Source organism: Wolffia australiana, chromosome 9, assembly GCF_029677425.1.
Source record: "Wolffia australiana isolate 7733 chromosome 9, ASM2967742v1".
Classification (NCBI taxonomy): Eukaryota; Viridiplantae; Streptophyta; class Magnoliopsida; order Alismatales; family Araceae; genus Wolffia; species Wolffia australiana.
The window spans coordinates 1,054,531-1,125,351 of NC_135843.1; the positions used below are offsets into that span (position 1 = coordinate 1,054,531).

General features: G+C 37.6%; 6 protein-coding genes and 1 long non-coding RNA gene across 9 annotated transcripts; 6 read left to right on the forward strand and 1 right to left on the reverse strand.

The window, feature by feature from the left end:
- Window positions 1-365: 365 nt before the first annotated feature.
- Window positions 366-4,379, forward strand: LOC144707569 (thioredoxin H-type-like). The gene is made up of 3 exons (XM_078580750.1): window positions 366-523; window positions 2,658-2,780; window positions 4,082-4,379. Exons 1-3 carry the CDS (start codon window positions 437-439, stop codon window positions 4,208-4,210), a joined length of 339 nt encoding a protein of 112 aa, XP_078436876.1. The 5' UTR covers window positions 366-436; the 3' UTR covers window positions 4,211-4,379.
- Window positions 4,380-19,352: 14,973 nt separating this feature from the next.
- LOC144707711 (putative GTP-binding protein OBGC2) lies at window positions 19,353-27,681 on the forward strand. The gene is made up of 10 exons (XM_078580932.1): window positions 19,353-19,535; window positions 20,861-21,348; window positions 21,444-21,535; window positions 23,066-23,149; window positions 23,479-23,556; window positions 24,194-24,394; window positions 24,473-24,580; window positions 24,826-24,900; window positions 25,665-25,828; window positions 27,213-27,681. The coding sequence occupies exons 1-10, from the start codon at window positions 19,405-19,407 to the stop codon at window positions 27,283-27,285; spliced, it is 1,494 nt and encodes a 497-aa protein (XP_078437058.1). The 5' UTR covers window positions 19,353-19,404; the 3' UTR covers window positions 27,286-27,681.
- A 10,139-nt stretch (window positions 27,682-37,820) lies between these two features.
- On the forward strand, window positions 37,821-39,439 carry LOC144707857 (26S proteasome regulatory subunit 7A-like; the record flags this gene model as incomplete). The annotated part of the gene is made up of 4 exons (XM_078581105.1): window positions 37,821-37,964; window positions 38,499-38,580; window positions 39,194-39,285; window positions 39,362-39,439. Coding segments are annotated over exons 1-4 (342 nt in total), but the record flags the coding sequence as incomplete, so codon positions are not given.
- A 37-nt stretch (window positions 39,440-39,476) lies between these two features.
- Window positions 39,477-42,550, forward strand: LOC144707825 (26S proteasome regulatory subunit 7-like). Of its 3 annotated transcripts, none has more exons than XM_078581074.1 (7): window positions 39,477-39,592; window positions 40,429-40,573; window positions 40,693-40,911; window positions 40,986-41,167; window positions 41,459-41,634; window positions 42,060-42,198; window positions 42,428-42,550. In XM_078581074.1, exons 1-7 carry the CDS (start codon window positions 39,492-39,494, stop codon window positions 42,435-42,437), a joined length of 972 nt encoding a protein of 323 aa, XP_078437200.1. In that variant the 5' UTR covers window positions 39,477-39,491; the 3' UTR covers window positions 42,438-42,550. The 3 variants fall into 3 exon arrangements, with proteins under 3 accessions (XP_078437200.1, XP_078437199.1, XP_078437198.1); XM_078581073.1 differs by having other exon boundaries at window positions 42,060-42,242; window positions 42,428-42,549; XM_078581072.1 differs by lacking the exon at window positions 42,428-42,550 and having other exon boundaries at window positions 42,060-42,334.
- On the reverse strand, window positions 40,321-40,779 carry LOC144707827 (uncharacterized). The gene is made up of 2 exons (XR_013582557.1): window positions 40,646-40,779; window positions 40,321-40,542 (listed from the first exon to the last, which is right to left on the reverse strand). It is a non-coding gene; the product is annotated as an uncharacterized LOC144707827 (long non-coding RNA).
- Window positions 42,434-46,604, forward strand: LOC144707824 (26S proteasome regulatory subunit 7A-like). Its single transcript, XM_078581070.1, has 10 exons — window positions 42,434-42,550; window positions 42,915-42,996; window positions 43,696-43,787; window positions 43,846-43,923; window positions 44,019-44,080; window positions 44,309-44,453; window positions 44,535-44,753; window positions 44,835-45,016; window positions 46,112-46,287; window positions 46,372-46,604. Exons 1-10 carry the CDS (start codon window positions 42,458-42,460, stop codon window positions 46,527-46,529), a joined length of 1,287 nt encoding a protein of 428 aa, XP_078437196.1. The 5' UTR covers window positions 42,434-42,457; the 3' UTR covers window positions 46,530-46,604.
- A 99-nt stretch (window positions 46,605-46,703) lies between these two features.
- LOC144707826 (heat stress transcription factor A-2b-like) lies at window positions 46,704-49,071 on the forward strand. The gene is made up of 3 exons (XM_078581075.1): window positions 46,704-47,138; window positions 48,087-48,720; window positions 48,799-49,071. Exons 1-3 carry the CDS (start codon window positions 46,866-46,868, stop codon window positions 48,816-48,818), a joined length of 927 nt encoding a protein of 308 aa, XP_078437201.1. The 5' UTR covers window positions 46,704-46,865; the 3' UTR covers window positions 48,819-49,071.
- Window positions 49,072-70,821: the final 21,750 nt, after the last annotated feature.

Genomic DNA, 70,821 nt, shown 5'->3' on the forward strand with positions numbered 1-70,821 from the left:
TTTTTTACGGAAAATGGAGGATAGAGAAGCCGGAGGGAAATATGTACAATTACTTTTGGGACTTTGGCGCAAAAAGCAGGGACTTTGACGCAAAATGTCAAGGAATTGATATAGAGATGCCACGTGGCAATATCTCAACTGTCGGAAGTGAATCAGGCAGATTTTCGTCCATCCCTTACCGTCCATTGTCCTGTCCGTTCGTCTCGGGACGAACTTCCATCCCTGTTGTCGTCCTGGGGCGAAAAACCGTCCCATCCGCGTCCCTGCGCTATACTCAAGTTATTAGATTTGATGGCATCAGACGTAAATCAATTGATTAAGGAGGGCTTTTCTAAGGAATCTTTGAGATGCTATAATTAGAGTTGGAACAAGGTAAAGGAAGATTTTACCGTTATACTATTATCTTTCTTGGAGGAGAAGCGAGAGAGGCGAGACGATGGCGGAGGAGGGCACGGTGATCGGCTGCCATACGCTGGAGCAATGGACTGACCAGCTTGACAAAGCCAAGGCGAACGGGAAACTGGTAAGATCGATTGATTCTTTGGATTCTCTTATGATCAGTTGTTTGGGCGTTGTTTTGTTTCTGATTTCGTTGATTTTCGTATTTTATGTGGTCCCTGTTTGTTTCGAGCTGGTCCCAGGCGTTGGTTTTTGGGGAATACCCTTTCTATGCAATATTACCTGATTAAATTGTATTTCCGATTTTACTGGGTTTGTGTTACTGATTTGCATGTTTTGGATTTGCCCGTTTTTCAATTTATTATTGGTCATTGTTATTTCTTTCTGGCTGTGTTAGGTTTGTGAGATAGAATAATTCGTTGGTTTCTCTAACGATCAATTGTTTGGGTGAATTAAGTTTCTGATTTCGTTGATCTTCGTCTTTTATCGGTCCCTGTTTGTTTCGAGATGGTCCCAGGCGTTGGTTTTTTGAGATTCCAGTTTCTGTGCAATATTACTTGATTAAATTGTTTCCGATTTTGTTGGGTTTGTGGTACTGATTTGCATCTTTCGGGTTTGCCCGTTGTCCAATTTATTATTTGTCCTCGTTGTTTCTTTCTGGGTGTGCTAGGTTTGTGAGATCGAATAATTCGTTGTCTTCTCTTACGATCGATTGTTTGGGTGTATTAAGTTTCTGATTTCGTTGATCTTCGTCTTTCATGTGGTCCATGTTTGTTTCGAGCTTGTCCCAGGCGTTGGTTTATAGAGATTTTCGTTTCCATGCAATATTATCGGATTAAATTTTGTGGCCTATTTTATTTGGGTTGTTGTACTGATTTGCATTTTTGGGGTTGCTCGTTTTTCAATATATTATTGTCCCTCGTTGTTTCTTTCTGGGTGTGTTAGCTTTGTGAGATCGAATAATTCGTTGGCTTCTCTTACGATCAATTGTTTCTGATTTTGTTATCTTTCAAAAAAAAATCTGATTTCATTGATCTTCGTCTTTTATGTGTTCACCATTTGTTTCGAGCCTGCCCCAGGCATTGGTTTTTAGGGATCTCCGTTTCCATTCAATAACAGTTAATTAAATTGTGTCCCCGATTTTATTGGGTCGGTGGTACTTATTTGTGTGCTTTGGATTTGTCCATTTTTCAGTTTATTATTTTTCATATTTGTTTCGTTCTGGATGTTTTAGGTTTCCAAAGTTTGTTGTTATTAATTAAATCACTAACTTACGTGTTTCTTTTATTGGCTTTTGAACCTATTGGGTCGATTTCAGTTGGTAGGTATTTCTGATTTGGGTTAATGGTTTTACTTTTTTCAATTTATTACAATTCCTTGTATTTTTCGGGGGTGTCGCAGATTACTGATTTTGTTGATCCTTGTCTTGTACTTACTAGTGTGTTCTGAACGGGTATCATGCGTTTGTTTGATTAATTGACGTTTCCGCCTTGTGATCTAGGGATGTATTGCTTTTTTTTTTGCGCCTGAACCTGTGGATTCAATTTTATTTTTTATCCATAGCAGAGTTGCATGTTTGGGTTTCTCTGTTTTTCAATTTGTTATCGTTCCCCTTTTGTTCTGTTTCATTAACTTCTGTCCTTGCGTAGAGCCGGGTTCAGGTTTTGGTTGTTATCAAGTTCCATTTCTTGCTCCCTTCTCATATTTATGTTCTCATTTTATGTTCCTAATTTGGTCTACTAGTTCATTCTCTGAAATTTGCAATCATCAGCTCCTTGGTCTGTGGTATGCATTTGATTGAAGGAGAATCTAAAAATGTGTATCATATGCATTTGACTGTTAGCTTGGATCTATGTATGGGATGACTCTGACTTTTTTCTTTCCTGTGAAGTAAACTCAAATTTGACTCCAACTGTAAACGGCTGCAGCGATACTTTATTTCGATTTTATTTTCTCTTCTGCCATTGTATTAAATTCTATTTGTCGTGAAATGTAGAGATTTTTGGGATCGGTGAAGGTCATGTGTAATCCAGAGTATTGACAATTGTATTCCTTTTTTTGTGCCTCTGTTTTTGTTCAAGGCCATTATGTTGGCCCATAACTCTCTTTCTTTTCCCATATTCTTCCTGAGGGAAGGCGATTATTCATTCGTGCTCCAAAGTATTGCCAATTATATTCATTTTATTCTTCCTCCACTTTGTTTAAATGCTATATCATAGATGTTTGATTATTTATTACCCATTTTTTCGTGGGTGAAGGTGGTGATTGACTTCACGGCCTCTTGGTGCGGACCATGCCGTGCTATCACCCCCATTCTCATCGACCTTGCAAAGAAAATTCCGCACGTCACATTCCTCAAGGTCGACGTCGATGAACTCAAGGTGTGTTATTCTCTCTCTATAAAATCTCTCTCTCTCTCTCTCTCTGTTTATCTGTTTTATGTTTCGACATCCTTCCTCCATAATTCTTTAAATACCGAATTTTGAAATGATTCACTATTTTTTAACTAAAATCTTACTTTTTCCTTTCATCAAATTGCAGTCCTTGCATGAAGAATTAAAGTTCTTTCTCATTCTTGATCTCTCTATGTATCCACATCTCTCTCAATGTCTTGTTCCTGATTACTGAACCCTTCTTTTGTCTAACGTTTATGCAGATGTCTGAATCTTTCTGGTTTGTGATGATCCGTTTTCTCATTAATGTATCTTTCATTTTTCTCTATCGTCATGACTTTTGTTCTTCCGCTTTCTCATTCTATCTGCTGGGCTTTCTCAAAAAGTGTTGCTGTCCAATTATCCTTTCTGGTCATATTTTAGCTGGTTCTTTTTTTTTCTCCGCACGTTAAATGTTAAGCAAAGGAATTGACATGTCGACGACGTAAAGCAAAGGCTGTCTGTGTGTCTAAAATAAAGGAAAAGATTTTTATGTGTCGCGATGTTTACTTATTCTTCCTTCTTACTCATCTTTCTCTGTATATATGACTTAAGTTCTATCCATTCGTCTGTTTTTTGGGAAAGGAGACAAACTGAATTTGTATCCCTTTTTCAATAAACAACTTTTTTATATTGATTTTTCGTCATTCCTTTCTCTCTGTATGTGTTTACACTATGGAGAACGAGAAAGGATGTGCATATATTTATAATCTAAAATAAAGGATATTTAAATATATTCTTTTTGAAAACAAAAAGGCGGTCACCCGAAAAGATCGGTAACCACCCGACGTATACATGTATCAAGCCCTAAGGATATTTAAATATTAAGAAGATAAGTTCTTCCTTTCACCTTTTTCAATATGTATGTCTATGTATGCTAATATATCATCTTCGTGTCTGTCTGTTTGATTATCACCTTTTCTAAAGCTTTAATAAGGTTCTTCCTCTCTCTGTGTGCTTTGGATAATCTACAGGAAAAGATATGCGTCTGTGTATAATCTTTAATGAAGGATATTTATATTTAATTTATTTTTGTGCTTATCCCTTTCGCTTTTTTCTTTATATATCTCACTCATTGCTGTAATGGGATATAGTAATTGACAAACCAGTTCATTCATTTCTTATTGTGTGTCTGATGATCATCTTTTATAATTTGTTCTTCATCTCTCATTCTCTCTCTCAGTCTCATTACATTTCTTTTAAATATATTTATATATATCTTCATATCTACTTTCATCTATCTGTGACAGGATGTGGCAGAGGAGTGGAAGGTGGAGGCGATGCCAACATTCATCTTCCTGAAAAATGGAAATGTCGTGGACAAGATTGTCGGTGCGAGGAAGGACGAGCTCCATCTGAAGGTCGCCCAACACCAGTAAATGGAAGAAGGATGCAGGTGTTGAATTATCACCACTTTGTTGCTCAATAACCTGCTCCGATGATTATCTTACCTTACCCGCTTTATAAAACGTGCTGTGATTTATGACATGCTTGTGCTGTGAACTTTTATCTTTATGTTTTATGATATACAAATACCCCTTTAAGCCATATATCTCTCTCTTTTTTCATGTGAACTCTCGTTCTCCATGTTTCTCTTTGATTTGATTTTTAATTTTTAAGGACCTCTCATTCATTTTTTCACTTAGTTTTTACTTTAGCTGGCTCATTCAAGTTATTTTTCTTCCCGTTCCTCTTTATTATATTTCTATGAAATCGTAGAACCAACACTCTCTGCTTGTCTTACGCATATTTTTACAGTAACCTGGAATAATCCTTTCTTTGCTTCACTTAATCATCTTCTTGAGCCTGTCTTCCTCTAATTCTTTTTTTCTTTGAGTCCCATGTAATTTTATTTATTCTTCCAATCTCTCTCTTCATCATCTTATATTAGCCCTTGCAGTTTTCCTTTACTTTTTTCATCCTATCAGCCATCTCTCCCGCTTTCCCCTTCTTTTTCTGTCAAAATAATCTTGGAGAAAGGTTTTCTTTGGTGGGAAGAACCCAAAAGAAAATATCTTCAGTTAATACTTATATTGAAGAGTTTTATAAATTAATGGGCCGTGATATGTAGGTTTACATTTCATAATTGGAAATTAAATGAATTCATAATAGGTGGTTCTAAACTGAAGAGCAATCAGTTGTCTATAATGACGTATAAAATGCACTCGGCAAGTGTTAAGGAAGTATTTAAAAAGTTCAATTCTTCTATGTTTTTTGCAGTATTATATGCTTTTTGCTCTTTCTAACACAAGTAAAATTCGAAAATGAATGTAAACAAAGACACCTGTGATAATATGTTTCTTTTATCCAACCCATTTGATCACTGTGTAAAGAATTTATACAAGATGGTGTTGGCCTAGAAACATAGTGTGAGACGGTTTGAAGTGGATTCGACTGACTAATTTCTATTTTTAACTCATTACGATTTGAAATATGTCTCATTAAGATATCTTACAAACTGCATCACTTAAGTTTTTTCCAGACTTGTCTACATAAGTGGTATTTAACTTAATGTTTCTGTTCTATGACCTCTCTACTTAGTTAACAGTGCAGCTGTGTATGTTGCCAGATGTGTATGTTTTTGTCCATTCATTTGCAAATGGTGTCCCATGGCTCACACTTGATGTATGCTGAACAATTCAATGTGATATAGCACAAAGTGGACAGGGAATAGAACAAAAATACATGTTATTTATCAAAGTTATTTATCTTTCTCGGGCAAGTTTATGCATAAGCTTGTGCCCTTTAATCTGAAATGCTGGCCTCTCTGTCTATCAAAACATCTTCTTGGCTTGCCTGTAATTTTGATAAGCCATAAATTCATGAAATAAATATAATACTGTGTAACTAATATATATGACACTTCAACTAAAGATACTACCAGACAATCGAGATTACTCATATTCTAGATCATTGAGGATTCACTTGTGAGATAAAGGCAGCCCGTCCAACCCCTTTAACTTGTCTGATTTTTTTTTTTGGTGAGTTGATTTTTTTGTGACTGGATTAACTTGTCTGATTCTACAACAGGAAGCCTGTGCATGTCAACCTAGTTATTTATCCCCTACCCTCTCATGTGACTTGCATGTTCCCATGATCTACCAACTGCCAACCTGACTGGGCATAAGGGTCTGTTAATCCAAAAGCCTAGAAAATTCTCAGATATATTTTAATAACCCTTTCAAATATGAATTATGGTTTAAATAAAATATTTGTTTCATGCCAATACATAATAAAAAGCAGAAATTGTTAGAAAACCATTGAAGGGTAGAAAAATATAATTATTTCTTTGGGATTCATTTTATATATATTTTGTATAGTTCCTATTTTAAAACATTAGGAAACAAATCTGTATTTCTATAAATACCAACAAGAATTATTTCAAACAGTAAATGTATAGTTTGTTGATAAATGGCATGTAAATGAATAATAGGAGTGTATGTTATCTGTATACAAGCATTTTATGGCAAATGGCAATGAAGCCAAAACTGTCTAGTTACCAAGTAAGTTAATAGTTTGATAAGTTAGAGATGTCTTACTGATTGATGCTCCCAAATTTCCTTCTGATAAACAATTTTTGGGACTGAATGGATTTCTGGCCATGGAGATCTTACTTATTCAAACCAGATTCTTGTTATTCCCAAACAAATTGCCTTATAATCATCTTGAGATGATCCCCCTCCATGAAATTAGCATATGCAAAAACCATGTTGTTCAAATCTAGACATCTTTTGGGGTGGACGATGTTACTAATCAGAATAAATATAAACAAATATTTTGGGAGATATTTATTTTGAACAACCAAATATTAAAAACAAAGCATATGTAGCACCAAAATATTTTTAGCCCATACGAAATAATAAATGTAAATTTGAATTGGAATAGATCTGGAGACCAATATAACTTTGGTAAAATACCAGGGAGTTGGATTAACATATATTGATTTGATATTTTTATCTCTAAAAAATCAAAAGTATCAACTAGATAAAAATATAATTAAAGATTTGAATTTCAGAATCCATTTCATGGGTCCTACTGATCTCTCTTCTTGGAATGATAAACATACGTTCATTTTATGTTTTAAAATATAAGAAATAATCTTGTTGTTTTCTGAAGAAATTCATGACCTCCAACTGAAGTTAGGCTTCAATGTTTTATATATTTTTTCCAAGATTAGGTCATGAGGTTTTTTGAAATGTATGTAACCGTTCAGATAGGCTAAGAGTTGTGCTCAATGTGAACCCATATCCATTGTGTTGTTGATAACATTCAGTATGGTATAACAATAATATAAAATCCACATACAAAAATTTCAAAATTGACAAAATATCATTGCTGCCCCTTCATCATTTGTTATTCAAGTGCCATTTTGACTTTGACTGTAGTTCACTAGTTATTTAAATAACCACATACATAAAATAGATCTAGATGTGTAGTAGTACGTTAAATGTAAAAATACCTTCAAATCAAAATTCCCAAATACTTCAGTTATGATTCAAACTATATATTTAAATTATTGCATAGCTATAATCCTTACACTATCAAGGATGTTTGTTAATATGCAGATAAATCAGAATTTTGAGCTAAAAATATCATTGTAAGGTTATGATGGAAGGAACAGTATTTACAAAAAAACCTTACTCGCATAAAGTAAAGGTCTAACCATTACAAAAAAGGTGGCTGCACGCTGGGAGGCAACATACATGTATTGCGATGTGCAGCACACTAAATAGCCTGTAAATTTTGGTAGATGTGGAACTTTGTACTGATTTTTTTTTCTGGAAAGCTCTGGATCTTAGCTATAATTGAGGACTGAAATCTGGAAAAGACAGTGAATCTTAGGTAATGAAGAAGTAAAAGGTTCCCCCTTATTTTCAATCCCCATTAAGGCTCATTCACTTATTCTGAAACTCCTTGATTAAAATTCCTGAGAACTTTACTATATGCTCCTCAGTAAAACATATAGCATCCTCAATAAAAACATATAGCTTAAGTAAAATGCTATTTTACTCAACCAGACTTTATTGGATCAAAATTCTAAATGTTCAAAGCCATTGTATCTAACTCCAGGGAATTATAAGGCCAATATGCCTTAAAATGTATCATTGATTCATGTTTCATCCATCCTCCAGTACAACAGTAGCTTCCTAATCCAATCATGGAGTTAGTTCTACCCATCATGCCTTCTTTTTACATGGTCTCTAATAAGTTCAAAAATTACGTATCTATATGTCGTTATTTTGGGGGGTTTTCGAACTTAATCACTAAAATTTGTTTGTCCCTTAATGCTCGAGTAAGGGGTCGAACCCTAGGGAGGCGATAGGGAATTCAATTTTTATCGGATTAGGGAGTAGCAATTTTTACTCAGATTTAACAGATTTTATGATTAGTTAGGAATTCTTGATGAGAATTACTAACTAATCCCCTAATTAGGTTATTTAAGTGATCAATTGATCCTCGATTTTTAGAATTTAAGCATTACTTTTTATTTATTTTTTTAAATCATTAAACTCCAAATCAACACCTATCACTAGTGTTCCTTATTTATTTTACCCAAGAACTTAATTCAGTTTGAATTATGTCTTTGGGTTTTTTTAGTGAATCAGAAATGATTTGGAGAAGAAATTTGATCTCAATTATTATTACCAGTCTTTTTATAAGGATTTATCCAAATTCTTATGGACTAGAAACCCTAAGGTAATATTTTCTAGTGTTTTGTACTTTTATTTGATTTATTTTGAGGGTAGGTTTGTCTGAAGTTGAAAGATCTTGGTTCAATTTTCAAAGTTGTAAGTTTGTTCTTCATTATTTGAAATTCTTCTTGAATGAATCTAAAATGCCAAGGCATGGGCAACATGTACATGCCCGTGAAGTTGATTTAAATGGTTATTCGCATTGCATTTTGATTTTGATTCAAGATCGGACTCTTAATCCTTAGTTATACATTGATTTTCATCCAATTTGGCATCTTAGATCTCTAGATTTGGGTCAAATTTCACCTTTAATTCATTTTCCCCCAAATTCTTCTACTTTCTCTCTCTAGGAAAATTCATCTGCTTTCTCTCTCTAGATTTAGAAATTTATTGTTTGAAATTTCAATTCAACATATAAAAAACTAAATACAAAATTTCATCCAAAAATTTGTCCATCTTCAAGTCCAATTTCAAAAATCCCTTTCTTGATTATTAATTCCCAATTTTAATACATAAAAATTGTCTTCAAACATCATCCTGATTGGGATATTGGTAATCCGAATTAATCTGATATAAGAATCAAAATTATCCTATCTAGATTGTCTTGACCGAAAATATTAATATCAAAATTAAGCTTTTGCTTAATGTTGATTAATTACAAACAAAAATTAAACACAATTAAGGCCAATTAAATGTAAAATAAATTCATTCTTGAATTAATTTATTTGAAATAGGATAAAAATTCTTTCTTAGTGCCTTCTTGTGGTTCGACCCCTTGCTTGCCCTATACATTGTATTTAGTGATTAAGGGTTATTATAAATTTTGTTGCATGTCTCAAAGCAAAAATAACGACATATTTTATACACCAAATTTTAGGCTTATCAATCTCACAAAGACATCACATAGTGAATAGAGGCATACTTGGTAATTAGTCATTAATGCATAATGATGGGTGAGGCTTAGAAAGATTCCAATGTGGAACAATGCATGGGGTGAACATGTGAGGGAAGTAACAATAAAAAGGGTGAAGATGTGGCATAAATGTTTTAAAAGATATGCCTAAGAGTTTCAAGTAAGGAAGATTATGTGCTTGGATCTTGGAGAAATTCATACACTTACCCCATATAAAATTTAGATAATGAGAATCCAAGACATGTGTCTAGGTTTGGATAATCTAATGTAAAATAGTAGGGTGTTCAATATTTATTCCTTGTTACATCTTATTACCTCAACCCCTTCACTTTCAAGTCAGTTTGTTATTCTACCATGAATCCTCTTCATTAGAAACTGATAATCATTAACAACATTGTAATGTAAATATTAATTTTACATATTTAATTATGTATTGTTAAATTATTATAAATCAATGTTATATAGGCTTAAAATACTTTATTATATTTCTCAAATTTTTGTATTTTTATAGACCTTAAAGAAATCCGTAAAGAAATTGATTATATTAGTCAAAATCTATTTTTCGTCTATTTATTATCTTTATGCACTATATTATCTTTGAATTTCTTTTCCAAATTTTGCATCCTGATTCATTCAGATTATTCCCAATCATTTTTTGAGACACATGCTTGGTGGCGGCCAATGATAGGAAACATTTAATGTTTAGTCGTGCCATTCAAAGTGTCATTTATTATGTGATGCAGGACACCTAATGCAGGACAAAAGGAGATGATGAATGTAGGACGACTGTGGTGACGGAAAAGAGACAATGGGAAAGGTCAAATATTGGGCTGGTTTAGAGAGGGGATGGATAAAACAGACCACGATTCACATGATTGATTTTGAAAGATTGAAATCCGATGAAGTGGTAGCGGTGCAGCCCCTTTCCTTGTCGAGGGCTGGAGTACTGTCTTCAACCACCATGATGATGCCAAGCACCAAAATCAATACTATCGAATTCACGTTCGCGGGAAAACTCAAGAAAAACCTAATCCACTAGTCGTTGAAGATTCCAGAAAATCCAAAACAAATCCGATGGCGGTGGAAGAACTTCTCGCGGAACACTAGACGAAGAATACGGACACCAAAGAGTTTGAGGGGTACCTCTGCACCAGAGGTGCGTGACAAGGATGCGGGGAATTCTGATCGTGTCGCTGACGAGCGTGGGTGTAATCTGGATGTGGACGGCGGCCAAGGGGCGGGCAACCGAATCGACTCGGGAGCTTGGGAGAGCCAGGTCCTGGTGGGATTGGCCTGGCGCTGGGGGGCAGCCAAGCGCAGGGCGGCTGGCGCTAGGCACTCATCGGCCTGGGCGCTAGGCGGCCCTGACGTGGGCGGCCTGGTGCTTGGGCGGTCAGGTGTTGGGCGGTCCTGGCGGGGCAACCTAGCGCTTGGGTGGCCAAGCGTTGGGCGGCCCTGGCGGGACGGCCATGTGCTAGGGCGGCCAGGCGCAGGGCAGCCCCGAGCGAGGTGGCATGGCGCTAGGGCAGCCCTGGTGAGGAGGCCTAGCGCTAGGTCGGCCAGGCGCTGGGCTGCTCTGGCGTGGGCGGCCTGGCGCTTGGGCTGCCGGCGTGGGGTGGCTCCAACGGGGTGGCCTGGTGCTAGGGGTGGCCAGGCGCTGGGCGGCCTGGTGCTTGGGCATCCCTAGCGGGGCGGCTTGGCGCTTGGGCGGCCCTGGCGTGGGCGGCCTGGCGCTGCCAGGCGCTGGACGGCAGAGCACGAACGTGCACAGAGAAGGAGCAGTGGTCGACAGCTTAGGGCAACGGCGACGGCGGCAGCGGCGACGGTCCGACGGGAAGAGGGCTAGAGCAAGTCCTCCAAGAAGAAAACTCAATTTTTGAAATAAAAACTTGCCAAATGTTCCTTGCAACATTGGCCTATATATATAGGCCTTGGAGGAAAGAGGAAATGCAAGAGATAAAAATAAGAATAAAGATAAAGGTGGGCGACATGATATCATGTCACGTCAAAGGGAAGTTCTTGATATGGGCGTTGACGCCGTGTCATGATGGGTGATGGGGCGTGCGTAGGTGGAGACGTGATTGATGCCAGTGCGTTGCCTTGGTCGGGCAACGACGGTGGTGTGTCTGCAGAAGTTTTGTTGACGTTGTCCCCATCATTATGTGCCAATGATTGGCCTTTTTGTTGACTTCAAAGACAACTATCAATAACAGATTAAAAGCACATACTTTAATTCACTTATGGCACTACTTCTGGAAACTCTGAGTATACACGTTAACCACAGAGTTCAAGTCGTATTTAAATGTGGATCTAAGGATTCTATGCCACACTAGCAATCCTTGATGAGGATTTCATAGGAGAGAGAACCTCTAATCGGCGAGCAGAGGAGGACGAAGTTTGTGAGACCAATGATGGTAAGCTTTCAACCAAATGAGAATATATTTTTAAGCATATATCAGAATGATAAGTGGTCACCATACATGGCTTCGATAGTGAACAAGTGGGGGGCAATGGTTACGTTTGGACTTGGAGATGGAAGTCAGCAAAAAAGCATTGTCCCATTTTTTCTTGTTTCTCCATCATTTTTTGTAGTTAATTGGATGGTCGATCACAATCTAATAAATGAATTAAAAGACAAAACAATGCTAGTTGATGGAGCGCGTCCAGACAATGACAACGAATCATCAGCGGAGCCATCATCGTTGACAACAGCATCACCGCCCGTCCATGTCCAGCCCGACCGGCACGTCAAAGCATCCCTGAAGACACCCAGGTTTAAGTACCCCAGATAGAGCACATGTTTGCATTTTTTGTTATCTGTTTTTGGTTTAATCTCTATTTTGTGTTCATCATGACGATTGCACCCTACACGTCGTGACACATCCGTATCCTCGTATTTCGTATCCATCCGCGTTGTTTTATTTCACTTAGTTTAATCTCTTAATTTCCTTATTTATGTTGTAAATGGGGGGGGTTTCTTATTGGACTCCCCTTGTTGGACTCATTGTAAGGGGTCCATCATGGCCCTACATAAGACCATGATGGGACCACATACAGGTCAGATCTGGTTTTGTTTTTTCGCAGTTACACATTCTAGTTCTCACCAGGAGGAAGAGAAGGAGAGCCAAGAAGAAGGGGAGGAAGGAGGAGAAGGGAAAGAGAGGATAGGGAAGAGGGGATAGAGAAGACAAGCGCCACTCAGAGTTTTCTCACCGTGCTGTCACCTGCCCTCATCCACGCCCGTGAGCGTTGATCTATCAATCGACTCCCTACGTTGCATGTTGTCTCCATCGAAGCCATCTGTGATCAAGCAACGAAAGTCGTCCCTGTCAGTTGCAAGCATGTCTGAACGAAGTCTCCCCGGTGATTACATCCATCGAACAAGCTGCGCGCGCGTTGGACACCCGACGAGCCTTGCACGATACCCCGATGTTGTGCAAGTGCTCCGCAGACGCGGTCACGCACCACGGCGTTGCCAACGCACGATCGTGCCTCCCTCCCGCATCCAGATACGCAATGTCGCCGAGTACTCGGCCTCCATAGCATCCTCGCGCTGCGGTCAATGGAGTAACCAGCACGACCAGAATGTCGTGCCGCTCGCGCGCAGAATCACCGATCCTACTGGACTCTGTCCCCAGGACTCCTAACAGTATGTCAATCTGTCAACGATCTACGCCAATCTGCACATTGCACTAGTCATCCATGCCAACGCCGGATCTCCACACGGCTCAGCCAATCCATCGGCGTTCTGGCCTCTATACAATGCCGCCTCTAGGTCATCACGCCACAGCAGAATTCACTCTAGCTTGAGCACCGTCCCACATCCATTCATGTGATGAGTGTGACTTCTGCGCATCTGCAACGTCGGGTTGTCAAACCCCACCGTCCGCGCCATAGTCGGTGCTGATTGCGCTGGTCATTGGTCCACGATCTTTCTGCCACAAGCTGTGGTTCGCATCCGGCGCCTGACCTTGCTCGTGTCAATCACTCTTGAGATTGCACCCGATAGGCTGGGCGATTGCTTGAGCCGCCTTCAGCTCCTCACGACACTCACGTTCTTTGTCATTGTCTGCGCTCCGGCTACTGCTCCTGCATCGCGACGTGCTGCTTGTCGAGCCAAATCCGTGTTTGCCATCGGCACGCCTCTGCCTACCTACTTGCCCCAGCTTGTGCACCATCGAAGACAACAACAACGGACGTCGCCACCGACGAGATACGTCATTCCCCTGCACGTCTGTTATATTACTTCTTACAGTATACTTTTGACTGTGCTCCACCGCGCTCGGGTTAGATTAGGCGAGAGAAAATTATCAAGAAAACTACAATTTGAGCGTCTTCCAAGGTACGGGTGGAGCCCACCCTTTACGTGCGAGCCCCTATGGAATTATTCTGTTCGGCACTGCAGTCGCTGTCGTTGCTCTGATGCGGGTCAGAAGGTCACCATCATCGTCATTGGTTGCCCACCCCGGAGTTCGGAACTCGGCAAATTTCCACTCGTCGGCCCTGCACGTACACTCCACCTAGGTCATTCGTATCACGTAGTTACATTCACTTAGTGAATTACCCGTCGAACGACGCCTTCGACGGCGTCCGACATCACCAGTCATGTTTCAAACCTTTGATGTTGGTGACATTGTTTCAATTGATCATATCATCAGTTAATAGGCGGCTTTGGTCAGGTCGTCAATGGTTGTGGACATTGGTCAAATCATCGGTTGGGTCATTGACATTAGTGATGCAGTCTAACTTAGTTAGGTCAGTCCCATCAGTCTCGTCAATGATGTTGATCATGCCACCTTGGTAGGTTATATCATCGACTGGTGATGTCATCTATAATCAGTCATGTCTCAGTCAATCAGCGATTTAGATAACATCAAGGGTCTGTTGGGAACTTTGGTCTAGTGATTGTCCAACCGATATCCGTCCTATATCCAATATCGGACAAACAATATCCTATATCCAGAAAAAAAACCAGGACAGAGTCTGATATTGGATATCAGGTATCGGTCGATATCCATCCTTTAGGTCTAGATAGATATCGATGAAGTATATTGGGGGGGTAAGGACGAAACGAGTATCGGATACCTGATACCAGATTTCGATATCCGGATATCAAAACCGGTATTTGGATATCGATATCCGGTATCGACAAATAAAATAAATTTTATCATCACATTTGATGACTAATGTACATCAATGTCGTATGATTTTGATGTGTAGTCCGACTCATTTAATATATATAGTGTAAGATTTTTATTTTCTTCCATATAGGATAACAGGATTTGAAGCTTAATGTAAACTCCGAATCCTGTCATCCCACATGAAAGACATTAGGAATATTGCTCTGTATATATTAAATGAGTCGGATTATACATTAAATGATAAAATAATATTTTAATATATAGTCGCTATATATAGAGCCCCCTATATTTGTCGGATATTTAATGTAACAATACATCATCCAATAAATAGAGATGCAAATTTCTATTTTCTTCCATATGGGATAAAAGGATTCAGAGTTTGATGTTAAACTCTGAATCCTGTTATCCCACATGGAAGAAATTGAAAAGATTCAGCTGTATATATTAAAAGATCCACTTAATCGATCAAAAAGCTCTCCAATTACCCTCTTGCCCATGTTGATCCATTCCAACTTGTGAATAATTATAGGTTAATTATATTTTTAAAATTCTTTACTTGGAAATTGAAATCCGATATCCACGTCCGAGATCCGATATCGTCATCCTCCCCAAAAGACGGAGGCGGATGACGACATCGAGATGGATATCGATATCGGATATCGGTACTATAGCAACCGATATCCAATATCAATATTCGATATCTGGATATAAAAAAAAAATGAATGCCAAAAATTTGATTTTCAGTATCCGGTACAACATCTGTCCCGATATCGTAATCTGATACCTGTATCGGGACGGGAAAAGCCTACATTGGTCACATCGCAAATGGACTGTTGAAGTCAATCATAGAATCTTAGTCAATTATGTTCCTATGCTTGATTTCATTAATGACATTGGTCCCATCATCTCAATTGGCCATGTCATTAGTCGGTGACGCTATTGATGTCGTCTTAGTTGGTTGATAACTTGCAAATTAACATGATTAATTGATGAATTTTACATTATATTTATGTGTTTTAATGACCATATTTGCATGTTATCATATAAAAATGGAGATAAATGACTTACACTTTGATTTTTCTATTATTTCTAATTTTTATCATTTTTTACATGGTATTTAACCTCATTTCATTGAAGTAATATTTATTACAGGACCTTAAATACATGGCTAAAGGTTGGTAAGGGCTTTCCTAATTTTTGTGGAATTTTCCCATATTTTTATATAATTTTCTGACCATTCTATAGCCAAGAAATGAATTTTTCTTATTTAAATAATACATATGCTATTTATTTGGCATTTTTTATAATAATTATATATATATATTAATAAGAAGAGCATTATTAGCTCATTACGGCATCGCAAATCGCGATGCCATAATGAGAAAATTATTAGGTGGAAAAGACAAAAAAATCGGCGTGGTCGGCGAGAAAGGTATGATTTCATATTTTTTAATACCTCGTCAGTTAGTTGCGTGCATTAAATGCATGCGGCAACTGACACGCGTGATTCTTTGCATGTGAATCGGTTAGCCGCGTGCATTTCATGCACGCGCTAATCGACACACGTGCATTTATACATTTATCTTTTTTTTAGTTCCTTAATGCACGCGCTAACCGACACAAGTGATTAAGGAGCATGCGACATCGATTCGCCGCGTGCATTAAATGCACTCAGAAATCGACAACGCGTGCGTCAAATATTGCGGCTCATTTTGTCTTTTCTGCCTATTTTACAGAAAAAAATAAAACAAAGGGCGACGTGGCATTTTTTGGGCCATTCAAATAGAACATTATTCTCTAATGATTGCGCCCTGCGGATGCGGACAAATACGTTTCAGAACGCGATCTGAGAAAGGGGAAAACGAGGAAAATTTCGGCAACCAATCAGAAAGCACCATTTCCAAGCTTCTTGGAGGAGAGATAAATCAATCCAACGGTGGAGATTAAGCACCAGTAAAATGAGATATCTTGAGATCTAACCGTCTGATTGAGCTAAAATTTTGAGGGCATGTTTGTCTTTTCACCCTCTACATTTCCTACTGCTGGATCTTTAAATAGAGGTCTGGAAAAGGGCAAAATTCACTTTTTGAAGCTCTCTCCACGGATTTGGCCAGGAAGGACACAATAGTTGCTTTGGAAGTCAACAGTTCTTGATTCTGCACTCAAACGTGTAAGTTTCTTATTTGTATTTCAAACTTCTTACTGAACGATTCTGAAAACATCAAGGCTTGGGCGAAATGTACATGCCCTTGAAGTGGTTTTAAATAAAATTAACACTGAATTTTGATTCTGATTTAAGATCTGTTTTTAATCTTTAGTTCTACATCAATTTTGAATATTTTTGCATTATTAGATTTTTAATTTAGGGTCAGATTTCATCTTTTCCCCAAATTCTTCACTTTCTCTCTCTAGGTTAATTTGTCTAGTTTCTCTCTCTAGATTTCAATTTTTATTGTTTGGAAATTTAATTTAATATATAAAAAACCAAAAAATAAAATTTGATTCAAAAATTCATCCGTATTGAAATCCAATTTTAAAATCCCTTTCTTGATTATTAAATTACCAATTTTGATTCATAAATACTGTCTTAAAATTTTATAATAATTGGGAAATCAATAATCCGAATTAATCTGATCTTATAATTGAAATAATTCTATCTTGAGCCTTTGGACCAAAATATTTAAAATCAAAATTTAGTTTTAACTTGATTTTGATTAATTAAAAACATTATTAAGTATAATTATGGTTTATTAATTGCAAAATTAATTCATCTTTGAATTAATTCATTAAAATTTGGATAAAAATTCTTACTTGCTGCCTCCCTGTGGTTCGGCCCCTTGCTTGCTTTATATTCTATATTTAGTGATTAAGGGTATTTATAAATTTTATTGTATAAGTATAAACGTCAAATCAACGACATATTTAAACACATTTTTAGGCTTATCATTGGTAACATCATCTGTCAGTGATATTGGTTAAGTCATGGGTCAATAGAGGACTTAGTCACCTTTTCAGTCAGATCAATGACTTTGGTCCGTCATCAGTCAGATTGTTGAAATTTATCACATCATCTTGTCAATGATGTCCTTCATGTTGTGGATCGGTCACATTGGTGGCATAATCTCTGTCGATCACGTCATCAGTAAGTGATGTCAATCAAGTCAATGGTCAGTTGGGGACATTAGTGGAGTCATTAGTTGGGTCGTTGATGTTGGTCATGTCATCAATTGGGTGGAAGAAGTTAGTGGCACATTCTTAATCGATTGCATCTTTGGTCATGCTGCTAGTGATGTCATCTCAGTTCATCACATCATCACTTGGTGACTTTGGTCTTGTTGTTGGTTGAGTTGGTGATGTTGGTCACATTATCAGTCTTTTTGGTGATGTTGATCATGTCATCGGTTGGGTCAGTGACATCAGTGACACATTCAAAGCCAGTTAGCTCTATACGATCGTTTTGATCGATGACATCTTTCACATCTTCTCTGTCAGTCACATTGTTGGTGACGTCGGGGACATGACAGAGGTGGGTTACATCACTGATGTCTCCTTAGTTTTGATCAATCCAGTCTGTGACATCACTCAAATTGTCAAGACGAAATAGACTTATGGTCAGTGTCATCAGTAAAGTGATGGCCCTCATGTTCGTCACATCAAACTGTTGTGACACACATGACCATCACATCGGTCTCACACAGGGGCCAGTGACATTGGTTGTATTTTTGGTTGCGTCAATGAAGTCAATCATGATGTTTCAATTGGTAAGGTCTCAATTGCAATCGGATCGATGATGTCGATGCCTTCATTTAGGTAGGTTTGATCGGTCTAGTTGGAGACACCAGACACGTTAGCCCCATCATACGTCTCAGACAAGTCGATCACATCCCTTCGGTGCCCTCGGATGGATCAGGGAGGTCAATTTAAAAATATCCATTATAAAAATGATTTATATTTGTTTTAATCTTCTCCATTCTGAATTACATTGTATGCTAAAGAGTAGACATACGTGTCGGACAAGTCGATCACATCCCTTCGGTGCCCTCGGATGGATCAGGGAGGTCAATTTAAAAATATCCATTATAAAAATGATTTATATTTGTTTTAATCTTCTCCATTCTGAATTACATTGTATGCTAAAGAGTAGACATACGTGTCGGACAAGTCGATCACATCCCTTCGGTGCCCTCGGATGGATCAGGGAGGTCAATTTAAAAATATCCATTATAAAAATGATTTATATTTATTTTAATCTTCTCCATTCTGAATTGCACTGTATGCTAAAGAGTAGACATACGTGTAGGACAAGTCGATCACATCCCTTCAGTGCCCTCAGATGAGTCAGTGAGGTCAGCTTCAATTTAAAAATATCCCTTATAAAAATCATTTATATTTATTTTAATCTTCTCCATTCTGAATTGTACTGTATGGTAAAGAGTAGACATTATTACATTTTATTCTTATTAATTGGTGATTAATATCTTCAGAGATTTTTTATTAAACTTTTGGATCAGTTTCAATTACTGAAATTGAGTCGATCGAATCTGTAGGTTAAACTAGAGCCAATTCCTTGTTCGATCAAAGCATTCGATCTGATCGGATCGAATAGCTATTTATTTGATCGAACATTCGATCTACTTTCGATCGATCTGATTCGACTCGACCCCCAATCGAATCTCACCGAAGGATGACGGAACGAAAGACCGTCCCGTTCAGGCCTTTCTGATCCGTCATCCGCCGCCCGTTTCCGAGGGTGTATATAAGGATGTGAACTGGTGAAATATCCGTTTAGCAGAGTCGTGGAGTTTGTTGCTGCGAGGTAGCCAGCGATGGCAGCAGCTACAGCTACTATGCCGGTTTGGAAGCCGTCGTCCGCTCTGAGATTGGATGCAGTTTCTAGTGAGTTCGTTGGCGTTCGTTTCTCCAGGGACGATTTCATGTGGCGCCGTCGCTGTAACTGGTTTGTAGTGCCTTTGAGATTCGTTCTTTGTTTTTTTGGATTCAGTTTCGCTGTATTGAAGCTTTTTGAATTGAAAAAAAGATGAAATCACGAGAAAAATGTATGTCAATCGGTCGATTAAGCTATATGCGGCTTTTTTGTGTTCATCGTTCTGTCGAACACGTAAAAAATGGATGTGAATCGGTCGATTTAACTGTATGCGGCTTTTTTGTGTTCATCTTTCTGTCGAACTCGCGAAAAATGTATGTTAATCGGTCGATTAAGCTGTATGCGGCTTTTTCGTGTTCTTTGTTCTGTCGAACACGTGAAAAATGGATGTTAATCGGTCGGATTTAGCTGTATGCGGCTTCTTTTGTGTTCATCGTTCTGTCGAATTCGTGAAAAATGTATGCTAATCGGTCGATTAAGCTGTATGCGGCTTTTTCGTGTTCTTCGTTCTGTCGAACACGTGAAAAATGGATGTTAATCGGTCGGATTTAGCTGTATGCGGCTTCTTTTGTGTTCATCGTTCTGTCGAATTCGTGAAAAATGTATGTTAATCGGTCGATTAAGCTGTATGCGGCTATTTCGTGTTCTTCGTTCTGTCGAACACGTGAAAAATGGATGTTAATCGGTCGGATTTAGCTGTATGCGGCTTCTTTTGTGTTCATCGTTCTGTCGAATTCGTGAAAGATGTATGTTAATCGGTCGATTAAGCTGTATGCGGCTATTTCGTGTTCTTCGTTCTGTCGAACACGTGAAAAATGGATGTTAATCGGTCGGATTTAGCTGTATGCGGCTTCTTTTGTGTTCATCGTTCTGTCGAATTCGTGAAAAATGTATGTTAGTCGGTCGATTAAGCTGTATGCAGCTTTTTTTTGTTCTCCGTTCTGTCGAAGCTGTTTGGATTAGTGTTTTGTTTTTTATTTAACCGGTTTATACGTTTTTTTAAGCGCGTTGACAATTTCGTGATGCAAGGCCTGAAGTTGAGGCGATCGATGTCAATTGTTTGGACAAGGTTTCCGATTGCTGGAATTTATCGATTGTCTGAATTAAATACTAGAGAGCGGAGTAAGAACTTACTATCATTGTACAATAGAAAGAAACTTGATTTTTTGAAAGGAATATTTCGATGATTCTCTATTTTTGAAAGAAATTTCGATGTTTCTCTTATGCAATTGAAAGAACATTTGATTTCAGTAACTGAATATTTCGATGATTATCTTATCTTGGTCTTCTCCTCTGATCAGTGTCGTGTTCATATTTCATGCTTAAATAAGATTCTGCAGTGTATTCCTCTTCTAATTCATCTCTTGATTTGTATTGCCTCTTGCAAATCTATCCAGCTTCAGTGACACCAAACTGAGAAGGAACTTCAGATTTCTCCCATGTCTCGCTGTTAAGAGCAAAGTGGCACCAGTGAAAGACTCAGAACCAACATCTAGTATTCCTGCCTCACTGATAAGAGAACCACACAAGTACTTTGATCAGGTTGTTATAACAGTTCGTGCTGGGGACGGAGGGCACGGGGCTGTTCTCTCAATGCCAAACCAAAGAGCTCCTTCAAAGTCTCAGGGGCAAGCAGATCAAAAAGAGCCACGGAAGAAGAGTTCATATAAGAGGGATTCTGATGGGTCGCTTATTCTCCCTATGGGTGGCCATGGCGGAGACGTGGTTATATTTGCAGATGAGAGTAAAGATTCTCTTCTGGAGTTGCACAGAAAAAGTCGGTATAACGCGAAGCGTGGAGGAAATGTTGATGCAATGGGAACCCTTACTTCTCAGATTCGCGATGGGGCTGCTGCGCCAACACTACGGATTGCGGTACCTGTAGGTTTGTGAATAGCTGCTATTATGCTGTAAAAAACTATTATTTCTAAACCCTAAACCATAAACCTTTAACCCTGAGCTTATATCCTTAAATTGCAGGAACTGTTGTAAAACGCAAGAAGGGGAAGTTTATAGCTGATCTTGCAAAGCCTGGAGATGAAGTTTTGGTAGCGCGAGGTGGACAGGGTGGGGTGAGTCATGCTATTCTCTTGTTTATCTCTTGTCTATCTGTAAATGCCAAGGGAAACTACATCTAGGATTTGCCGCATCCATCCCAACCAACATCCCAAGTCCCTAGACTTGGTTTGTGTCCTTGAACATAAATACACAGACAAGGATGGGACGGTTTGTTCGCCCTGGGACAAAAAAATTGTCCCGAGCAAAAATCAATGAACGATGAAAGTGATGATATCTCTTTGTAAAAAAATCTGTACAAATTAAAGAAAAGTCTTTTATGGTCAGCAAAGCATGCCATTCAGAGATGCACAGACGAATTCTACACAAGTAATAGTTTGATTTGATCAAAGTGGGCTATATATAGGTCATCCAGTCATACTTATGGCTCGCCTGGGAGTGCTTTATTTTTTCAAGATTCTATGATACATATCAAAATTCTGTGATACAAACTGGAGTGTTTATATGTGTAAAAGGAGGGATAGAATGGGTGGAGACTCAGAGATCTGGAATGTTTATATGTGTAAAAGTAGTATCCTTCTATTTCTCTTAGCTAGCTATGTACTGGTTATTACAAGTCAGGCCTGGGCCTATCTAACTTAGGTGGATCTGGGCCCATTCCAGACACAAAATTAAAGGTTTTAAATGTTATGGGCCACTTGTACATTGTGGACATCTAACAAGAAACATCACAACAACAGCTCAAACTAACAGATAGAATGGTGGAGACTCAGAGACCTGGACATAAAGGAGGGGATTTTGGCGGGCAGAGAAGATGACCTAGACAAGTGGAGGGAGATAGGGGGGACTTCAATTTCCATTCAATACATATGAGGTACCCTCCTATGGGAGAGCTTCCCTATTTAAAAGGAAGTAATATTGCATTATGACCAAATTACATTATGATGGGCCGAAATGAGGGAACTAACCCTAGTTATGTCATGGATCTTTCATTATCCTCTTTCATATCATAAGTTTTTCTATTATTTACTTCCCATCGGCTATAGTCTTGTGGATGAGTTGACTACACGCTGAATGTAATGTTGTTTTTTCAAATTTTATGACAAGAAGAAAGATAGCTTTTCATTTCATTTCCTTTTGGACAAAGAATGTGCATATTTTGACCATAATTTGATCAAAGATTTGCACAATTAGTACAGTATTTTGCTTTCTCTCTTTGTAGCTGTCGGCCAATTTGTGTCACACTCCTCCCTTTGCTAAGAACAGTCTTATCCCTGTATGGCAAGTCTCACTGATAGGTTTAAACATCGGGAGAATGTAATAGATAGGAGCAAAATAATTCTTTATCACTTGTTGGAAGAAGACTCAGTAACCTGGTAAATTTTAGAAAACTGAGATCCTTTATCTTGCAAAGCTAAATTATACTATTGTTTTTGCAATCTATTGGTTTTACATGTTTTTCCAAAAAATAAATGGTCCTATTTGTTACTAATCATCAATTGTTTTTTATATTCATCTGTATCCATCTATTATTTGGTAAAAATGTACTTACACATTCCTACCCTGTTCTGACTTTTCTGTTCCAGATTAGCTTGATTGAAATGCCTGCGTACAGGAGAAAACGAGTTATTAATCTGACAACTAACGTGATGAGAGATGACAGTGACAAGGTAAGCATAGTCATTTTATGTATTTTCATTTTACGTCAATTTATGAAAGTGCATCAAAAGTTAAGGAATTTAAATAATTTAGTATCCCTCTTTTGTTTCTCTATTGTCTCTGAATGTGCACTGTTCTTGTAGCAAGATCTTATGCTCTCTTCCTCTCCCTCCCTTTTTTTTGCTTCCTTTCTCTTTCACTATTAATCAAGGTTGTAGAATGAGAATTAATTTGTTGATAGCCATAAATGAGGTGAATCTAAAGCATTGTTTAAACGATAATAATGATACTATACTGTCTACTGATGGCTTCTCAAGATGAGTGCGTCCTACTACTGCAGGTGCTTGTTCTCGGTCAGCCTGGAGAAGAATTTAGCTTGGAGTTGATACTCAGAGTTGTTGCTGATGTTGGCCTCGTGGTTTGTGATTCGCTGCATTGTAACTTTTCGTTCTGTAATGCTTTCTCTGTTCCTTAGTGTCTCTTTTTTTTCCGTCTAATATTAATTAAAAAGAAGAAAATGATTTAGAAAAAAGTAGAAAACGGCAAAAATGCCTTTCCTTTTATAAAAAATTAAAAATAGTAGTGATGATAACCATGAGGGCTGGATTAATTTTTCCACATTAGCAATTTCTTCTGAGGCATATGTTGAAGTATGCGAGCACGGTTTGTCTTCAATGGAAAAAGTTATGTTTCTTAGAATTCACTCCTGATGTTTCCCAGTCTCTTTAATAGTTATTTACTTTGTTTTCCCTGGAATTTTCTTTGTTGTATTTATACGGTCATGTGATCGATTAATTTATAGAGGGGTTGCTTAGGGACGTTCAGTAAAAAGCTAACCCGTAAGGGACCAGTCTATTACTTCTGTATGCAGTATCAAATTCGATCACTTTATTCAATAAAAAGTTTTTCATTGGGGGTGAAACCTTGGTAGTTCAAACTATTGTGTATAATAAAGTTAGTATGTGCTATCAAAGTGAATTTCTATCCTACTACAATCAAATTATTATCTTTTTTACCTCTGTGAAAACTCAACCCTAGTAACATTTTCTTTCTAGGGCTTGCCAAATGCTGGAAAATCTACCCTTCTTGCAGCAGTCACTCTTGCAAAGCCTGATATCGCTGATTATCCTTTTACAACCTTGATGCCCAATCTGGGGCGCCTGGATGGGGATCCTAGCTTAGGGCCTTTGGAATATTCTTCTCAAGCCACGTTGGCAGATCTGCCCGGGCTTATCAAAGATGCTCATCTAGGAAAGGTACTGTTGATGGATAATACCCTAAAGATGTTTCATGTTTTGTTATGTTTGGATAAAGTATACTCATAAAACCTACAGGGTCTGGGCCGAAATTTCTTGAGGCATTTAAGAAGAACCCGGTTGTTGGTTCATGTTGTCGATGCTGCTGCTGAAGATCCTCTTAATGATTACAGAACAGTGAAAGAGGTAGCTTGCATTTTTTATTTAGTTCAATTTATATATCTAATCTGATAATAATTAGAATCCATAATAATGTTGTGAAGCATTATCAGTAACATGCAACGACAAGGCTTTGTAGAGGTGTGAATCTAGTGTTAACTTCTGTGTGGAATTTATGGCATCATATTTTTTCAATATACCCCTAAATTGTGTGATAGTTGAGAAAATTAAAATAACTCTGCTGATGATTTGTTTATTTACATTTGCTCCAGGAGTTGCGGATGTACAATCCAAGCTATCTTGAGCGACCTTATATCGTCGTGTTGAATAAAATTGATCTTCCAAAGGTGAGTAAGTAGGGCTACTTCCTATAATTCGAAACCTTTTACTATTACTGTTAGAAGTTTAAATCCTGGTACAGTCATAATTTTTGAAACTAACTGATTCTTTTCTAGATCATCAACCTTTATGTTCCTCAATTCTTTATTTCAAAACACCTGGCAAACAGAAACGTTAAGCTGGTAATGTTTGAGAGAAACTCTGTCATCCACACTATATGCATCATAATTGTTAGTGTGAATGCCCCCGGTTAGAGAGCTGCAAACGATTTTGTCCTTCTCGTGGACGAATAACAAGGACGAAGATTACTTATCACATGGCAGAGATAAAATGTAGACTCTGAGGAGATGTTGATCACACATTGTCATCACCATTATCATTCCAGACAAAAAGGATTGACAACTTTCTGATCTAAAACCATTCAAGAGAGATAATGATAAGAGATGAAGATAACCTCGGTTAGATCGTAGCTCTTATAAGAACAGAAATGAAAGACTCAGCCAAATAGATATAACCTAAACTGTATGGAGAGTAGATTACATATTTCATACAAAAAATTTACGAAGAAAAATTACCAAAATATCGTTCTCAGGGGTCAGAGTTTGTATCAGACATCCAGAGAAAAGTATTTCTTCTGTTTTCCACAGGCGCATCTCCCAAAAATGATAAGAATGTCAAAATTCAGTTTTCTACCCAAAAGTAATCCCGAGTCTGTGAGACTTCCAATTTTTTTTTCTGATCCATCTCATATAAACTGATAAATATTTTGCAGGCTCAAGAGAGGTGGGCATCCATAGCACAGGAAATATCTGCCATCGGAAAAAATAACGAACTGTCTGATACTCCATCGGAAGAGGGTGATGAATTTCTATCTGAGAGGGAAAAACAACTGGAAGACTATCCCCGGCCACTCGCCGTTGTCAGTGCCAGCTTTTTGTACGTGTTTCTTAACCTTTGCCAGTTGATTATCTTTTACTGGAGTTCTCGCCTCAATGAAGGTTGAGTGGGGTAGTGATAGGATCCTAGGGGTAATTTCGGCATGTTAGCCCACAGGGGCATTTTAGTCATTTGCTATTATGTACTTCCCTTTAAATAGGGATGCCCTCCCTTTAGGAGGGCAGCGAAGAAGATAGAAGAAAGAAGTTCTTGTCTCCCCTCTCCTCTTCTAGGTCTGGCCTTCCCCTCTCCCTCTACGATCCCGTTCTTGAGATCGACTCTACCTCACCGCGTCTTCAGGCAGCTCGTCCTCGGCCGATCCCTACCGCCTCTGCTCGGCCTCCTCTCCGATCCTTCCCGCTTCACCTCTCTAACCCGGGAATCTCTACCTTATCTCGTCCTCTACTGTCCCTCCGATACAAGTCTAGATCCAGGTTCGTATCAGGTAGTAAAGGCTTTTGTTGGAGAAATTTGGGCCTCAATGAAGGTTTTATCATCACACCCCATGCAATGATAAAAAAGATTTTGTCTTCATTTTTCCACTGACTTAATATTAAATTACCGATTGACTCTTATGAAACACTGTGATTAATGGAAAGAGAAAAAAGAAGAGAGAAGAATTTGGGGCAAGAAGGAATAATTTTTATTGCTGAACTGGGCCCCCTTTTATAGAAGAAAAACTTCACTTGTTAGACAGGGAATATTCCTAAGGAATATTCCTAAGGAATATTCCCTATTTCCAACGGTCATATATTTTGAATATATGACTGTTTGAAACAGAGAGGTCCAGTTGCTTTTAAAGCAGCTGGACTCTCCAACGGCTGGGTTTCAGCCGTTGGAGAGTTGGGCCTGACTGTGGTCAGGCCCAACATATATTAGGCCCTACTGGGCCTAATATATGGGCCCTACTGGGCCTAATATATGGGCCCTACTGGGCCTACACTAATGGGCCCTTAGTGGGAAGTTAGGCGGCCCATGTTCGGCCTGAAGTAGTTATTTTTATTAATATCTCCTAGGGTTAGGCTATTACAGAGTACAAGGCCTCGGGCCCATTAGTTAGCTTAAACCCTACTAAGTATCCTCCATGACCTAACAAACACGGCTAGCATTCTCTTCATGAATGTGCCTGACTGTTATTATTGATTCTACATTTTGTCCTCTATTTTGGGTAGTTTATCCTCACGCCTAAATATTCCCTTTGGTCAAAGAAAAAAAGTAAAACAAAAACTGAGTTTTTTTGACAATGTAGACTATGGATAAAGAAGGCATAAAATTCCTCATGATTAGGAACTGAAAGACGAGATTAAATCCAAATAATTTGCTAATTTTCTTTCTTTGTTGGCCAACTCACTCGTGTATTTTCTCCTCTCATCCTATCTTATAGGATGCGCATTGGCATTGAGGAGATGCTGAAGGAGATAAGATCCGCTCTGGTTAAGGAATCTGAGTCTGCTTGAATGGTTGATACATCCATCGTTATATAGAAATTAAATGACTGGGCTTGGGAAATGAGAAGAAGTGTTCTAAGTTTTTGACCTTTGCGTTGATCTGTTATATTACTTCGGAAAAGAAGATAGAGCACCGCAGAAGAAGGGAGTTCTTCAATAAAGATGAGCAAATAATGTATGTTGGCCCAATCGTTATTGATGTTCCATCGCCTTCAGGTCAGTCAAGGTACTTCAACTACTTATTTTTTGAAGAAATTAAGCTATATCTATCTTTTCAAGTTCATTCTCACTTTCACGTTGTTTATTCTTGATTTTCTGCATTCATGGAAAAACCACTGGTTTATGATGTGATTTTAATGTGCATTCAGATTTTCATTTTGTATAAACGGTCAATTTGTTCGAAAATATCAACCTTCTTTAACTCTGATTTGAATAATAGTTGTTCACCAACATTTTGAAAGATAGATATTATTTTTTGCCTCTAATAATTGTTCAAATGTTTGTGCCTCTAAAATTTGAGTAGTGAACCTATTGGATTGGGGAAGGTCTTTGATCAAATCTGCAACGAGCTATTATTTTTGCTGACAAACAAAGTTCTCTGGAGGAAATATAATAACATATCAGGCACATGATTTTCTTTTGAAAAAAAAATATGGGGAACATGAGATTTTTCATATCTCCATAATTGTGTTCAAATTTGTTTTTGATTGCTGAACAAATGGTGGAACCCTGGTTCTTATGAATTAGTTAAAATGACCAAATTATGTAATTTTTGTTGTGTAGAAAAACTAGGGAGAGATTACTTGCTCTAACAAATAGTTTACTGAGTTGATATGTATGAATCCTGGGATGGTTATATTTCGAATTGCTGTGTATGCGGACCTTAGACTTGAAATACAAAAGACATCTAATGGATAGAAACTTGTATTTTGACTAGGAGGTATACCACATGGCTTTTAAAAACTTAGCTTATATGTGAAAAAAGTCCATAAGGATGAATGAGTGGTGTCAAAATAAAAAGAGGCAAATTTGAAGAATGTGATGCAACACATTCATTGGACGATGTATGAGAAAGGTTAGCGAGAGTTTATCTCGCCATCCGATGATATTTGTAGTTGATATCACATTCAGATATAGTAGTGTCGTGGAGATGAATAGTTTTATAAATATAATGATTGATGCAAAAGGGTTCCATAAAAGAGTTGTTGGGTTTACATTGTTGATTTGGATGAAACTCAAGGGTTTCATATATCAGAAAACTGCGAATAGATTTGTAACAAGATTTAAACCCTCTTGATCAAATTACATGGGCATAGATCAGATCTGTGATTTCTCAATTTGTGGGGTGAGGTGTGTTGAGACACTTAAGTGTGTAGGCTCTAGATGTATTTATGCAATCCTTAGTTCTTACTCCATCTTGATAAGATGGAGGAGATTTTTCAAGATTTTTAATTCAAATTTTTTTTTGATAAATCTCCTCCATCTTACCGAGCCTTGTTCTGATTCTGTTGTCATGTTGTCCTAATTACATTAGGAATGGAGGTGAGAAAAGAGGAGAAGGGAAAGGAATGATTTGGCGAGGGTGTATCATGTTTAGGACATCCCCTCTTTAGACTTGGTGAAATTTTTTTGACAATTTGCTTATCTTTAAGTATATCTTCTCACTTCCAAAACGTCATTTTGGGGTGACCCTCTAGACCCATGCATGCGTCTAGTTAAAGACTCTAGTGACCCAATAACCTTTATTGACCTTTTAAATCAATTTCTATATCATTTAGACTAATTAATGATATATTAATTTAATTGAGTTTATTGGTTGAGTCTCAACCTTATGAGGCGTTATGTTCCACGTGGTGTTCTATAAGATACAAGGAAGTGTATTCACTCACTCCTGAAATTTTTTATCATTGATTATTGGGTATGTATAGTCCCTCATCCGCTTAGCATTCCAAGGATGACTTAGGTTATGATCAATTATCAATCATTAGATCTAGTATTTGTCATAGTTAAAAATTCATTGGAAAACTATTCTGTAATATTCTACTACCTTGATCAAGGACTTTATCACATCATTTTCCTTGAGCTATCTCATCTTATACAAAAGGTGGATAATACTAACTTGACTAATCTTATTCATGAACATGTAGTTGCACATGAACTACAATTATTTAGAATTTTATCATTAGGATCTTATAAGTCATAGTCAGAGTACGACCGTCTATCGACAATACATCTTTGATGTCTCATCTCCCTAGAGTGATTGGACGTGCGTTGATTAAATATTGTTACTAATCCCTCCTAGACATGGGTCAATGTAAGGATAATGTGCAACTTTAGGGGCGGTTAAAACAAGACTTTCAGTGAAATTTGCGTACGACCTTCACTTTGTCCCATTTATGGATGATGAAGGCCTCTTCATTATACTCTAGCATTGCCTCTAGGGGCTCTTTCCTTTTGGTTTGATGGAGCTAAGCTAGGTTTGGACGGTGTCAAAAATTATGCAAGAAAGAACAAATTTGTGCCTTGTGTGTGCTGTACTACCTTTAAACAATAAATGTCTCCCTTAAGCAACCTTTTTTACATAGTTTGGTGGGTACTAAAGTAAGCCTAAGCATCAGTTGTATCTTTACCTCTATATAATTCTTAGGCCAATTGCCCCTTCATTCTACCCCAATGAGATTCTTGCCAAATCTGAGCTTGCTATTTTGACTAATGGGCTGAGTGAATAAGTCAACTTCAAAGTGGATCTGCTGTCCAAACAGTGTGTTATGAGCACAAACCAAAATCCAAGAACACCTATAAAATTTGTATTGAAAGTGATTATAAAAGTGGGAATTTTTTTTAGTAGGACAGAGAACATATAGTTGTTCCATGCAAGTTGGAGATTGTTATAAAATGTATGAAATGCTTGATAGATGAAGACTATAATTAGTTGAATCAATTGTTCCTCCCATATGGTTAGTAATACCACTTCATGGCTGACATATCATCTACCTAGTGCTTGTACCCCTCTCTGCTAAGGTTGGGTTTAATAGGATCAAGAAATTTAGTGGCAACCACCAAAATGATATAATATTTAATTGTGGAAATGCCATGTAAGAGGCAGCCTTCAGAATCAGTACATATCAATTGCCAAATCCACATATCATCGTCATTACAACCATACAAATGATCATTAAAAAAGTGTGAACCATTTTTTAAGCATTATAAAGTTGATGAATCTCACCAAAGAATTAGATCGTCACGCTATGATAATTCCATACGAGATCAGTATTGAGAAGCATGTTCCCACCACTCCAAAAATGACACATAGGATGAAGTAAAATTTATCTATATCCTTTTGTTTTGTCGACAACAGCCATCAAACTAAATTTTTATGAAAGTTTCATTTCACAACCTTCCCTATGACTAAGAAAAATTAAGTTCATACGGTTATTGCTTAGGCACAACCCTATAGTTAGAATGGGAGATTACCTTTGAAACACTTTATAGTAGGTCGTCTCCAGGCATTAAGGTTATGCAAGAAAGTAGTTTGTATTATCACATACAAACCGTGGTGTGAATGAATCAAGTTGACAGCTTAGTATAATAGCATTTAAGGATTTGTACGGATCAATTTAATGAACTCTTTCTATTATAGAACACTCATTAAATGTCATTAGTGTCTCCACACTAATGGCCACGAGATCGACCATACTCATCATATTAGTGATATTCTAATTGGATACTTTGATGTACTTCTTGACTATCCTTTGAATGAGAATAACTAGAGCACATACTGAAAAATAAGTAAAATGTCATATTATAATATCATCATAATTCACTAAGTCCGATCATGTATTCATGTATTTCATTTTATGTATCACACATGCGCTATAATTAATACATTAATAAACAATGAATGAGACTTTTCAAAAACAATTGAACATTGAATGACATGTGGAATGTGTGGTTGGATTTCCAGCCATATACATTTATATCAAGACTTAATTACCTCCTTTGCACCTTCTACTTTACTCAATGTTACTTGGTTCTTTTACATGTTGGTCATTTGGCCCATCCATTAAGCTAAGTCCATCGATGATTCATTAACTTATAAATTAGATATAGTGAATTAATTAATTTTTCCAATAAATACTTCATTGGGATTGTGAGGTCATAAACATAAAGGATACATAAGCATAGAGGAACACATGAAAGAGGTTTATTGGATGTTTACAAATGTACTATAAGAATAGGGATTAGTTAAACCACCACAATTTGCATGCTAATTCCATCTTCCATCTTTTATGTAAAATTCAAGTTTAAGTATAAAAGAAGATCACATCTTTCTAAGAAACAGCCCTTGGGAGTTTTCCTAGGATTCTGCATTCCTTCTTGATTTTTTTTAGAATTGTCACTATCTCTCGAAGAGTAGAAAAGTGGATTGGCATACCCAATAATGTATTGATTCATGTAGAGGCCCTGATCTGTTTGGCTCTAAGAGACTCATTAACTCAATGAATCATTTCTGGATTCAACACCACATAAGTCTCCTTATTGTGGATCAAGTCTTACTTGATCTATTATGCCAGCTCATGCGTGCTAGATGATCCTTAGTTTGTGCAGGTCAGGTCTGACCTGGCTGCCATATTACACAACCTAATAAAGGGATAACCTAGATAATTGACTGAACATGTGGCAGGGAAAGACGGATGGCAAGATGCCACGTAACATGAAGCATGGATGGGAAGTATGATCCAGCTGTGTGGGGCACATTTACTTTTGTAACCTTAAACTTCAATTAAAACTCTAAGATTTAAGAAATCCACATGACTTCAAGGATTCAAGTAGGATTAGGCTCTGAAATCAATAAACTAATAAACAAAACTCAGTAAAAAGTTCGAAATTTATTATTTCAAACTTTAATAATTAATAATTTATGTGCTAACCAAGAATTAACTGAAATTAAGCAAGTTTCAAAACATGTTGCATTGACTTAAGTGGATGTTATCAAATACCCCTCAACTTAATCATCATTGCTGCTTTTTGAATGGGCATTAATTTTTATTCATTCATACACAATATATGATTGAGAGTGAAGCTTTATAAATATCAATCATATATCAATAGTTGATGCTTCCATAAAAATTTAGACACCTGCTGCATATGATATGAAAGTCAACCCATTCTAGCTTGGAAAGAGTTAATGAAGATGACAAAGTGAATCTACTTCTCTCTTTATATTATGTTATGGATAAAAGTGACCTCTCAATTTGGATAGGTGGGCCTCACATCTCTTTAGAAAAACACATTCTCTCTCACTGGGTCTCTACTTGGTGCTTGATGCCTCCACTATCTCTACTCTCAAGTGGTTAGGCAATAAATAATTTTCTCTTCTAAGTCTGCACCAAAAGTCATTGAAATGAGTTTCCAGGTATACACTTAGAGGTCGTACTTAAGGGTTAAGATAAAAGTCAAGGATAATTGGCCCAAAATAAGGGTAGAAGGTAAGATGAAGGAGGACAGGTGTAGATATAAAGAATACACATTTCTGCAGCTCAAAGAGACAATTTCAACCAATCAATTGTTTTGAATATGATTTTGTGTACGATCATTAGATCATTATTTTGTTGAGCCACGATCCACATTGCAGGATGAGATTGATGCAATAGAACAAATGAATCTCAATTTACATTTAAAAAAAAATCAAATATCTGGAAGACTTTATGTCCTGATCAATTATCAAAATCATTTCAAAATGTGCCCGTCACATAAGAGCTTCTGTCATGCCATGGTTCATATAAAAAATAGCACAATACTTTGTCTAAAAAATCACCTAGAAAACAGAAAGAGTTTGTTATAATTTTTAACCAATTATGTTTCCAACCTCAGTATCTGTAGTGCTAGAGACAAGGCTATCCCCAGGTATGCCCAAAGCCACTTGTCACTATTACCCTTTAAAGGCTATACCAGGTATGCCCAGGTATGCCCAAAGGGAGGATATCTACCCTTGTCACTATTGTTAGCACCATCCCTAGGTGCAGGAGAATCACAAATGTCATGCTACTTTAAAGGGTAATATCATTTATTTATGTATTTATTTTCACAAAAATGATCAGAAATGCTTTGTTCCCTAAGAGAATCCTCTAACAGATCATTCTTCTCCCAAAATCTACATAATATATTTGATACACCTTTTAGCGCTTCATATCTTCTGTATTTTCTTGTCATAATATGTTTAAGCCACGCAATGTATTATGACTAATTACACAGGCTGAAAAATCTAAAAATATATATCTACTCAGGCCCACAAAGCTTAAATATATATTTTGATTTTTATTTTATCTTGTTAGTGTTTTTTTCCCAATATTTTAAGTTGTCTTTTTAAGGGTTATATAAATATCGTAACATTAAAGGATTGTCATTGAGTTATTATATTTTTCTCAAAAACCTGTTTGCCCCCTCTGAGTGTTCTCCTTCTTAGAGAGTGCTCCATTGCTTATGGACTCAAGAACAACTACCTTGTGGAATCTGGGTAGAAGAGGAGAGTAATATGGATTCAAGAGTTTGTTTATTAAAGTTTTGTTTCTCCATTGTTCCTACGCTAAGGCTGCATCATAAGGATTGAAGGAACAAAGAACTGATTGAAGACTCATGAAGAGAATGCACCACTAAATATGTTATACACATAACGATGAGCTAGGGGGTCTCAACCATTTTAGATTCATGTCCTGATCTTTCTGTTGGGTACTATTCTTTGGTTCAACCATGGAAAACATAGTTTCCTTGATGCGGAAGCGTGTCATTGATTCTTAATCGATCTAAGAAAGCATACATCATTTGTAACTTATGGGGAACTTGTTACACCCTTGACCTGCTCTCGTTGAGATCATTCTAAAGCTGTTCACGTGTCCGTCCTCTGACAGTGTCCATGCGATCACTTGGCGCTTGGATCTCCACCTCTTCTTCTTCAACTCTTCTTGAAAATCTTGAAGATCTTCTCACCATGATGATAATCTCCTTTAAGTCCATGATTAGAGGCTCTAACTCATAGTCAAAATGGTGTCTCAAGTCAATGGATCACTTATTGACGTTTAGGTATAATACCATTCAGGGATTTTTGCAGATCAATTCAGTGAACTCTTTCTCCAAAGAGCGCCCACTATCTTTCCTTAGAGACGCCACACTAATAGCCACATGTTCAGGTATACTTATCATATAATCAAGATTAGTTAGTGTTATTCTATCCGGATAATTCGTTATCTGTCTTGACTATCCATCGAATATAAATATTTAGAATACATATTTAAAGACTAGGGATCATTGTATTATGATATCATCATATTTCCCTATAACATTGCACATATTCATTGACTTCATTATAAACATCACATCAAAATAATAATGACTGTAAATATTTTAGTAAATAAACTTAAATAGACATGGTGGTGTGATTGGCTTGACGGCCACATAATATCCATCAGAAAGAGTTCATTGGATTGATCCGTACAAATCCCTTAATTGTATTATACCAAACTATCAATCAGGTTAATTCACATCACGGTTGTGTAAGTGGTCCTTAGATATGAGACACCAAGGACATTTTGTGGACGGACGGTTGTACTTTGACTATGACCTACGAGTCTCTTATCATGGGATTATAAATAGTCTTAGTTTAGATGTATCAAGAAGTTCACGAAGACGATTGAGTAGTTAAGATGGGAATGTACACCCTTGGTATAAGAGGTGATAGTCAAAGAAGATGATACAATGAATACCTTGGCAAGGTAGTGAAATATTTGAGAACAGTTCTCCGATGATTTCCAAACACATCAGTACTACCTTGGATGACCGATTACGATTTTATAGTTGACAATACCCTAAGTCCTCCTAGGAGAGTCAAGTGGATGAGGGACTAGGTTTCATGGAACTAGTGAATTTATTATTATTATTATTGATTCTCATATATATCATTAGTGTAGTAATACTACAAAAGGAACTATATAGCTAAGCCTATTAAAACTTTCATTTAATTATTTTATTATGATGACACGTGTTCATATGTTTATGGATGAAATTATGAATATCATGACATAAGTTGATTTATGATTGTATTGGTTACTACAATTCTAACTGTAATTTTATTTATTCCTTGAGATATTTTGCTGAAAAGCATTATGATAATATCATGACGTTATGATTATAATTTTATAAAATATCTTAGAGTGATAATTTTATGCAAAAGAAGTCTATCATTTACAAATAATGGATTCAATTAATTCTATTTAGTTGCAACTGCTAGCTCTTCACTACCAAAGAGGGCCAGTTTGACATATTCCTAGAAAGGCTAGCGTATAAATTTTTGTAGGGGATATTCAAGGTAACTATGGGATTTAAATTTTTACTACTCGATGCGCATGCTTTCTTTTGATTTAAGGTGAATACAGAAATTAAGGAGAATATATGAGGCATTACTGAGAGGCAAGCAATGATTAAGTTTGAGTGTTTGATAGTCACAAATAATATGTTATTTTTAATTTTAATTTAATCTATGCATGGTCATTAAATAAAGTCATGATAAATTCATGTTATTTTTAAAAAACCAGAAAAATAAAGTGCTCCAAAGTTTTCAAAGAAATAAAAAAATTATATTTTCTGACTTATAAAATCACTTCTTTATTAAATTATAAAATTACTTTTGCATTTTAATAATGAAGTTTTATTTTTTACTCAAATTTATTGTATTTTTAAATAATTTATACCATTGAATTAATAAAGAAGTGATTTTATAAGTCAGAAAATATAATTTTTTGATTTCTTTGAAAAATTTGGAGCACTTTTATTTTTCTGGTTTTCTAAAAATTATGTGCTATTCCAGAAACCCACCATTTGGAGCACAAATGAGATAAAAAATGGTGCAGTCAAGTATGGGACAATAAACTTCGAATATAAATATCTAATCATCTATGAGAAGTTTTTGGCAAAACTTGGAAGTGTTGCATTGTCTCTATCCTCTTTATTCACCATACGTTAGAAAATAAATATAAGTAGAACTCCTATATTTATAAAGAAGGTACCTTTGTTTTTCTTCACTAATTTCCCCAATTTGGTTCTTGGATTTCTTAAAAGTTAATTTGAATTTCATACATTTAATATTTTTTCTGAAAAATTTTACCTGCAATTCATGCCCAAATATCTACTAAAAATGGAGATAAATTGCAGAATACAATAGGATTAGATCAAATCTGGATAAGACAAGTTCAAAATTTTAAAGGAGAAAAATAGAATGTGAAATTGAAGGATAATACGAAAGAAACTTTTCGTGAAAATTTAGGAAGAGAAATGATACATAGAGAATTGGGTTCTGGAACACTCTAGTTCTGAATCTAGGGAGAGGAATCAGGAAAATTGATCAAGAGAGAGAAATTGAAAAAAAATTGGTGAACATTTCTGCCGATTTAAAACAGATCTTGAATCTAAGATATGGATGGATATAAGATAAAATATAAATTATTTTTATGGTTTTTCACCTTGATCTTGAATTCAATGTAGTCCTACGAGTAGGCGTACATTTCCCCCATGCATCAGCATTTTGGGGGCGTTAAAGTAGGATCTAAAGAACAAGAAGAAATATACATTTTGAACCTATAGAAGGTGCAAAAAGAGAAACCTACTCTCAATATTAGGGTTTAGTCAGATAGTTGGATATTAAAATATCATGATTACAAATTGGGTTAATGTCCTCAGTTGGATGAATTTCATTTCTCCTTCAGGTGTCACTAGCTGGTTTCAGTTCTGTGATCTGATTTGCCGGTGGGTTTGTCCTCATATTTCTGCCACTCAACTGACTAAGGTGGCAGGTCATGTGAATGGAGTACAAGAAGATGAGGAAAAGTATAAGTGCTTAAGTCATAATGGCATATGTTGAATTATGGGGTGTCACACAAGACTTCCCCTCTCTTGTATCTAATCAAAATGGGCCATACGTACAAAAAATAAGTTTTTTAATATTTACAATGCACGTTTGAAGGCTAATGATCATGTATTATTATCACATCATAATACACTAACTCATTACACGTATTCATGGATTTCATTATAAAGATCACATATGTATAAAATGAAATTAATATTTCATTCAATGAGCTTAAATAAACATGGTGGTGTGGTTAGCTTGACGGTTACATAATATCCATCGACGAAATAATAAGCGGATTGCAATAGACATTTCGTTATAGCCCCATTCAAGGTAGACTTGTCTCTGTTGAATCTTTGCCCACCTTCTCTTCAACCCTATGTTTTATATCACGGAGTACTTTATCAAAAATGCCCCTCTATTACCCATCATTCACAGAAAGACCATCTAACGTGAATCCAGCGATTAGAATTTGGGCTAGGCCAAAACTGTAATTGGGCTGAGGTTAGTCTGTTTTGGCCCAATTAAAGCTGGACTAGTTTGTTTTGTTTTTTTTTTTGGAATTCAAAAAAACGTTGGACTGGTTTGTTATTTCTGTTAGGATTTTCCCGCCTTTTTTCACGTCGAGGCAGCGATCTCTCTCGAACTCCGAGCCTATAAACATGAACAATCGGTTGTAATTTTGAAATTTTCGAGAAAGATGCAGAGACCAGAGGAGATGACGTCCGACGAGGAGGAAATGGATGATCTGCCGCTCGATGATGACGACTTGGCAATCCTGAAAAACTACGTGCGATTCGAAATTCTTTTCTGATGTCAATTCCATGTTCAGATTTTTGTTTCTGGCGTTGTTTTGAGCTGCCTCATGATTTTAATTTTTTTTCTGGAGCTATCAGATCTACGCCTAATCGTTTTTTGGTTTAAATATTGTTGTCTTCTGGTGTTCATTCCGTGCTTTAATTTCAGTTGATTGCATTGTTATGGTCTGGCTCATCCTTTCTAGTTTCAATTTATCTGCAGAAACCTTTTCTATCCATTTTCTGTGCGATCGCCTCTGCCCTGATGGTTTTTGTCTTCTGCTTTTCATTCCGTGTTTAGATTTTTGGTTTATTGCATTGTCATGACCTTGCTCATCCTTTTTATTTGTTCTGTGAAAAAATCATATTTGTGCCTTTCCTCTGCGATCCCAGTTTTACACATTTCAAAGAGTTCGGTGAAGTTTACTGTCCCTATTAGTTTGATTAGCTGGTGGAAGAGTCATTTTCTTCTATAAAGCTGGTTTTAAAATACTGCAGCTCTTCAACTGACTGTTTTTAGTTTCCAGGGCGTTTCACCTTATGAGATTGATATCAAGGCATCGGAGAGGGAAATCAAGAAACTTTTGAAGAATATCAACGCTCTCTGTGGTTTGGCTTCGAATCATAAGTTTACTGTGACGAGTTTAATTAAGGAGTTATAATATTTTTTGATAGAGAAATCAAGGAAAATCTTTAATTAAAAGCTGTCATTTTTTCAAACAAAAATGTACGCAGTTTACAGTTTTTCTTTGAAGCTACGAGATGAATCATTTTATCTTTATCTGTTATTAAGAAAAACGAAATATTTCCATCAACCGCCACTTTTTCTGCATCGAAATGACATATCGTCATCTACATTTCATGATGTAGAGAGAATGAAACATTGCACGTCTCCTGCTCACTAAGTAATCGGTAGAAATTCGTCGTTGAAGTCTGGAAACGAATCTTTATTTTTCTCGTTTGGAGAAAGGAAAGATTTCCATTTAACTTCCCTTTTTTCTGCGACCGAATGATAGATCATCATATTCCTTTCATTATATTAATCATCGAAACAAAAAACTGCTATTACCGGGTAACTAGATTTTTTGAAAATGCTACTATCAGCGCGGAAATTTCTTATTTATTCCATATTTTTCCATTCAGAATTCGATTTTAACCTTGAATGATAAAGTTTCTTGTCACCGGAGTGTCAAATGCATTCAGAAATATAATTTTCCCGCAGGAATAAAGGAATCAGAGACCGGTTTGGCACCCGCCCACAGGTGGAATTTCAATAGCGACATACGCATGTTGCATCGAGAGCAACCTCTTATGGTAATTTATATCATCGTTTTCTCTGAAACTCGAAAAAATAAATTAATTCCAAAAACCAAATATCGCCCAATACAAGGTCGCAAGATGCACTCAAATAATCAATCCCAACACAGACGAAGCCAAGTACGTGGTCCATACGAATCAATTCGGGAAGGCAAGAACATGTTTTACCCATCTCACCCATTCCATAACTCTGTCATCGCAATATGCTTGGGAAAAATCTATCTTTCTTTGATTTATTTCAGTTTGTTGTCGGCTTAGGAAACAAAGTTTCACCAACTGACATTGAAGAGGGCATGCGTGTGGGGTAACTCTCTCTCTCTCTCTACTTTTGGAAAACGTTTGGTAATCTGGAAATCCTATTACTTTCTCTGTTCTCTACTATCTCTCGAAAACTCTCCCAAACTCACTCCGCGTCCCTTTCAATCTTTGGGAAAAGTTTTGTAATCTGGAAATCTCTTTAATTTTCATAACTGTTTTTCTGAATTTTGATCGATTTTTTTACTTCTATCTTTGGGAAAAGTTTTGTAATCTGGAAATCTCTTTATTATTCATAACTGTTTTTCTGAATTTTGATCGATCTCTTCTCTTCTATCTCTCTGTCTTTCTCCTCAGTATCTTGAAGAAACTTGTGACGCGTGAAAATCTCTTTATTTCTCTCACACCGGATCGCTGAAATTCTTATGAATCTCAGCTCGCTACTCTCACTCTCTTTCTTTCTCCCCAATCTTTGATAGAAATTTTGTACATCCTGCCTTTTTTCATTCATCTCGATCTCTATTCTCTACTCTCTCTCTCTCTCTATTTATCTTTTTCTTCCTTCTTTCAAAGAAGTTCCTGTGGAAATTTTTTTATTGGACCTCTGTTTTAATTATCTTTCTCTGTTCTCTACTTTCTCTCTATATCTCATCTCCACTCTCTCAGAATCTTCAAAAGAATTCTTTGCATACCGGAATAACTTTTCGATCTCCCGGAATAACTTCGATCAATTTATCTCTCTGCCTTTTCTTTCTCGCTTTGTATCTTTTAGAGAAGTTCTGTAAGCCGGAAAATTTCTTCATCTTTCATTCTTCCTTTTTGCATTTTTCATTTTTCATTTCGTCTAGATTACTGACAAGTTCATCAAATTTTCTTGTTTAACAGAATCGACAAGTACACGTACCAAATCCAAATTTCGCTGCCCCCAAAAATCGACCCCAACGTCACGATGATGACAGTGGAGGAGCTTCCCGATGCCACTTACGACGACATCGGGGGCTGCAGAGATCAGATCGACAGCATGAGAGAAGTAAGAATCTTCAATCTTCATCATACAAAAATAAAATAAAAATTCTTGATCCTCAAAATAAGAATAACAAACCATCGTGATCTATTAAAAGAAGCTTGATCGTTTTAGAATTTCTTCAGGTGGTTGAGCTCCCGCTGCTACACCCGGAGAAGTTTGTGAAGCTCGGAATTGACCCTCCAAAGGGGGTGCTCTGCTACGGCCCGCCGGGCACGGGCAAAACCCTTCTCGCCAGGGCCGTCGCGAACAGAACCGACGCCTGCTTCATCCGCGTAATCGGAAGCGAGCTCGTGCAGAAATACGTCGGAGAAGGCGCTCGCATGGTCCGCGAGATTTTCCAGGTTCTCCCCCATGAATTTAAACCAGAAAAATCTTTTCTTTTTGTTTTGGTTTGTGTTCGGATTCGGTTGATCAGTTGGCGAGATCGAAGAAGGCCTGCATCTTGTTCTTCGACGAGATCGACGCGATCGGCGGGGCGCGCTTCTACGAATTCAACCGCGACGACAACGAGGTCCAGCGCACCATGCTCGAGATCATCAACCAACTCGATGGATTCGACGCTCGTGGTAACATCAAGGTCCTCATGGCCACCAACAGGTCTGATTAATCTCCCAATATCTCCGATTCGCTCATTGTTTGATTTCCAATTTCGTCAAATGTCTTCAAAGCATGGATAATCGTACTTTTCTGAGAATTTCTGTACCTTCTTCTTTGCACCGAAGATCAGGTTTCTCCTCGCGTTTTCGAAATTTCTTCAAATGATTTCCCCAAAACTTGATGACAATTCGATCTTACCGTATCCTCTTCGTTGAATCGAAGTATCTTCATAGAATTGTAGATCAAAATTTCTACACAACCGATTCAAAAAACTGAATCTTCCGATTTCAGGCCGGATACGCTTGATCCCGCGCTGCTCCGACCCGGTCGCCTGGATCGTAAGGTCGAATTCGGCCTGCCAGATTTGCTAGGGCGCATTCATATATTCAAAATCCACACCAGAACCATGCGTTGCGAGAGCCGTATCCGTTTCGAGCTCCTCGCTCGCCTCTGCCCTAATGCCTCAGGTACCTTTTTCTCTTTGATCATTACGAACTAAAGACAAGGTTTAGATAAACGCATATCATTGTTCAACTTTGTTCCAGACCTAATTTTAAGCAAGGTTTTGATGGTAGCTAAATACTTAGATTCTTTAACGAAGTTCTAACCTGAGCTTTATATAAGGTTTAGATCCTGGACCAGACCAGGACCATCAAACCCTAATCATTGTTAAACCTGGGAATTAACACTGGTCAGTTTTTTTAATGAGAATTAACAATTTCAGTCCGGTTTTTTAATAAACCCATGTAACAATAAAATAACAAAAAATCCATAGAGAACCCATAAAACGTGTAACACACACAATGATCCATATACAGTACAAATGCACAAAAAATCCGTAAAAACAGTATAAACTCTTAAAAAGCGTATAATTTATCTGGATGTACTGCAGGTGCCGATATTCGCAGCGTATGCTGTGAGGCTGGGATGCTCGCGATCCGAGCGCGAAGGAAGGTCGTCACCGAGAAGGACTTCATCGCAGCCGTCGAAAAGGTCATCAAGGGCTACCAGCGCTTCAGCGCTAACTCCAGGTACATGGCCTACAACTGATGGGTCGATCTCCTTTTCTACCATGGTAAGTCTTCTTCTACAAATCTCTCTCGGAACTATATAATAAAACCAATAAAATTTGGGCTAAGACGGAATCCCGTCACAACCCATAATAAACGGAGTTCCTTTTGGGCTGAGCCCACTTAGAAGTCTCCTTTCCCGCCGCCTCTGGTCGGCCAAGTGATCTCTCTCGAATCTATAAATGGAAAGAATAATGTGAGAGCTCGAAGCATCGAGAAGATGGCGCCGGTGGCAGAAGCAGAAGGTTCTGCGGAGTGCGAGAAGAATCCCCCGCCGCTTGACGAGGACGACATCGCGCTTCTCCAAGTCTACGTTCGTATCTTCCTCTCTCTCCTTTTTCCGTCGAATTTCTCTTCTGATGTTCATCTCGTTTCGAGACTTCAGTTCCCCTCGTGGTTATGAATCGGATGATCGGTTTCGTTTTTTCTCTACGATCGCTTTGTCGCCGTAATAATCTTATTGTTTTGAGGAAGGATGAAAGGATTTGGTTTGTTGCATGAAGTATTTTCATTTTTATTTCTTGAGGGATCTCCTGCCTCTAGTACCATGTTATAGTTGGGGATGTATCCTCTAAAAAAAATCTAATTCTTGTTTAGGTTTTTTTTATTTTACATTTATGTCTGTCTCTGACTGTCATTCAAAAAAAATGTCTGTCTCTGACTGGTATAATTGTCAGGGGTTGCATCCGTACTCGAAGAAAATAAAGAAGACAGAGAAAGAGATCAAGGAGATTGCGAAGAAAGTCAACGATCTCTGCGGTTTGACTTCAAAACTAGTCTTGGACAGTAACTGATCTGATTAAATCAATGAATCGTTACTTTTATTTGCTGAAAACTCTAGGAAATTATCCTGATAAAAAATTTCTGTAATAAAGATTTGCAACTTTCTCTGATAATTTTTGTTCGAAGACAGTTCATGTAAAATGATCTTTGTAAAAAGCTTACTTGGCAGTTAACACTTGGGGCACACCCCTATGTTTTTTATGAGACGCGAATTTTTCATCAAGCTTTTATTTCAACTGTAACTAAATTGCACATCATCCTAAAACTTCTATGGATCGGGAAAATGAGTTACCTTTGATCGGTCCTCTGTTTTTGCATGAGATCTGAAGATTCATTATGACATCACGACAGCTTTCTTGGCAAGTTTACTTCTTTGGTTGAAAGACTACATGTTTCCAACATATTTGATAGGATGATTAATGTATCTTGAACCGACGTTCTTAATCTCTAATAACAGGGTGGCCTAACCATCCAATGGTTATTCCATCCGCATTGTCCATTGAGGCCCTCGGATTATTACCAATATAATCATAAAAAGCTAATTTCTCAGTAATATTAGACCCAGCTACGGATAAACTCAGATTTTCGGCTAATCCAGTTCTAGTCTTCGATATAATTCTTGGGCTTTTTAGTTCATAATTTTTAAATACATCCTCAGATAATGACTATCCGCAGGAATTAAGGAATCAGACACCGGTTTGGCACCACCGAGCCAGTGGGATTTAGTTGCAGACAAGCAGATGATGCAAGAAGAGCAGCCTCTTCAGGTTATACTACTTGACATCTCTGGAACTCGACAACCTTAATTGAATCCAAGACACTCAGGTTGCAAGGTGCACTAAGATAATCAATCCCGACACAGACGACACCAAGTACATGATCAATATAAAGCAAATCGCAAAGGCAAGAACCCAGTTTAACAATATCTGCTATTTTATGGTACTGTTGGCGTTCACAATATCTGCTATTTTATGGTTCTTTCCTTTACTCCATTTCAGTTCGTTGTCGGCTTAGGGGACAAAGTCTCGCCTACGGACATTGAAGAAGGCATGCGTGTGGGGTAACTCTCTCTTCCTCTCTCTCTATCTTATCTCTCTCTGTACTCTCTGTATCTCTCTCTCTTTCTCTTTCTCTCTCTTATCTCTTTTTATGCTTTCTTCTCTCGCTGTCATCAATTCATATTTCTTAGAACCAAAGCTTTTAAAAATCTATTTGAACTACAATTTTGTACCTTGGAAGAAGATCAAGAACTGTAATTGCTTAATCTCTAATTTTCTGGGTTAAACAGGGTAGACCGTAACAAGTACCAGATCCAAATTCCCCTGCCCCCGAGGATCGACCCCAGCGTGACAATGATGACCGTCGAGGAGAAGCCCGACATCACCTATAACGACGTCGGCGGCTGCAAAGATCAGATCGAAAAGATGAGAGAAGTAAGACTCTCCATCCTCAAAAAAAAAAAAAAAAAAAGAAGAAAAAAACAACAATTAAGAAAACAAAATGCTGTTCATCAGGTAGTCGAGCTCCCTCTGCTACACCCGGAGAAGTTTGTGAAGCTAGGAATCGACCCTCCAAAGGGGGTGCTCTGCTACGGAGCGCCAGGCACGGGGAAAACGCTCCTTGCGAGGGCCGTCGCGAACAGAACCGACGCCTGCTTCATCCGCGTAATCGGCAGCGAGCTCGTGCAGAAATACGTCGGAGAAGGCGCTCGCATGGTTCGCGAGCTTTTCCAGGTTCTCCCCCTTGAATTTACATCCAAAAAAAGTGTTTTTCTTTTTCGATTTTTTTGTTTATTGGCTGGATCGGTGGATCAGATGGCGAGATTGAAGAGGGCTTGCATCGTGTTCTTCGACGAGATCGACGCGATCGGTGGCGCGCGGTTCGAGGACGGCGCCGGCGGCGACAACGAGGTCCAGCGCACCATGCTCGAGATCGTCAACCAGCTCGACGGCTTCGACGCTCGCGGGAACATCAAAGTCCTCATGGCCACCAACAGGTCAGTAATTCTACAAGTCATACTCCATTTTCGCTGAATTAATTAACGGGATTTCCGAAGTCGGGTATCCAAGTTTTTTCCTTAATCATTACTTTCCAACGAGGTCGATTTCTAATCAGTTCTTCATCACTGGTTTCTGGTTTAAAAAACCATTTTCAACTAAGTCGATTCTGAACTTCTTCAAGTTTGAATTTCCTTCCCAGAGTCAAATAACTTGAATAACGAACTGATCCGTGGACCCCACCTGTTATTACCTGTAATCTTTGATTTTCGACTGGTTTCCTACTCTGAACTGCATCGAAGAAAGTAAATTACTTAAATGTTGAATTGCCTTACCTGAATCAAATAACTGAAATATCCACGTCGTTCCGCAGACCGTTACTCTTATTTTATGTAATCTTCGGTTTTCAGCTGATTTCCTGCGTAGCTGTGCAGATTGAAGATAGGAAAGTGTGATTTAGTTTCATCGAAATCCTAGAACCATGTTTCTGAAGTTTCTTCGCTTAATCGAGGAATAGCATTTCCGGTTTTTCATCATTACATTTTTTTTTTTTGAACAATTTCATCATTACATTTTCCCTCCGGATATCTGAATTTTCTCCGGTCGACAAGGGAACAAGTTCCCTTAGCCGAATCTAGGAACCGATTTCTAAATTTCCTTCCTGATATCGTAACTTAAGAGTGTCGGGAATTCTGACTGATTTCGGCCGATTTCCGACTTCAATAATGTGGAGCAGAAGACAAAAATTCTTGATTTCCTGTCACAAAATCCAAATTCAAAAAATCGCAATATTTCGCAATTTCTCCATAGTCCAAATCCATGAATTTCCTACTCTCCTCCGCGGAACTGACGATTTTTATTTCCGAATTTCCTTATCAGGATCCATCTCCAAGTTTTGCTTCAAGAATTAAATAAATCGAAAACTCACAGATTCTCCCCTCACAGACGGAATAACTATTCAGAAAATTCAAGAATTCCAACTCCCCTCCACAGAACTGATGAATTTTAATTCTGAATTTCCTTCCAGTTTCCCTTCAAGAATTAAACAATTGAACATGCAATTCATCAACTTTTTTCTACAATCTCGATCGCAGACCGGACACGCTAGATCCGGCACTACTTCGTCCCGGCCGGCTAGACCGCAAGGTGGAATTCGGCCTCCCAGACCTCGAAGGCCGTACTCAGATCTTCAAGATCCACTCAAGAACCATGAGCTGCGAGCGCGGCATCCGCTTCGAACTCCTCGCCCGCCTCTGCCCCAACTCCACAGGTCTCAACCAAAACTTAAACTAATCCCCACGAAAATAAATCCAAAAAAAAAGGAAAAAAATTACAGAAAATAATTTCTCCGCAGGGGCGGACATCCGCAGCGTCTGCACGGAGGCGGGCATGTTCGCCATCCGAGCGCGCCGAAAGAGCGTCTCCGAGAAAGACTTCATCGCAGCCGTCGATAAGGTCATCAAGGGCTACCAGCGCTTCAGCGCCACCCCCAAGTACATGGTCTACAACTGAAGCCTCACCAGGTACCCCTCCCCCCCCGACCTTCTGTACCATATAATAAATTAATAAAACGAGGGGTTTTAATCCTGACCGTCGATTCCGATCCCGCGCCCCGATGCCCGACACCTGACCCGCCCGCGTGGCCCGTCCTGGGCTCTACTTATTTCCTCATCATAAACCTCGGGGCTGGCTGCGCTCGTTCATAGCTTCGAGAAGTTCCCCTTTTCTTCTCTTTTTTCCGTCAATCGATTTTCTTGCGCGACAAGTCTGAAGTCTTTCGTTTCCTCGGGATTTTGTCCTTTCGCCATGGCTTGAGGCTGTGCCCGAGGTTTTATTCGTCTCTCGCACATGAATTTCCCTTACCCGGTGAAAGAGGAGTACGCGGGGGTCGGGTCGTCCGCGCCGCGGCCGATCGAGGGGCTTCACGAGCTCGGGCCGCCTCCGTTTCTGACGAAGACCTTCGACATGGTGGAGGACCCCGCGACTGATTCAATCGTCTCGTGGAGCGCCTCCGGCACTAGTTTCGTCGTCTGGGACCCGCACGCCTTCTCCATGACCTTGCTGCCCAAGCACTTCAAGCACTGCAACTTCTCCAGCTTCGTTAGGCAGCTCAACACTTACGTGAGTCGCTTTTCCTCTCCCCCTTTTATAAAAAAATGTCTATTTTTTCATTCGCTTGCTAAACTCTTGTTAATTTCTTCCCTTTAACACTGTAGCGTCTCTAGTTCTTCGGAGAATGTTACATCTAGGTTTTCCAAATCTGTGAATTCTAACCGACGGCAACCATTAGGGGTCAATTATACATAAAAATTCCCGAATTTCTCAACGTTATTGTGGCTTCGTTTTGGTTAGTATTATTTATTGTTATTATCATGCAAGACCTGTCATGAAAAACTTGCAAAGTTTGACATCCCAATCTTGGTTTCATGCTGAATTAGATTTCGGGTTCTAGAGGACAATGAAGAGTAGTCATCGTCTTCGCCCTTCATCGGTGGTCGGTTGCGAAGAGGCTTAGCTTCATCGTCAACATTTGTCAGGTGGATGTTGACGAGGGCAAAGCTGGTTAATTAATTAGAACAATCTTCATCTCGAGTCTCTCAGATGAGGATGACGTCTCATCATTTGTGGGTACCACAAGTCCTCTGTCCCAGATTCCCTCACTGCAAGGAAATCTGTTCAACAGTTCCACCAAATCATTTTTATAAGCGGATCATATTCTTGGGCACCGTGAATGATGTTAATGACAATGACGAGGTCGTCACCGTCATTGATACTAAGCTTGAATGCTGATAACATTGATGTTTGGTTGTGGATTAAAATGATGGTGATGAATCCATCATCGTCCTCTAATCCTCATTGTAATAAACATTAGAGTAGTATTATCACTGATATTATCTAATTTCTCGTGGTTCAGGGGAAAAGGGACCCGGGGGTCGGGCATGTACTATGTCACGATCACATATGTTAATAATATTTCTGGGTTGACCACCGTGTTCCGGGTGGTCTTCCCTCTTTTAATTCAAAAAAAATATATAACTTCTCGTGGTTGCCATGTTCAAAATTTTGCAGGGTTTTCGGAAGGTGGACGCAGACAGATGGGAATTTGCTAATCAGGGTTTCCTCAGAGGCGAGAAGCATCTCCTCAAGGGCATAAAGAGGAGAAAGCCGCCGGCTCACCCTCCTCACCACCACCCCCAGGTGGGTCCTACCTATCTCGAGGTGGGCCAGTTCGGGCTGGACGGCGAAATCGAAAGACTGAAGAGAGATAAGAACGTCTTAATGTCGGAGCTCGTCAAGCTAAGGCAGGAGAACCACAGCACCAGAACCTACCTCCAGGCCATGGAAGAGCGGATCCAAGGCACAGAGCAGAAGCAGCAACAGATGATGACGTTCTTGGCGAGGGCGATCCAGAACCCGGCGTTTATCCAGCAGTTGGTGCAGCAAAAGGAGAGGAGAATGGAAATCGAGGAGGCTATCAACAAGAAGAGGCGGCGGCCGATAGACCAGACGCCGTGCGGAGGATCATACGCGGAGCCCAATTTCTACGGCCCGGATGTCGCCGAGATCGACTACCTCGTGCACGACACAGATCATGACGAGGGCGACGAAGCGGAGGACCATCGGGAGCCTTCTTCCGTTGGGAAGGAGCTGAATGATGATTTTTGGGATGAACTGCTGAACAAAGGCATCGTTGACGAGTCTGGTAGATAACTCTTTTTTAATTTAATTTTTTTTTTTTTAAATTTGATTCTGATGAGCTTTATATTGAACCTGGTCGCAGGAAATGCTGGAATCACTTGATCTCGCCCAGGCGACATTGTATATCCTTCATGTCTTCTCTGAAGCTTTCACTTTCCTCCGTGGAGAGCGAGAAAACTGTGGTTAGTTCTCATCTCTCTTCTCTCTCTTGAAGGACGTAGCTGTACAGCGACATTGCACAGATTTACAGTATTCTCCATGCCTGTCGTTTTGCTGTCCGGTTGTTTATTTACAGTATTCTTCATGATTTTTATCTTAAACACGAGGATAATAATAAGGGATTCCTTTGTTGATCTATGTATGTCTCGCTCTCGTCTCTCTCGTCCCTCATTTCTCTATGCTCTCCCTTAGTAAAAGGGGTTGCGAAATAATCTGATCGGATCGGATCGGGTCCAATCATATCATGATTACCCCTCTGATAATGGGCTTGAAACCTTCAGGGTAATTTTTGAATTGTTTGATTGCTCTGAGCGATCTGGTCACAATCCTTACTACCCTGTGGGCGCTCTCTCTTTCTCTTTGCTGTTTCTTCTTTTTTTCGCCCTTCTCTTATCTCTCTCTTGTTGCTTTCACTGTTTTACAACTCTGAAACTGAAGATGATGTGACTGATATGTTCTTTCCCATGAAATCCGAATTTCCCTTCACTGGTCAAAACACTGGAAAATTGAGTGTACAAAACACTGTTAATTAACTGGTGGGCCTGCTTAATTTTTTTTTTTTTGTTTTGAAGAAAATAAGGAAGACCATTCAAGGTCATCAACCTGAGTGTGCCTGCTTTATGCCCTGATAAATCTTTACAATTCTTCAAAAGCTCATTTCACCGCACAATGCAGAAGCTTTTCATTCATTTGTTTTTTCCAAGACAAGCCGAATTTAGCCAAGAAAGATCCTGGGCAATTTTATGGATACACAAGAGTGAATCTAATCAAAGTTCATCCGGTGAGAATTTCAGATCAGTATAATTCCTGGCTCAGTCAAAACACTCTATTTTCTCCCGGTTCAATCTTACTGAAATTTCTCCTTTTTTCATCTCAGTTTGTTCGACTTAATATAATCACTAAATATTCATGTCAGTAATAATCCTCTCTAAATATTCAGTATAATTTTCTCCAAATTTCTCTTCTCATTCAGTAATGTCTGAAATTAATTATCTCCCTAATTCGCTTAAAGTCAACGTCATGCTATCCTTAAATATTCATGTCAGTTTCTCACATACATCATGGCTTCCTCGAATTTCAATATATCAAACAATTTCATGCATGTTCTACTAGGCAATTCAATTACTTAAAACCGTTCAAACAAATATCTAGATTTATATCGTAATTAAGACTTTTTATTGTATTGATGACATGATGGCGCTGACTGCTTGTCAGTTTAATAATATTTATGCCCATTGTTCTTAGACATAATTCAATAGTGGCGCTTTCACCGTCCTGCATTTTACTAGACGAGAAATAGATGTGGTGCTCCTCTAGAAATTTAACATGGTCTATTGAATCATAAAATATTTTGAGATCTTGGTCAATATTGAAAAAATCTTTAATTTTAATTGAAATGTGACGACATATATCAATGACCGAATCTTAATATCAAATAGCAATGTTTTGATTAGATGGCATCACAGTAAAAACTGATTATCATCACAAGGGTGTATATATTAAAGTCAGGTTCAAATCGATGTCTTTATTAATTATTGCCCTCAATGATTTGAGTGGCAATAGATACTGAGAATATGCCAGTGTACAGTGAATAAGGTCATTGGATCTTTATTAATTAAATTCAAATTCACATTATATATTTAGTGGTCTCCTGCATTTTATTAATAAAACATGAAGTCATTTTGCTTGCAAGAAAATTATACAAGCTAATGCACGTCTCAAATAAATGGCAATATGATAAATTAATTTTAATTGCATTGTTTATTCCTGTTTGACCTTTTAGATGTATATAAATTAAGACTTGATCAGTCAGTTTTGAAAAAGGTTAAGATGATTTTAGGAGAAGGAATTAAAAGAGGTAAAAATATAGGTTTCAGAAAAGGCCTTAAAACAAGGTTACGATTCTGTTGATGGGGACAGTCGCAGAAGGATACCGGACGGATGAAGAGCAGCCGTGTTGGGAATCGTCTAATCGTCTTGCCAGAGTAAGCAACGACAGATACATGACAGAAGTCCTTGTTGCGCCACAGGTTGATAATCACGCCAGTAGAATATGAAAATTCACAGAAACATTCTGTTGACGGGGAGCGAGCAATTGACCAGCGTGTGTAGTAGTATTTAGAATCAGGGAAGGATAGTTACTGTACCACTCTGACAATTGTGGAGGAAGCGAAAATAGAAACCAATGCTGATGGAGGGGGGGCGGTCTTTGGTGACGGTTGATAAGATAAACACAAACAGGTGACTGGCAGTCGACCGACTGGGCAGAGTTGAACAGGGACTGATGAGATGGGGAAAGGGGAGGTCAACGACTGTATGAAGCCCAATTGGGCCACCTTTTCAGGGAAAAGCCTATTGGGCTTCTTCTTAAAAGGGATCTTTAGGGGGAGAAGAAGCCCAATATGGATTTCCTCCCCCTAAAGATGGCAACTAATCGTAATTAAAAATAAAACACATGCAGGAGGGCTCTCCCGACAATCCAAAGACGATGAAAAAGAATAGAACACAAAGACAGCACGAAAAACTCCAAGACGATGTGAATGCCGCTTCAAACCTGATAGTGGAAGTGCCGGTTCTTCATCTCGACTCAGGCTCAACGTAGGGGCGGGCGACGAATCTGGAGGCGATCCTGGATGGTCCTCCATCATCGAGGATTAAACCATGGCAATTTGAAAAGGAGTTTTACTCGAGGATCGATTTACATAATTTTTATCTGCCATTTCAACATGAAGAAGTAGAGAATCCCAAGCACCATGACATTCATGCAGAAGACACCGAAGAAGATTTCCAAGACTCCGATTAACAACTTCAGTTTGACCTTCGGATTGAGGGTGAAAAGCAGATGTAAAATTGAATTTGTTGCCCATGTGATGCCACAACATTTTCCAAAAATAATTGATGAATTCAACATCATGATCAGAAACAATGGTTATAGGAGTACCATGGAGACGGAAAATTTCATCAAGGAAAATATAAACGATGTGTGTGACATCCCAAGTTTTACGACATGCAAGAAAATGGACCTTTTTTGAGAAACGATGGACTATAAAAAAAATAAAATCAAAATTTCTTGGAGTTTTCAGGGAGTCCCATAACAAAGTCCATGCTAATATTTTCCCATGGTTCTGTTGGAATGGGTAGAGGCGTATATGACCCGGTATTTTGTTTAACAACTATACCAAGAACACAAATACGACATTGAGACACGAATGTCATTAAAGACCAGGCCAGTAAAATTGTTGATCTACTTATGGTTTTATGTTTGTCAAAATGTCCAGAAAGGCCTCCTTGATTTATTTCCCAAATGATAAAATCTCGCATGGATGTTTTTGGGATACACAACTTGTTCCCTCTGAAAAGATAACCATCAATATAATGATAATCCGGGTAGGTTGCTGGAGGGCTGTCTAGGACTTGAGCATATATTTCAATAAAATCATGATATTATTTATAACGTTATTTAACACTTTTAAAACCAGGGACTTGACTATTAAGAATAGATAATAGTTGGGCATTTCTACTTAGGGCATCGGCAACTTTGTTTTCTACTTGCTGCTTGTGTTTGATGACACAATTGTAAGTTTGGATGTATTCTAACGATTTTCTGTGCCTCGCATTGAATTTCTTTTGGGAATTCAAATATTAAAGATCCTCATGGTCAGAGTATAGGACAAATTCTTGTGACAAAAGATAGTGATGCCAATGTTTAAAGACTTGAACGAGTGCATAGAGTTCGTTGTCATAAGTGGAATACTTAAGTTTAGCATCATTTAATTTCTCATTATTGAAGGCAATATGATACTTTATTGACTCAAGACACCACCAATACCAATTCTATATGCATCACAAGAAATCTCAAATTTGAAAAATAGGGTAATTTAAGGATTGGAGCTTGGGTCATCTTGATTTGATGGTTTCAAAGAATCTTTGGGTATCATCTGATGAGACAAATTTCCTTTCCGTAAATAATTTTTAATTGGAGCCATAATTGAGATAAAGTACCTAATGAATCGTCTATAAAAGGTGGCTAAGACATGAAAGCTTCTAATGTCATGAATGTTGCCAGGGGTTCACTATTCTAAAATTGATTTGATCTTTTTGAGATTAAAAGAAAAATCTTGAGAAGAAAAAATGAATCCTAAGAAGGCGACATGACGCTGATAGAATAAACACTTCTTAAGATTAGCATACAACTGGTGAGATTTTAATGTGTGACTTGCCAGCCTCAAGTGAGAATCATGTTTCTCTATATCCTTGGCATAAATTAAAATATCATCAAAGTGGACATCCACAAACTCTCCCAGATATTCTTTAAAGCTATGGGTAAACATGGTTGTTCTGTTCTTTTTAAGAGAATTGGTGCAAATTGTTCGTTTTGTTCGGTTTTCCGAACATAACAAAAACGAATTCAAACAGAACATCACACAGACCCGTGTACGGTTCTTTTGTTCACTTTGTGCGAATTTTGTTCTAGTTCTGTGCGAATGTGCGAATTTTGTTCGTTTTTGAAAAAAAAGAACAGAACAAAGAACAAGGCCTGGTGTGGTTCTTTTGTGCAAATTTTTTTTTTGTTTTAAATGAACAGAAAAGAACAAAGAACAAGGCCTTATGCGGTTCTTTTGTGAGATTCTTTTGTTCGTTTAAAAACAAACAGAACAGAATGACCATGTCTAGCTATGGGTCATGATCCTTATGAATGTACCAGGTACATTTGACAATCTAAATGACATAACTAACCTTTCGTAAAGACCATCCTTATTTTTAAAAGCAGTTTTCCATTCATCTCCTTCACGAATCCTTACTTGGTGATACCCACTTCTCATGTCAATCTTAGAAAATATTTAGCACCAGGTAGGATATAAATCATGTAATTTAGTTGAGGAATGGGAAATCTATACACATTCTTCAAAATCCATCTTTTTTGAAATGAGTGATCTCAGAATGACACAAGGACGTAGACTCCCACATTTAAAGCCTTTATCGATAAGTTCTTGAATTTGTCGTTGTAATTCTTTATGTTCGCAAGGACTCATTCAATTATGCGGTAAATTTGGAAGGGATGAGCTTGGGATAAGATCATTGGGTAGTTGGATATTTAGAAGTGGGGGAAGATTATTGAGTAGTTCATCTAAGAAAATTTCCTTAATTGTTGGATGCTAGGAAGCTTGGAATATTCTTTTTCACTCAAGTTTTTAATGAGTGGATAATAACAGTAATACTAAGAAAATATAAAGGGAAATGTTTCTTATTTCTTTTCTAATGACATGATTAGAGGTTAAATGGAGGGAAGGAGTAGTAGGGTGATTCATAGCTGTTGATTTAATTCAAATATTTCTCTCTCCTAGTCCTCGTCAAGGCTGTCACATCATTTGGTTAGGGTTTTGTCTAGTTTGAGCCTTAAATGCAATTATTGGTTGAGATTCTGCCTCATCATTTGTGGTCGTTGGCTCTCATCTTGGGGCGTGTCACCTTGTGAAAAATATAAAGAAGGAATAATAATAGTCTCTAATTTAAATATTTTATTAATTAACTAGCTTACAACTGATGTGGCGGCACATCAGCATGCGCCACATCAGCTATTGCCCTTTTTAATCCAATGGAAGTATGACATGTGTGGGCCATGTGTACACCTGGGTACATGTGGCGCTTGAAAAGTCAACAGGTGCATTTAATGTTTTTCCATTCCAAGGAGAGAGAAGGAAAAAAACTCCTCAGTTTATAAATTTATTTATGCCTTGGTTTACCCAGGCATTTATTGCAAACAAACGTGTTATTTTTTTTTGATTGGTCCACATCACCTGCTCCAGAAAAAGCCAAAGATAATTCCTAAAGCATTAAATGCAATTATGGCATTGTTAATCCCGATGCCATAGCTGCTTAGCTAAATTATTGGCTGACACCAATCACTAAGTGGATTAGTTATTGGCTGACATGAATCACAAAGAGGATTAGTGATTGGCCGTTGCCAATCATTATTGTTAACCCTGATTTGTCATCGTTCAATGAATAGAATGGCAACACCTGGCATCCCAAAAAAAAAGATTTAAAACAAGTTCTAAAATTATGTTTCATACAATAAAGGGAAAAAATACAAATAAATATATGTTTCGACTTAGAAAAACCACATCTGTACGAATTGAATGTCGAAAAATTCCTAAATTTTTTTATTACGACTCAAAAGTTATATTCTTCCAAAATTTGATGGCAGAAAAATCCCCAAAAATATATAAAAATGCCAAAAATTCAGAATATCATTCTAAAAATAAAATTAATAATAACTGTGTAAGATGAAAAATTTAAAGATATCATTTGATAGGATTGAAATTAATCACAACAAAGAGTTAATACACTTAATTCAGCTTCATCACCAGGCTCATCCCCTAGTACAGGCTACTCGATCTTTGATTCTTCATTCACCACCAAAGTGGATCCCGATCAATAGCACCTCCAAGACCAGTTTTGTTTCTAGAAGATCAGCTCATTTTGGAATATTGACTGATCTTGGCTCATTGAGTTAACTCACTTTTACAGATCATTGAATCTCCGAACGGTGAGTTGGCCCTACCACAACTTAGCAGCTGGGTTACATACACCCTTATTGTATCTTTGTACTTATTTTAATAAAGTAAAATTATGTGTTATTATTCTTAATCAACATATACCCAGATCGGGCCTTTTGCATCAAACATTTCAAATAATATATGAAATTGGTGCTAAATTATTCTTTTTTTTATCATGTCTAACGACTAGACCTAACCTATGAAATAAATTTAAGTGGGAATGTATCATCAGCTTTGTGTGCTTCGGTTTTTGTAATTGAAATGGATTTCTGTACATGTTTGTGGAGCTTTGTAGCATCTGGATGGTATCCTTTTTATACCCCTTTATTTACTTCTATTCTCTCTATATTACAACTGTCTCCATCCACTCCATTCCCTTCTTTATCTTCTCTTGACAGTTCTTCCGATCATCATTATCCTTTTTCAGATCATTTAGTCTACCATTATGTATCGATTTTTTTTGATATGTTTCTGTAGTTGTGTTTCAAATGGGAGAAGTATCAAGGTTTATATAAATTTGTGCATTGCACTCAACTCAACCCATTTCCCCTGAAACAATCTGAAAAATGCATCGTGATCTGAAGAGAGAGGAGTGTGGGGGAAGAGAGATAGAGAGGATAAGAGAGTGATAACGAGACAGATAATGAGACTGATAAAGAGACATATAACGAGAGAAAGGGGGCCAAAAGGGAGAGATATATATATAAAGAGATAGGGGGCTAAAAGGAGTGAGAAAGAAAGAGAGAGGGGAGAGAGGGGAATGAGAGAGATGGAGAGAGACGGAGAAAGGGAGTGAGAGAGGAAGAGAAAGAGGGAGATAGAGAAAGATGGAAAGAGAAAAAGACAAACAGAAATACAGAGTGAAACAAGAGGAAGATAATGACAGATAGATAGAGAGAGAATGAAAGAGAGAAAGAGAGAGTGGAGAAAGACAAAGATACAGAGAGATATGAAATAAAAGGAAAAATATCTAGAGAGAGAAAGATACAGAAAGAGAAAAAAGACAGAATAGAGAGAAATAGAGAGAGAAAGGAAGTGAAAGAAAGAGATATATAGAGGAAGAGAGAGAAAGAGAAAGAGGAAGAGAAAGACAGACAGAAAGAGAGAAAGAGAGAAAGAGAGAAAGAGGCATATAATGATAGAGAGAAAAAGAAAAAAGAGAAAGAGAAAGATAGACACAGGAAGAGAAAACAGAGACATAGAGAGAGAAAGAGGGAGGCAGAGAGGGATAGAGAGAGAAAGACAGAAAGAGAGAGAAAAAGATAGATAGAAAGAGAGAGATAGAAAGAGAAAGAGAAAGAGACAGAGAAAGAGGGAGACGGAGAGAGAAAGAGGAAGAAAGAGAGAGAGAGAGGGAGACTGATAGAGAAACAGAGAGAGAATAAGCAAGAGAGAAAGAGAGATAGAGATAAAAAAGATAGAAAAAACATAGAGAGAGAGAAAGAGAGAAAGAGAGAGAGAGAGAGAGTGAAAAGCAAGAGAAAGAGAAAAAGAAAGATAAAGAGAGAAAAAAGAGAGAAAAAAGATAGAAAGAGAGAGAAAGACAAAGAGAAAGAGAGAGAAAGAGAAATAAATAGTGAGAAAAAAGAGAGAAAGAGAGAGATAGACAAATAGAGAAAGAGAAAGAGAGATAAAGAGAAACAGAGAGAGAGAGAGTGAGAGAGAGAAAGAGAGAAAGAGAGAAAGAGAGCGAAAGAGAGTGAAAGAGAGAGAGAGAAAGAGAGAAAGAGAGAAAGAGAGAGAGAGAAAGAGAGAGAGAGAGAAAGAGAGAAAGAAAGAAAGAGCGAAAGAGAAAGAGAGAAACAGAGACAGTGAAAGATATATAGAGAGAGAAAGAGAGAAAGAGAAAGAGAGAAACAGAGACAGTGAAAGATATATATAGAGAGAAAGAGAAAGAGAGAGATAAAAGGTCAAACATATTAGAACAATCATATAAACATATATTGCATATGCCCATGGAATGCCATGACATATTTGAAATATCAGAGGGTCAAACAGACTCAATTTGACTCCAAATTTCAGTGTTCGACCCCATAATGTACGACCAAATCCACAAATTTAAGATTGCTTCAAACTATTTTTGCCAGTGAAAGACATTGATCAATGCATGGTTTCTTATTTTGGGTCCATCAGGCATCATATAATTACATACTGTCTACATAATTTTTTAACTCCAATTTATAGTTGATATTGAAATCAAATTAGTTCATAGTTTATTGGATAATCTTAAAAATTTTATTATGGAATTTTACTAAGAGTTACTTGAAAGGTAGAGATAACATGATATATGCATGCTTGTCTTAGGTCAACATTATATAAATTAGTTGAAGAAAATCGTATAAATTAAAGAAGCTTTTAAAAAAGTAGTTTTTTCATAATTTTCTGACAAGTATTTGAGGATGGAGGTCATGCACATTAGGTAATGATCTACAAGTTATTGCCCATGGTAATTTATTATTTTTTATATTCATTCTATGGCCTACCTGTCCCAAAAACTCATGGATGTCATGGGCTCTCCATTTGTCCCAAAAAATCCCCTCCATAAAGTGCATTCGGTAAGAAAAGGAGTAGGACAAGAAACTTAATCATAAAACGTTCCTCACTTATGGTCATATCAATCTCCTCCGGTCAAAGGAAATCTCATCTTTACTTTTTGTCATATCACAAATTTAACTGTCTCTCTCTCTGTCAAAGTGTTTACGCATAGAATGGGCCATTTTCCCCTGATGAAAGGTGAATCATCAGATGCATGTAACATGCATCATGTCCATTCTCTCTCTATTGCAATGTGGCCTCAACCGCAACCTTTCTGGATCAAATATTTGTTTCTCAGCTCTATCCAAGACTTTTGGTTAGCTGCTCATGTGTGAGACCCCTAGATGAATCCATGCAGCTCATGGCATGTAAAGTCACCTCCTTCACCATGATCAGTTCCATTCATGCTCTGTTGTCATTCTTACACTGTCCCGATCACATCAGGAATGGAGAGGAGCTAGCGGAGGAGGCAAAAAAAGGGGAAGGCCCCCTAAAGTACTCTGAACTGGGTGAATGTTTTTCAGGGCCTTCACCTATTTAACTTGGTGGCTCATTTTTCATGAAACCCCAAACTTCAAGTATATCTTCGGACATCCAAAATACTATTTACATTGTCAGATCCTCTATCCCTAATAACAGTTCTTTTAATCAAGTATATCATCAGATAAACTAATTATTCTCAGATCAATTTATGCCAATCGATGCTTATTATATTTTAAAATGATATTTGGAACTAAAATATATGGAATTTTATAACATTAAAAATGCATAGAGAAAATAATTTGATATGTTTGAAAAGGTACATTTGCACTGATGAATTTGAATTCTATGCTCCTAGACGTGCGTGCCACAACATCAATATATCAGACACATCAGTTGAGGGACAAATTAGATGTACTTTATTGCTCGAAATTCAAAAAATCGTATCAAATGATCGAGAAAGATTCATCTGGTACACTCTAATACCCATCACCATCCACCATTGCCTTGTGCACCCAAAGTTCTGGTGAAGGTATTTTAATTAGAATTAATTAGTGTTTGGAATTACACATTTTGAGTAGATTTGGCTAAATATGATGCTCTTCTTCCTAAAAATATGTTGAATTACTTTCACTAGTTAGATTGTATTAAATATTATTTAAATGCTAAAATAAACACAAAAATATAATAAATATAAATGAAAGATAAATATCATTATTGAATACTTGCTCCTCTTTCATTCGGTCGTTACCCATATGCCTGTAGGAAAAATTATAAATTTTGATGTGTAAACCAGAATTGTTAAACAAAATATTTAACCCTAGTTTCAGGTTCCTGAACCATTTATGTTACCCAAATGCTTGATTTGATATTGTGATAACCTCATTCATGATGGGTAAATAGGCCAAGTGAAGCGATCTGAGTAGTATGACAAAGAGGTAAGGGAGCCGAAGAGATGTGCGTCAGAAAATGCTGAGGGATCCATGGAGTGGCAAGGTTTTCCCAAAATTTTATTTTACTTGGTATTGTTGTATAAGCTTATTTTGGAGCATTTGGTTGGGGGCTTTGAACTTGGAATAGGTTTTCATTGGACTCTTGGCAAGGATATCCTTGGGGCACGAGTGCGGGACTAGTTATAATCTATAGAGGAAAATGATCTTCTGGGAATTAAATTTGAAAACGGAAAAGAAAAAAATTAAATACCTAGCCATATATACGAACAGGTGGTACCAAAGCCAAATTAGACTTCGAAACCATAACAGGTTTGTAGAGTAGATCTTATGGCTAGAGAAATAAATTCCCATCCCCCTTCAATTGAAGAAGAAAATAATTTAACACTGGAAGAATAGAATGAGAATGTTCCTCTTGGCATGAGCACTATACTTTGGAACATCGTAAATGAGGCATTACTATGAAACTTGACAAGGCCGATGGAAACATCATATTATTGGATTCCAAGGCAATGAACATAGTCTTATGTTGCATAGGTCCATCAGAACATGCGAAGATTTCATCTCTTATCACTGCTATAGAGATGTGGGATAATTTATGTGCCGTCCATGGAGGTACATAAAAGGTCAAAGTGATAAGCCTAATTGGATATTCAAATTCAATTAATAATGTTCCCAGAATAAGGCTTAGGAAATAAACTTGTAATATTTACCCATAATCACAATTGGAAAGTATAGAATGAGAAAGGGGTCAAACCACAGGGAGGCACTTTCTCAAGCATTTTTCATTATATTTTTTATAAATCAATTTTGAGAATGAATTTATTATGTACTTAGTGAGCCCTTTTTATATTTGCTATTTTTTTATAATTAATAAAATGTATTTAGATTCTTTATATTGGTATTTATGTTTTCGGCCAGACCACTACAGAGATGATTCTTATTATTATGTTTTACCTATGGTAAAAAAATTGAAACACTGTAATGCAATGAAATGTGATTTAACAATAAAATTTTTACGTATTTAATTGGGAATTTATCAAGAAATTTTATTAAGCAAAGCAATTTGTTTTAGAAATCGAACATAAGGGTGGATGAATTTTTGAGTGAAAATTTGGATTTGAGTACGATAGATATGGAATTGAATTTTTCAACAGTTAATTTCCAATCTAGAGAGAGCAACTAGGCAAGATAACCTAGAGAGATAAAATGGAAAATAGGAGAAAAAGAGTTTTAGCTTAAATTCGAGTTTGATGTATGGATCTAAGATATCTGATGAGATGAGAAACAGTTTGGAAGTGAATATTTAAAATGATATTTTGAATCAGAATAAAAAATACAATGCTAATCACAATTTAATTCACCTCCCAAGGCATGTACATTTTTCCCATGCGTTGACATTTTGAAAATATTCAAGAAGGTATTTAAAGAATGAAGAAAATTATATATTCAATCTCTGAATCAAGAAATGTCGACTTCAGAAGCAGCTCCTGTGTCCTTCATGGACAAAACCTACCCTCAAAATTCGGGCACAGTCATTCTCCACCATTGGACCACATGCCACCATGATACTACGCACTAAAAACAATGAAATTATTTCCCATTTAACAAGAGAGTACCTTTTGGATGGTTTGGAGCATGCCACATCCCCCCCGCAACAAATCTTTTTTTAAAGTTTTGAATTGAATAAATGCACATGGTTCACGATTATCCACGTGCATTTATTGGATGAAAAAATCAGAAGAAAAAATAAATTCTCTCTCCTAGAGCCACTTGCGCCACGTAATAATAACAAAAATGTTGATTGGATAATTATGGCATTGTGAACCGTGATGCTATAATTATCCTATGGTGAAGGATTAGCTGCACCAATCATTTGCCCGACGATGGGCGAGCTGTAATTTGACGTGGCAGACAAAATAAAACCCAAAAAGGTATTATTAAATGCAAAATAAATAATGAAATAAGATTTATTAAATCCAGTAAATATTTCTTGGCTAAATACTGGATAAAAATTTTTTAAAAAATGGAAAAATTCCAGAAAAACTAGTAAATGCCTTGAGAGCATACAGCCGAGAATTTTATGCACTAAAAAAAAACCTTCTGAGCACTATGGTCAGGATGTCTTGTAAAAATACTCAAACAAATAAAAAAATCATGAAACCATAGTGCAAGCAATTTATGTCCATTTAATTATGATAGTATGAAAATATGACCTATACAACACATATATTTATATTCATCAAATTTGTATGATAACTTGTAAGTTATCACAAAGGAACAAGGATAGGTATTCTAATTACTGAGTTTAAGATTTTTAGGAGGAAAAATGGCGAGAAGATGCAAAAGTAAAGTGTTTTCTAACTTTGATATGAACAGCAAAGAACTCAAAAATAACAATGATTAAATAACTCAAAAAATGAGTAAAGAGAGAAAAAGCAGAGAGAGACTCCGGTGGATGAGCTCGTAGGTTCACTCTTCATGCATTAGATGAGTAAAGAGAGGATGAAGGAGCTCATATCTCAAGATCAAGCAGACATGAGCAAACCAAAAGACAGTGGCAAAGATGTATGATTGATGGTAGAAGAATATTTCTACGAACAAAGAAGAGCACATTGCTATGCTAACAAAGAAGCCTGATAATCTTGTCTAGAAGAGTGGTCCGAAGTTGAATTTTGAAAAAGCAAAAACATGCTTCAAGTTCTGAAAGAAAGGACACTGAAATTTTTAATGTCCTGAGATGGAGAAAAGGGGCGAGAATCACAATAATGACAAAATTGGAAGCTCATATCCCAAGAAAATTCAAAAAAGGAAAATGGCTTTCAAAGCAACATGAGGGGAGGAAGAAGATGCAGCACAAATATCCTCAAGTGTGTGCAGCAAAAAGAGGAACGGGAGAGTAGCTGATAATTGCTGAATGACATAATCAGGCTCAAGTTAGTTTTTTTACAAGTCTACTTATGATTCAGGTTTGTTCGACGATGATGATTGTGGGATATATATCTGAACTGCTAGAAAACAATGCGCGCACAAAAAGGAAAAATAGGGAAGAAAGAACTGGAAAAGTGAAAATCATACAGTCGTTCACTTAGTGATTTGGAAACCTAGAGCTCAAGGAAAAGTAGAGAACAAAAACCTAGAGCTTAAGGAAAAAGTATCCTCCAACACTTCTACATCCTCTGGCAAAACAAAACCAGATACCACTGAGCTAAACTCATATGTTAGTACGATTGAACGCCTAGATGAGATGAGGTCTACGTTGGAAGAGGAAAACATTAAAATAGAAAAGAGAGTAGTGACTCTAGATGATGAATTGAATGAGATCAAACAACAGGGAGAACTTAATTCCTCCCGTAGTAATGAAACTAGGGAAGTATCTAAGCTAGAAAATAAAAAGCACAAAAATCCTTAACTTTTCGCTAGGGCCCCAAAGACCTTCTTTAATTAAAGGACTAGAATATGATCACGAAAACCTTTTTCGTTAAAGGATTAGGATATGTTGTGTTTGGCAGAAATAGAATCTCAAAGACTGCCTCAACCTCAAAATCACTCAACAAGGTTGAAAAGAAGAAAGTATCTGATCCACTTGAAAAGATTCAGAGGAAACCAAACATTCTCATAACTAGACCAAAAACGTTACTGCCTACCCCTGAAATAGTTGATATACTACAGCACCCTAGAAATGCCAGAAATCCTAGAAACCAAGGAGATAAAATTTTATGTTGCACAAATCACCATACATAACAATAGGAAACAATGCATCTATCCCAATATGCATGAAATGATATATGCTAACTCTAGATTCCATTATTGAAATATTATATCAAATGCCTACAATTTTTATAAATAGTTTGACAGCATTTATACAATATTTTGACTCAATACAATGAGATATTCGCTGCTTAAAGAAACTAAAATGTTGTTGTAGCTCTATCAACGTTGAATAGGAAATGCCAAGTATTTTGATATGAGACATAGGGATGCAAAATACATAGGATATACTAAGGATGCAAAATACTAAGGTTACGAAAGTGACATTGGGAGACAAAAAGTGCATTAAAATTTTTGATATGAGATAGAAATTTGAATCACAAAGTTTTACTATGAAGTTGTTGACATGTGGAACAGCTTGACCACAAATAATTAGTATATGTCAATTGTAAAATCGCAGGCGTGAGGTTGGATACACATACAAGGATTGTAAAATCTTTGAATCTACCAATGGCGAACTACTATATAATGGAAAAAGAAAAGGAAATGTATATGAGATTGAGATAAATGAAATAATCAAGAAAGGAAGGAATATGCCTCATGGTCAAATAAAATGAAAATCTCATTAACCTACGTCATAAATGATTAGGACTTATAGGGCATTGATGGATCCAAAGTACAGTGTTAACTTCAGTGCCATTGCAAATTTAATTTGACCAAATGAAATAAATTAATAGCTTCATAAATCTCCCTCAAATATGTGTAAAGTCAGAGTGAAGTTATTTCCATAGGCAAAGACGTTTACATATAGATCTATGGTTGAGTTAAACATAAGGACGAGAAGATGAATAAAGGGAGTGATTGGAGAAACTAATCATATACTGTAAGAGATGAGTAGTAGTAATAATAAAGGTAGTGAAAGGGTGTGAATAAGTAATTAGTAAATGTGAAGGAGGAGACACATGAAGATGATAGGTTTTAATAGATAATGGCAGATGGTATTTGGGAGAACTAGGGAATAGGAAGAAATCATATAATATATTCTTTATATTGCATTTAAGGCTAATATTTGTATAGATATATGAGATAGTAAGGAACTAGAGTATTGAAATGAATTTAGGGTGTTATATTTAGGGATGACATTAAGATAGGTAGTAGAAGAATTACGTTTAGATTTTTAATTTAGATCTAGATTGTATATAGGATAGGAGATAGATGTATTAATTATGGTTATTAATACTTAGGTAGTTTGTGGGCAAATAAATTCGTTTTACAAAGACATAAGAAGAAGAATGACTAAGAAAGGGGATGAGAATACTAATGATAATGAGATGGAGATTTAAATATTTATATATTAACTGGATAATGTGAGTATATATAGAGAGAGGTGTAAGAATCAATGACACAATATGAGAATAGTTTTATTTAATATTAGTAGAGTTTAATTAATTAGATAGGGAGGGAGAGAGTGATAGAAGATAATAGGAGGACTAGGAATACGTAATATGTTAGCGCTTATACTAGTCTATGGTTGAGGAAGACTTTAAATAATATACTCCACCTTATATTAATTTAAAAGTTTTTGTTGTTCTTTAATAAGGTATACTTGAAAGAAAAGAAAATAAATTTAAGGACACGATGATGTCCTGTAGGTGTCTGTGAAAAAGCCACAATAATTAATTCTCATGAAACTCAATCAAAATCCAAATTGACTCAAAATCATTGAAAACATGGAATATAATTAGCCAATGCTCATCTAGATTGACTCAAAAACTTATTGACTTTGCCATAATTTGAAGAGTAGGTGGTGGGATGCCGATAACCACCCTCTAAACTCCATTTACAAATTCTCCTTCTCTTATTCTCATGTAAGGGCAGATCTATTCCTTCCTGAACCTTTTTGGAGCCTTCCTGAAACTTCGATGCTCCTTTGAGGCTGTCATGAACTGGGATTACATAAGAATTACCTGAAAGGCTCTCCATTGTTGCCCTATTTCCTGTACCTGAAAGGCTCTCTCTTTAAGGCTTTTTGATGATATCCAAGAGCCATGAAAGGCGTAGACCAACCTTAGGGGTCCTCCACAGCCATTGAGTGCATAGTAATATTAAAGAAATAACTTCCCCGTCTGTGTGCCTGCGCGGGCTTGACTACCATGGGCCTATGTGGGCTCCTTGTGGTTTTGGTACGAGTGCATCTTGACTATTGGTCCTCCTTGTTATTGTGCGTGAGGCACTAGTGCTTGGGCACAGCACTTGCCGGCTGCAGGCAGGATGAACTAATCCTGCACTATCCTGCCTGTGGCTGGGTTGAGTGCTTCGCTGCTGGCACTTGGATGCTCTAGAAAACCCCTTTTTGTTCTTTTATTTTTTTAATCTCTAGTATGCAAAATGGACCATAACCAACTTGTGAAAAATAGTTATGTCCATCAAAGGTAACAATCTAAAGCATATTCTGAATGAGAATTTATGGTCATGAAAATTATGTAGGGATTTTATTAAAACAGTTTTGTTTATGTAAATGCAGAAATAAATCCATGAAATGAGAGCAGATACCAAAACAAAGGTCAGAGCAATTGAATGGTGGAATAAATACCTCTGAGATATGTATGTTTTCATAATGCATCTTGGGTTAATCATTTGCCATCAACTTAGAGAGTTTCTCATGAAGAAAGTAATAAGATATTTACCTAGTAGCTTCAAAGTCAAGGAAAAAACTTGCTTCACTTGTCATAAAAGCAAATGAAAGAGAGCTTTAGATCACAATATTTTATATCTACTAAGAAACCCTTAGAACCATTTCACATGGAGTTATTTGGTCTGAATTCCTCAATCTCCCTACATTCATTCATTCACAGAGAGAGAGAGAGAGAGAGAGAGAGAGAGAGAGAGAGAGAGAGAGAGAGAGAGAGAGAGAGAGAGAGAGAGAGAGAGAGAGAGAGAGAGAGAGAGAGAGAGAGAGAGAGAGAGAGAGAGAGAGAGAGAGAGAGAGAGAGAGAGAGAGAGAGAGAGAGAGAGAGAGAGAGAGAGAGAGAGAGAGAGAGAGAGAGAGAGAGAGAGAGAGAGAGAGAGAGAGAGAGAGAGAGAGAGAGAGAGAGAGAGAGAGAGAGAGAGAGAGAGAGAGAGAGAGAGAGAGAGAGAGAGAGAGATGAATCCCAAAGGCATGGGCATGTCTGTGGCACTGTTTGCTGCAGTGCTGGTAATGTTCTCTATAGTTCTCGAAGGGGTGTCAGATGCTTGGATTTTCGCGTATACTGACAATAAAAATACAACAAATACAGTGACTTACATGTTGATCTTGTTTTTTTTATACTTTTAATTTTTGTAAACTCACCCCCTCTCTTTTTTTCTGACCGTAATTTCATTTCCTTTAGCGGTGTGCGTGAAGCAATAGCCCCTGATAGCAAGGTAATGTCTTTATTTCTGCGAGATTTTAAAATGCATAGCTTGTTGCGAACAGTCCTTTGCACCTTGTGGCACAAATTGCAGCACCAAATGTTGCCGCACGGAACGAATCAATTGCCTCCCACAATGCCTTCGCTGCTGTTGATTAACTAAGCTCAATGGTGAATGGAATTTCTTTGTTGCATTTGTTGGAGGAATAAGATCAGTTAAGGACATGTTTTCTAAGTTTCCTCATGTTAATGGCTGTGCATAAGTTGTGTGAGTTGCATGTCTGTGTTTGTTAACTAAATAAATTATGATAGGTTTTCTACTTTACGTGTGAGTCCATGAATTTTTCCACCCCCGATGTCGTTTGTGTGGTTGATGTTGAGGAGTCAGCAAACTCCTCTAAGAGAGTCAGCCAACTCGCCAGTCAACTAGCCACATTGACGACCTCGTCAGCAGCCAGATTGATAGAGATTTGAGAAGATTATATAGTAAAAATTCTGACATGTAACCCTATACTCGTTATGAGATTTAGCGGTCAGGATTGAAACTAGGCTCAAAGATAGATAGGATGAAAGATATAGGGCTAGGATAAAACCATAGATAAGAGATACATTGATGTCCCTGATTTAGATAAATCTAACCGTTATAGCCAGTTATGACGGTTGAGATTAAAACATATGCTAATGGCTATATGTGTTATAAATAACAGATTTAATTAAAACGGACATATTGCTATAATTACACTATTGTATGATACTATAAATTAATCACCAATGTTAATGAAATCTCTCGAGGAATGCAACAATCTCTTAGCCACCGTTCTCGGTGTCTCTCTTATTCTTTCTTCCTTCTGCTCTCTCTTCTATCTCTCTATTCTTCTTGTTTCTCATTCTGAGATTCTTCACATGGTATCAGACTTGGCGATGCATGCATGGGAGAAGAAAAAGGTGCTTCCACTGTCTCCGTCCCATGTTCTTCAAGCCTTCCAAGCATAACAGTTTTTGGACCCATACCTATCGTCATTCCTCCTGGAGTTACAATCTCAATCAAGCTCGACTCCAACAATTACCAGATGTGGAGGAACATCATCTAGCCTCTTCTAAAAGGGTACGGACTAAATCAATTTATTAATGGGACAATACGTCCTCTCATTTCAGTTTCTAATCAATAAGGGAATTTGGTCGAAAATCCCGACCTCAAAAGTTGGTGGAGAATTGACTAGTGGGTCGATGGATTTCTCCCCAACACCATTTTTCAACAAATTTTAGCGTGTGTTGCTAAAGCAAAATCAGCAAGAGAAGCCTGATAAACACTAGAAAGTACATTTTCTGCGAAAGGCCAGTCCAGGATAATAGAATTGAACAGACAATTCCACAACATTGGGCAACCTACTATGTCAATTGACGAATATGTTAAGCATTTCAGGTCAATGGCAGAAGCATTGGAGATTGTGGGGCATCCTGTTAATGGGCCTTAAAAAACTTACACCTTCTTGAGAGGATTACCTGCAGAATACTCAAAATTTGTTACGAGTATCAATGCCAACATTGATCACATTGGATTCGAGCAAATTGTCATAAATTTAAAAGCTCGTGATGATTACTTAGTTCATCATCAGAAGGGAAACGCAAATGACTTCCCTTTGATGGCATATTCAGCTTAAAAACAATCATATCAATTTAATAGGAACACTGATCAAGGGCATAGCTCAAGGAGTGACAGCTATCAAGGAAACACAAATGATCGAGGGCGTAGCTCAAGGAGTGAAAATGACCAATGAAATAAATTTGACCAAGGTCGTAGCTCAAGGAGTGACAACTATCCTTGGCATCAACAACAGAATACAAATTGAGGGCAAAGAAGAAATGAAAATTACCAACCTCATTGTCGGACTTATTCCCCATTCGGACATCGTGCAAGAGAATGCCAAGAGTTCATAAAATTGTCCGCAGGGAATCTGCAAAACCATCATAGCATGTTGCGTAAGCATCCTCAAGCTTATTCTGTAAAACAACAAGGTTGGTACCTGAATAGCGGAGACACCCAACATGTTACAGCTGACCTGAGCTCCATAAAAAATCTCAAGTTTACCAAGGGAATGATTGTCTCTGGATAGGTAATGGCATAGGTTTGAATATTTTATCAATTGTCAATTCAAAAATAACGACATGTGATAAAACTCTCTTTCTAAAAAGTATACTTCATGTTCCATGCATCATTAAAAATTTGTTGTCAATCCAAAAACTAACCTTTGAGAACAATGTTTTTGTTGAATTTCACGATTGTTTTTGTCTTGTGAAGGACACAGCCATCAACAGAGTTCTCCTTAGGGGAACAACTAGAAACAGACTCTACTACTTGAATAACCAACTTCCAAAAACTGCCTACACTGGGGAAAGAACATCTGAAACAACCTGGCATCAGAGATTGGGACATCCATAACTCCAAACTTTGAAAATTTTAATTCGAAAACATTTTTTTTGTGACCCATGTCATATCTCAAAATCTCATTAACTTCATTTTCTCTTACCATGCATCATTCAACTAAATGCCTTGAAATAATTCATTACGATTTATGGGGGCCATCACCGTTACTCTTACATTTAGGTTTTTCTTTCTATGTTGCCTTTCGTTGATGATTTCAGCAAATATGTCTGGCATTATCCTTTAAAAAGGGAAAGTGATCTTCTAGATACTTTTATTGTATTTCAAAAACAAGTGAAAAGATAATTTAATTAAAAAAATTAAGTATTTATAATCTGACTATGGAGGAGAGTATCAATATCTCCATACTCATATTAAAACCCAAGGCATTGTTCATAGAGTGTCCTGTCCCGACACTCCTGAATAAAATGGAATTGGTGAGTGTAAACATAGACAACTTATTGAAACTGGTCTCACCCCCTCGACTCACCCCCACTTCCCACCCACCACCATTCATCGGTCCACTCCCCCACCCCCCCAACATACCCATTTTGCGCGTTCCCCCACCCACCTACCCATCCACTTCACCCCTTCCCAACCACCCAGCACATCTACTTTCTTTGAACCCCACCCATTCCATATACCAATGGCTATGGAGGAATTCTTAACTAAACGTCAAGCCTCTCTCCCTAGAGATGACACATGTGGGGCACTTGTGGACTATCTTCCACGAGCGAGGATGATGCCTCCATATCAGAGGACTCAGATATGGACACCCCACCACCTCTTGGGAATCACTCAGATACACATCACACTCGTCGCATATATAACACCTGATTGAGGGTGTGCCACGTGAGTCGATAAATCTATGATTCCAAGTCTCATTTGGATTTTTGAGGGATAGGCAACCCTCTTACCCAGTCTCACCCACTACCACTCATCAATAAGCACAAACTAGGAATAGTTAGGCTTATTAAACTAATGACTACCTAGGATAACACACACTCCATTATCAGAAAACTCAGAATGGATCAAGTTTACTGCCACTCCTCGAATAAGATCTGAGTATTTTGGATATGAGACTATTCGTTGGAGCTTCTCAAGAAGGGACCAGTATGTCACCTTCGTCATTCAGCCCTCCCCGATGCTTTACACGCTCACGATAGTCTATGCATCACATAAATACCTCAAGCGAGAGGTCCTACGGGATGAACTTGTTCAACATATACACACTCGTCCACATCTTCTTGATTTCCCCTGGTTTATATCCGGGGATGTCAACTGCATACAAGCAGTCAATGAATGCAGGGAGGTCAAGCACCTAGGTTGAGATCCATGCAAGCATCCAACGACATTCTTCATCAGCCTTCACTAGCGGAGCCCCCCACTATAGGAAAGAGATGGATGTGGTGCAATGAGCGTCAAGCAAATGCACGTATGTATAAATGACTTGACAACTGCTTCACAAATCGCATTGCACTAATGTCATGCAATATTATTATCAATCTTTTACCATGACATCACTCAGATCATTCACCAATTCTCCTTCTCCCAAACAGGGTATTCATATACGCAGGTCGCCTTTTTTATTCTAACCTATGCGGTTGGAACATGAAGCTTTTTAAAGCTTTGTGGATCACCACTGGTATGGCATGATCTCTACATCCCCCATGGAGAACCTCAATTACAGATTGAGTAACCTCAAATCCAAGCCGAAATGGTGAAACAAACATGTATTTAGGGACGTGCACCCATTGGTGAAAGAGCTCAAGGTGGAGTTGGCAGCTATCAAGTGACAACTACAGGATGCCACGCGACGATAGTAAATTTTCTATC

What these genes read in the sequence shown, in the direction of transcription:
- LOC144707569 (XM_078580750.1), top strand. Translation starts at nt 437, where the DNA reads ATGGCGGAGGAGGGCACGGTGATCGGCTGCCATACGCTGGAGCAATGG. An exon ending in CCAAGGCGAACGGGAAACTG is followed by an intron (nt 524 to 2,657) that starts GTAAGATCGATT and finishes TCGTGGGTGAAG; the next exon opens with GTGGTGATTGACTTCACGGC. An exon ending in TCGACGTCGATGAACTCAAG is followed by an intron (nt 2,781 to 4,081) that starts GTGTGTTATTCT and finishes TATCTGTGACAG; the next exon opens with GATGTGGCAGAGGAGTGGAA.
- LOC144707711 (XM_078580932.1), top strand. Translation starts at nt 19,405, where the DNA reads ATGGCAGCAGCTACAGCTACTATGCCGGTTTGGAAGCCGTCGTCCGCT. An exon ending in TTGCTGATGTTGGCCTCGTG is followed by an intron (nt 23,557 to 24,193) that starts GTTTGTGATTCG and finishes TTTTCTTTCTAG; the next exon opens with GGCTTGCCAAATGCTGGAAA. An exon ending in ATTACAGAACAGTGAAAGAG is followed by an intron (nt 24,581 to 24,825) that starts GTAGCTTGCATT and finishes CATTTGCTCCAG; the next exon opens with GAGTTGCGGATGTACAATCC.
- LOC144707825 (XM_078581073.1), top strand. Translation starts at nt 39,492, where the DNA reads ATGCTTGGGAAAAATCTATCTTTCTTTGATTTATTTCAGTTTGTTGTC. An exon ending in AGATCGACAGCATGAGAGAA is followed by an intron (nt 40,574 to 40,692) that starts GTAAGAATCTTC and finishes GAATTTCTTCAG; the next exon opens with GTGGTTGAGCTCCCGCTGCT. An exon ending in TGGTCCGCGAGATTTTCCAG is followed by an intron (nt 40,912 to 40,985) that starts GTTCTCCCCCAT and finishes TCGGTTGATCAG; the next exon opens with TTGGCGAGATCGAAGAAGGC.
- LOC144707824 (XM_078581070.1), top strand. Translation starts at nt 42,458, where the DNA reads ATGGCGCCGGTGGCAGAAGCAGAAGGTTCTGCGGAGTGCGAGAAGAAT. An exon ending in ATATAAAGCAAATCGCAAAG is followed by an intron (nt 43,924 to 44,018) that starts GCAAGAACCCAG and finishes ACTCCATTTCAG; the next exon opens with TTCGTTGTCGGCTTAGGGGA. An exon ending in GTCCTCATGGCCACCAACAG is followed by an intron (nt 45,017 to 46,111) that starts GTCAGTAATTCT and finishes TCTCGATCGCAG; the next exon opens with ACCGGACACGCTAGATCCGG.
- LOC144707826 (XM_078581075.1), top strand. Translation starts at nt 46,866, where the DNA reads ATGAATTTCCCTTACCCGGTGAAAGAGGAGTACGCGGGGGTCGGGTCG. An exon ending in TTAGGCAGCTCAACACTTAC is followed by an intron (nt 47,139 to 48,086) that starts GTGAGTCGCTTT and finishes AAAATTTTGCAG; the next exon opens with GGTTTTCGGAAGGTGGACGC. An exon ending in AGGCATCGTTGACGAGTCTG is followed by an intron (nt 48,721 to 48,798) that starts GTAGATAACTCT and finishes ACCTGGTCGCAG; the next exon opens with GAAATGCTGGAATCACTTGA.